Source organism: Diabrotica virgifera, chromosome 3 (assembly GCF_917563875.1).
Source record: "Diabrotica virgifera virgifera chromosome 3, PGI_DIABVI_V3a".
NCBI lineage: Eukaryota > Metazoa > Arthropoda > Insecta > Coleoptera > Chrysomelidae > Diabrotica > Diabrotica virgifera.
Genome location: NC_065445.1, coordinates 229,904,543 through 229,976,631, shown reverse-complemented (window position 1 = coordinate 229,976,631; position 72,089 = coordinate 229,904,543). Strand labels below are relative to the sequence as shown.

The 72,089-nt window shown below is 30.7% G+C and overlaps 1 protein-coding gene across 1 annotated transcript; it reads right to left on the bottom strand.

Annotated features, from left to right (window-relative positions):
* Nucleotides 1-33,384: 33,384 nt before the first annotated feature.
* Nucleotides 33,385-45,098, bottom strand: LOC114335912 (uncharacterized). Its single transcript, XM_028286197.2, has 6 exons — nt 44,994-45,098; nt 41,093-41,234; nt 40,770-40,976; nt 40,241-40,617; nt 34,341-34,464; nt 33,385-34,194 (listed from the first exon to the last, which is right to left on the bottom strand). Exons 1-6 carry the CDS (start codon nt 45,006-45,008, stop codon nt 34,019-34,021), a joined length of 1,041 nt encoding a protein of 346 aa, XP_028141998.1. The 5' UTR covers nt 45,009-45,098; the 3' UTR covers nt 33,385-34,018.
* Between the last annotated feature and the right edge of the window lie 26,991 nt (nt 45,099-72,089).

Genomic DNA, 72,089 nt, shown 5'->3' with positions numbered 1-72,089 from the left:
AATTTACAGTGTTGTTTTACTATATCATATAGTTTTTCTGGGTAAAATATGAAGGTCCTAAATGTAGCATAAATGGTTGAAAAACGTAAAATGCGAATACTTGTTTTTGTATGGTTTTTTTCGCAAGTATTGCTATTTTGCAACAATGGTGACTATTTTTTAAATTTTTAACCAATTCTATATTTTATAAATTTAATTACGCAACTTTTATGTCAGCACAACTTTTCTCATAAATGAACAGTTTTAATGTTATATTCAAAAAACGAAGAAAAAATCGAATTTTTCCTTCATATTTAGACATTTTGATTATTTAAACAATGTTCCGGACCATTTTGAAAGGGAGGGTAACTCATATATTATTATTTGAGTTATTTTTAAGCAATTTCTGCAAAAAAATTTGAGTCAGCTCTCAACGTCCATCTCAAAACAGATGAGCCCTGGACTAACACCATTACCTCAATCGATGTTGTAAACAAAGAAACAAACAAAAACACACACTGTACCAAGAACAGCAGCGTCCACACTGGAAAACGAATGCGACTCAAATCATTTGATTTCGCTCGAATACTGACAAACGATGGATCGTGTGCGTTGTGTGCGTCGAAAATTCTTGCGTTCGTTTTATGCGACGAACACGTCCACACTAGCACAATTTACTTCGAGCACGCAAATATTTGCGACGAACAGCTGGTACGCACGAAAAAACCAATGCAGACGCGCCATAAGAATTGCAGAAATTATTCATTTTTTGTTAAATTTTGTGTGTTTACTAAACTGTTTTGGACATCAACAGGCAGGATACAATTCCTAGAATATACAGAAGAGTAATTTCTTCAAAAATGCGGGTGGTTTTCTCTAGTAAAGAAGATAAAAGCAGAATCAAAGCGGTGATTAAATTGAAGTAAATTATAATTAAAAGACTAAGTTTTCAATCTAATAACACATAAAAAAATATTAAAAATTTAACTCTACATCCCACCAGATTGAAAACAATGGGAACCTTCTCTGGTTACACCTCCGAGGCTTCTAAAATTTGCAAGCCATAACGGATGCTGAGACTAAAGAAGATGAGGGAATTTTACAATTAATAATTCACGTCCCATCTGCTCAGCGCGGTAAAGTTCCAACGAGAGTGGTTTCCTTCGTACTCAAATCAGGGTAAACATGTAAATAAAAAATGAATAACCATTTTCAATTTTGTTGCAACACGAAACTACAGCCGAATTATATTCTAGTTCAATCAGAGAGTGCAGCAAGCACCCCTACCGGTTTCGAAACTTATTAGTCTGATGAGACTCCTGATGAGACTACGAATTTTCTTTTCTGTCCATTCCTGAGGCTCTATGAGATTTTTATATATTCTTTGGTGATGGCAGAAAATATTAAGATATCATGGTTATTTGTATAACAGTTTAATTTTATTTCAAAGTTAATTAAAAATAATTAGGCTACATCACACAACGTTTTCAGAATAAAAATTCCGTCATAAATGCTGCTTATACACAGGTATACAGGCTTGAGGCACCAAAATATTTGGACCCTTTAAATGTTATGAAGTAATTAGAAAGTTACAATTTTGTATAGAATAATCAGTGTTGCTTACTTTTTCTTGATTTTTTTGTTGCAATACAATGAGCAGAAAAAGATATTTTATTATAAAAAACACACCAAAAATACTATCATACTGGCTCCATCTGTTGTTATGTACATTTTACTCTTTTTTAAGAGATTTTTATAAGAAAATTTTAAGTAAGGGAAATTAAAGGTAACACTTTATAGACGTTTTTCTTTTTGTATGTAAATTGGATTTTGTGAATATTTCTATAATTTTCCATGATAGTTATCAACCAAAAAATTATAATATCCACTTTATACATAAAAAAAACATGTATAAAGTGTTGCCTTCTTCTTTTCATTGAAGATTTCTTATAAAAATCGCGAGTAAAAGATATTTAACAAAAGATGGCGCCAGTATGAATAATTGTTGTATATATATTTTTTGTAATTTTTAGTAGAACACCTATTTTTTACATTATTTTTAAACTGCCACAAAAAATCTGTAACAGAGATAACGTTATTTTAAACATTATCAAACTTATAATACCTACCCTTTTCAGGTCTAGGAAAGAAATGGATCATACGAAAAATTTTGTTTAACTACTGATACATAGATATTGAATTCAATATTCATTACATTTTTTTCTGATTTGATTATATAATTTTTTTATATAATTTTACAATACAATATTACAAGGGTTGTTTTAAAAACAAAGTACGAAGGAAGGACTTTAAATTAGAAATAAGTACCTAGGTAGGTATCTATCTATCAGCCTTGAGACATCCAATATTGGACATAGGCCTCCCCTTCGCTTTTCCTTTCTCTATCCTGAGCCATGTGCATCAATTTTGAACCGCTTGATGTTTTAGGTCATCCCTTCTTATCTGTGGTCTCCCTCTCTTTCGTTTGTATGTCCATTGTCTCCACTCTGTAATAATTTTATTCTATCTTTCGTCTTTTTGTCTAATAGTATGACCAGCGAATTTCCATTTTAGTTTAGCTGTTTGACGAGTAGCATCCCTTACTTTTGTGATATTTCTTACCCAGGAATTCCTTTTTCTATCTGACAGTCTTATGTTGATCATTTGTCTTTCCGACTGATATTTTTCACACTCTTCCATTTTAACCTTATAAATGTAATTTATGTGCTTTTATAAAGTTGTTTGTTTCTGTTTGTTGGTCGATAGGGCAACCAGAGCACTGATTTATGATATCTGAGCAGACAATGTTGTTTTCTTCCGATTCGAATGATAAATATTTTTACAAATCGATATTTTTTATTTAAGAATGTAGAATGTAAACGGTTGTACTTGGAGTGTCCACAACATACTATATTTTTTTACATCCTTTACTATACAGTGTGTCAATTTGAAAAGGTATCACCCTCTATAATTTGGTCCCTATCTATATATTAGCCTTGCGACATCCAATATTGGACATAGGCCTCTCCTTCGCTCCTCCATTTTTCTCTATCCTGAGCCATGTGCATCCATTTTGAGCCGGCTTGGTGTTTTAAGTCATCTACCCATCTCATCTGTGGTCTCCCTCTCTTTCGTTTATATATCCATGGTCTCCACTCTGTAATAATTTTATTCCATTTTTTGTCTTTTTGTCTAATCGTATGACCGGCGAATTTACATTTTAGTTTAGCTGTTTGTCGAGTAGCATCCTTAACTTTTGTGATATTTCTTACCCAAGAATTCCTTTTTCTATCTGACAGTCTTATGTTGATCATTTGTCTTTCCGTTGCTCTGTGTGTTTTCGCAATTATGTCCATATTCGCTTTTGTGAACGTCCATGTTTGATATCAATATGTAAGGACCGGAAGAATACATTGGTCGTAGAGTTTCGTTTTTAGATATTGAGGGTAATTTTTATTATTCAATATGAAGCTGAGCTTACCAAACGAGGCCCACGCTAACTTCGTTCGTCTCTTTATTTCTACTGTTTAGTTGTCTCTATTCAATTTTATTATTTGTACCAAGTATATTATGTATGTATTCATTTCTTTTATTTGGTTTTGTTTAACTGCGATTCTTAACTCGTCTTCTCGATTTGTTACCACTTTTGTTTTGCTGTAATTCATATTTAATCCAACTTTACTGGCTTCTTGCTCTAGCTGTTGTATCATTATTTGTAGTTGTTCCTTGTCTGTACACTGAGAGAACAATTTCTTTTCTCCTAATACACTGTGTTCTTTGAGCTATCTTTCTTAAAAGTTACCATATCATATTAACTTAAACATACCCCTTCACATATAAAGAAACTAGTTTTTTAAACACAACTCAATAATTTCTTACAGATAATTTATTCAATACTAAGAAATGCATTAATGGTTACATTTTAATTTTCTTATCCTAAAGTTTTTGATTCTTAAATTGAAAACTACACATATTTTGTAGTCTAAGAAATATATGTTAAGTTAATCCAAATTTATATTTGTGAACAAGAAATTTTCTTGCAATCAAATAAATACTTTAGTCCACAAGAAATAATTCTTCAGAAATATCCTCTGTGGTAACTGTGGTTATTAAATAAAAACTTTATCATTAATGCCGAAATGCTACATGCAAAGAGATTTTCCTCCACAATAGAATTGCGCAGTAACCATTATTCACTATATTTGTGATTTAGTCTCAGTGTTTGGCAAGATAAGATGCCGTGCATGGTATTAGTTCATTTCCATAGAATGGATTTTGGAATTGTTATTTATTAGTTTTCTTTAAAATCTAAGGGATAGTTTGAAGGTACGTACATAGGTATATAAAAGTAAATGGATTACCTAATTTAAGATGTAATAATACTATTGTTGCATATCCGAATATGTAGTTCTAAAAGAAACATACTAGTATTTTTATATGTATTTTAGATATCTATAATGATGGACAACTCTGAAAGAAAGGATCTTATTCTAACTGGGAAATAAGCCACAATCTTCCACCTCGGAGAGAATATAACCCGGTCTATATTGACATTTCAAATAACAAAAATTGCCGGAGAGCCAAACTATCCCTGGAATAGTATTGTTGCTAGAAGTTGTCATTGTATACTGGGTGTACTTACTATACTGTGTTTTTTTCTAAAAGTTCGGAACACCCTGTGGAATATTATAGCATTTATAAAATGTTGAAATTAAAACTCATTTGTAGCCTTAGGCTTTCTTAACTTTTTGTTTTTTTATTCATTCTTATATTGGAAAATAAAAACGTTAGTTACTTTAACAACTAGCCATGTTTTTCGTCGATAAGTCCTCATTTTCTGCTTAGTTTAATAATCAATCCTACAGTAGGCGATGAGACATTAACAATTTGATAAATTGTTAAAATTTGTCAAATTCTTAATAGTCAAAACGTTTTTGATATGTTGTGAAAGTTGGTAGATTTATTATTTGAAGTTTCAATTAAGTCCATAATTTTTTTTGTTGTTTGGTGGAAATGGAACGCGCTACAAGGAATTTGACCCGCGATAAGCGTGTTCAAGTACTGACCTTACATAGCGAAGGTCTTAGCTACCATGCTATTGGCTCATTATATTGGTAACATTTTTTTGCTAATGTACGATAATGCAAGAGCTCACGTTGCACGAACTGTAACCGAAAATTTACAACAGGTAAATACGGACTTTGGAATTGGCCACCGCAGAGTCCAGATCTTAACCCAATCGAACATTTGTGGGACATAATTGGCAGATGAATACGCCGGCGTTTGCCACCTCCTAGGTCCTAGAACTTTACAAGAGGTAGAAATAGTAGCTCTCGAGATTTGTAATGATATTGTCAAGACCAAATAATAGCAAACCTTATTCGTAATATGAAAGTACATCCCTCTTTTATTATCGAACATAAGCGAATGAATAAAAAATCAAAATGTTAAGGAAGCCTAAGGCTAGACTCAATTGAGTTTTAATTTCAACATTTTATAAATGCTAGAATATTCCACAGGGTGTTCCGAACTTTTACAAAAAACACAGTATGATTGGCACACCCGGTATACAATGACAACTTACTTGTCTAGCAACAATACTATTACAGGGATGTTCTTAAAGAATCAAGCTATAACATATTAAAAAAATCACTGAAATCAGACAAGAGGTTTAGGAAATTCGAGACATCAAAAATATCCCATTTAGAAAAATCTGGCAATATCGGATTAATTAAATTATTCGCCTAAATATTTGTCAATATAAAATGTACTTTTCAATTTTGTCAAATAAGGTCTTATTTGTTAGCAAAAATTTATTACAAAAAAGTGAAATTATTATTCCGCTGTAGGTATGTCTCTCTGTACCAATATGTCCTGTGGTTAAGCCACTTTCCCTGAACCCAAAATAAGATAAAAATGCATCGATAACGATATTCCGGGCTTACGTTTCATTAATGATGAACTGGTTTGTGAAACGACATACCTTAAGTCAATTTACTGAAGTTTTCATTGTATTAAAATACGCCCTTTCAAGGTTATTTTATTATTTTATAACAGTGAATAGCTGATCGTTGAGATGATAAATTGATTCGTTATGTGCAAAGATTTAATACTGGGTTGCTTAAATATCACTTTTTTAATGGTTAAAAGCTACAAAAAGTATATAGGGGAGTGCAATTAGAACGAAAAGATGCATTGTTTCGGAAAAATTCAAACAAGCTTATATTTTTCTAAAACATTTTTTGTTAGTTTATACATACATGTTACAGTAAAAAGTTCTACTTGCAGATTTGGCCGCTAATTGTTTATTAATTGTTTAAACAATAACAATTTTTTTGTATAAATAATTTTAAAAATATAGTTAAATTTATCATTTTACTTTGAAATATGTTTCTATTTTGTTTTTGATTATGCTGAATCCGAATATGGCATTGCAATTTGAAAATTCTTATAAAGAAGCTCTTATACAGTATGTCTGCGTAGCTAGGAACAACATGGAAAACTTTTTTATTATCAATTTTACGAAAAAAAGTTATTCCTTATAAAATGCTCTGGATAGTCAAAAATCTAAAACTCAATCATCAGATATCAAGTTTTATCAATTTTATATGAGTTATGTCAAAAATATGAATTTCGTTAAAGAGTAAAGTGGGTAGGTACCTTTATATTCCAGAATATCAAAAAATGCTATTATGAAAAGTTGTTTGAAATCAAAAACTATATTGAAATACACAATTACATCATTCTAATTAGTCCATTGAAATGTTACATTTTTTAGGCCATACCTTGCATTTCTTAGAGGGGTCAATTTTATTTTTTTAATGTGTAGGGGGGATCAGTAGAAGCTTAAGTTCAAGTTTTTGGGGTCGACACTTTTGTCCCCCGACCGCCATCTGGGAAGAGGGGGGCCAAGGGATTTCACGCTATATCTTGTAAACTACCGATCCTATGGAAAATCTAATAAAACATAAAATGTAGCCAATTTTTCGACAATTTTGTTTTGATTACTTTTTATCGTCAAGTGACCAACAAAAAAGATATAAACAAAAATAAGTAAAAAATTTTTAACTTTAAGTTTCATTTTGGAGGTTATAACTTTTTTTCAGTTCATTTTACAATAAAATAACATTATAGAAATTTTGTAGGGGGTTTTTAAGCGAACAATTTCCACTATAAAGATGTATAATTCAAACTTGACCAGATTCTCGAATGCTCGTAGGGATACAATAAAAACAAAACGTTAGGCTTACTTTCCTATCTTAATATTTTTTTATTCATACAATTTATTATGATTTTAACATTCCTATGCTATTATTAATATCTATTTTTGACCTTTCTCCTCACTATAAAACTTACAAAAAGCATATATAGAAAAGGCCCAAGAAGTTGTTTGAGGACAAATTGTTCCATGGCGTTTGTTTTTTGACAACGATGGGTTTTATTTTCATCGATATTGGTTCTAATTTCATTATCTTAATTTAATCGAACCATTTTCAACCCTATCTACAGTTGCATCATTATGCACCTGAAACAAGGTCTAACATGGTACGTATTTCAGTAACGACGCAACTACCCTATAGTGACTAAGCACATTTTTACAGTTCGGTCTTTTTGTATCATCTCTACATAGTATTTTAGAAGTTAATTGCGCAATAAACAAGAATTGACAAAATTTGCAGTTACGTCATTTTTCTTCCGTACCAGACTGAATATCTGCCTGCTATTACTTTTATTCTTATAGTGTATCCTAGGTGACACAGCAGTCGGCCCCCCTCTACTTCACTTATTCTTACACTTGTGCTACCTATTTGGACACGTGCAGTCGTATTAAAAATTGTGAAAAGTATTTAGAGATAGTAGTATTAAAATGTAAGATACAACCATCAGATATCAAACTTTTTTAATTTTATACGAGGTATGTAAAAAATATGAATTTTTCTTAAGAGTTAAGTGCCTTTATTATTCACAATATTTTAATTAGAAGGATGTAATTGAACACTAAAACAAATTTTTTAATTCCAAACAATTTTTCTTTATAACAATTTTTGATATTGTGAAATGTAACAGTACTTTACTCTTGAGTGAAATTCATATTTTTTGACATACCTCGTAAAAAATTAATTAAATTTTATATTTGATGATTGTATCTTAGATTATATACAATGCAGAGTATTTTATAAAGAATACATTTTTTTCGTAAAACTGATAATAAAAAAGTTATTAATAGGTTCCAAGTTACGCATACATACTGTATAGAGCTAAAAAAATTTTTTGCTAAACATTTATTATTGTTGAAGCTTATTATTTAATGTATTTTAGGCAAGTTTTACAAAAAAAGTTTTGATCACTTTGCATAAACATTTTTTAGCTGGTAATTTTCGGTTTTTGTATTACATTTTTGTTATCTCTCTTAATTTTCTCAAAAAGAAATAGTCTATTTCATTTGTAAAGTAAAATAATTTAGTGCATTTTAAAGATTACATCCTAATATTTAAAAAAGCACTTATAAAACTGTAATAGATCTGTTCAAACTTGAGTAAAACCGTCTTAAAGTGGTGGTATTTCTATATTTTCAGTTATATTTTCGGAGTTTAAAAAAAAAAACATCTAATTTCGTAGTTCATTTGTTTAATAAAAAATGAAGCACCCACTTCTCGAGTAGAACTTTTTGATATGTTGTTTATTAACCATTTCTTAATGAAATTACAGAAAGTTCTATTTTGTTTGATTTTTTCCGAAGTGAAAATCTATATGCTCTCCCCTATTATTGATTGATACCTACACCTACAACAATCAACTATTCTAAATAGGGCTTTTTATTTACAGTCCTTTGTTTCTAGCTTCAGTCATATTATGTCGTATAATCCATGTATATTAATATTATTCACAGATTATCCAACATATGACAGAAGCTCGAAACAAATTACAATCGATGAAAAGTAATATGGGAAGTAAACCACAATTTATCTAACAAAAATATTTTATTATGTAACGTTTCAATGTCCACATCGGATGTCGTTGTCAAAATATATTTTGACAACGACATCCGATGTGGGCGTCGAAACGTTAATAAAATCATTTTTTAGTTAAATTGTGGCTTATTTCCCATTTAGAATATTTGATTACAAAAATGCCACAAGGAAATAGCTTCAAAACAACCTAACAACAAATTATAAAATTGTATAATATTTCTACAAGTTGTTGAAATCACAACAACTGATACAAATAATTTATAAACGTGTACAAACATAAATCAAAACTACTTAATTAAATTACCAATAGTGAAACGCGACATCCAAGAGAATCAGTCTAGCTGTGAGTACAAGGTGCTAAAGTCATTATCAATTATACAAATGTATACCATTTTTATTCCATTATTTTGCCATTGCATTGCAACTGAATAAAAATGGTATACATTTTTATTTTTATATTAGTATTACCTACTCCTATAGAGTAACTAGTCTAACTAGGTCCATTTTCCGTTGGAACTTTACCAAGCTGCAGACGGGGGTTGTGAATTGCATATGTAGAATTCCTTCCCTTTTGTCTTCACTGCAGCATCCATTTGGCGTGCATATTGTAGAAGCCTTGGAGGTGTCACCAGGGAAATGGACCAATAAGTTTTCAATTTAAAAATCTTTTAGTAATATTTTTAATATTTTTCAATATTATTAATGTCGCTATTAGGATTGAAAACTTTACCTTTCATTATCAATTATTTTATTTACCTACTAATTTTATTAGAATAAAAAGAATCACTTACTATAATCTGAATAAATAGAGTATCTATTGAAGATAAGCAAAACAATTCATAGTTTTCACTGTAGAATCCGAAATTACTGCAACAGAATTTATTCATGCGCATGCAGCAAGATCGATGAAAACCCATTAATCTCCCGATCCACACAAAAATCTCAAGTAGCGGAGTCAATAGAGATTTTGACTTCGGAAAAATTAAAAAAAGTAGAACTTTTTGTAATTTGATTAAGAAATGTTTAATAAACAACATATCAAAGCAAATGAACTTCGAAATTAAATATTTTTTTTAAATAACTACCAAAATATTAATCTAAGAAAAAAAATGAGTTGACCATTGAAAAATTCAGAAAATTCTTCACAAAAAAACGTTATATAATAGGTATTTATGAAACAATTCGTGAAGTATGCTTTTTACGAACCCACGCGATATTTAGAGCACCAGCGACAACGGAGCGAGTGCTATACATCGCGTAAGTTCGCAAAAAGTACTTCACGCACAGTTTCATACAATAAATTTTATCTATGATGAACAAATAAAAAAACTGTAACTCTTCGTCACTGGAATTTATTTCTATTCTACAATTTTTAGAACTTTGACATTTAAAAATTCTAACTTCTTTCAAACCACAAAAACTGTCAAAACTTTTGTCGTAATTTATTGCTCATTATGTCGTGATAATGCGAAATTTAAGGATATTTGATTATATTAAAGTGTGTTAAAAACAGTGCGAAAAAGTAAGCCCCATTTAAAATACACTGTTACTTCACGCACATTTTAAACACTTCACGCACTGCTATCTATAATGACAGTTTTCACACACTAAAAACTTATACATAATAAGACATAGAGCAGATAAAGATTTTTCTAAAATTAAATCTATAGCTTCTATAATTTTTTATTTATAACGCTAAAGTCACCCTTCTCACAGGCATTGGCGCACTAGCGTTCGGCGAAGCGCACGTTTGGGTTATTTTAATATAATTCTTTAACTAATGGATTAAATGAAGTTTTACAAATTGGACATGACAGAAGAAAAATTAAGCTATCTTATAGTTATAATAAAAAAAAAATAAAATAAATGAGCATAAGTACGGTGTGGACGGAAAGTGAGATTTAGATGAATTTTGTTTAAAAATGATTTAAAAATGTGTAACTAATACAATTATTATTTTACTTATACAACTCTCAAATTTGCACAACTTACTTTTCAAACATATTGCTAAGTGATGTTTCATTAAAAAAATTCAAATGATACGACGTTTCAAAAAATGTAATTTTTGAAAACTTCGTAGTTTTACAGAATTACTACTACTTTAAGAGGATATTTCTCAAGTTTGAACAGATATATAACAATTTTATAGGGCTTTTTTAAAGCTTAAGAGGAAACAGTAGCGATCAACAGGTAGCGAAAACGCGTTCCAAGATTGCGGCTGTAATTTTGAATATTTTTTCGACATATTTGGCACACGTATCCGTAATATAATAAAGAATGGCGGTACAGAGCCCAATTTGAAAAATATATTAAAATATATTTTAAATATTTATATATTAAAAATATATTCTTTATTATATTACGAATACGTGTGCCACATATCTCGAAAAAATATTCCAAATTACAGCCGCAATCTTGGAACGCGTTTTGGCTACCTGTTGATCGCTACTGTATCACCTTAAGATGTAATCTTTGAAATGCACTACATTATTTTACTTTAGACATAAAATAAACAACTTCTTTTTGAGAAAATTGAGAAAGATAAAAAAATGTAATACAAAAACCAGAAAATATCAGTTAAAAAAATGTGTCTACAAAGTAATCAAAACTTTTTTCTGTACAACTCACCTAAAATACATTAATTGACAAGCTTACGAAATAATAAATGTTAAGAACATTTTTAAGCTCTTATACAGAATGCCTGCGTAACTTGGACGCTTTGACAACTTTTTTATTATCAGTTTTACGAAAAAAGTTATTCTTTATAAAATGCTTTTTATCGTATAGATTCTACGATGCAACCACAAGATATCAAATTTTATTAATTTTCAAATTTAAACGAGATATGTCAAGAAATATGAATTTCGCTCAAGAGTAAAGTACCTTTATATTTCACAATATCAAAAATTAGTATTAAAAAAGTTGTTTGGAATTAAAAACTAAGGTTCAATATTTAATTACATGCTTCTAATTAAAACATTGTGAACTATAAAGGTACTTAACTCTTAAGCGAAATTCATATTTTTTTACATACCTCGTATAAGATTGAAAAAGTTTGATATCTGCATCTTAGATTTTAGACAAGGTAGATTTTATGAAGAATAAATTTTTTGCGTAAAACTGATAATGAAATATTTACCTATATTGCAAAATTTGCATTTTTTTTTCAATTAGAAAGATGTAATTGCATATTTATTAAAACATCGTTTTTTATTCCAAACAACTTTTCATAATATGTAACAATTTTTCATATTCTGAAATATAAAGGTACTTTACTCTTGAACCAAAATCATATTTTTGACATACCTCGTATAAAATTGATAAAAATTGATATCTGATGGTTGAGTTTTAGATTTTAGACTATACAGAGCATTTTATGAAGAATAACTTGTTTTCGTAAAATTGATAATAAAAAAGTTTCCCATATGGTTCCTATTAGTTACGTAGACATACTGTGTAAGATATATTCTGTGATATACTTAAGCCATACGCTAAATAAAAATAAAAACTGTGTAAGAGCTAAAAAAAAAGTTTTTTTTAATTTTTCAAATTGTAATGTCAGGTTTGGATTCAGCACAATCAAAAACGAAATAAAAACATATTTTATCAAAATAAAATGATGAATTCAACTATATTTTTAAAATTATATAGAGGTACAAAACAATTGTTATTGTTTAAACAATGAATAAACAATTAGCGGCTAAATCTGTGAGTAGAACTTTTTACTGTAACATATTTATAAACTAACAAAAAAATTTGTAGAAACATATAGGTAAGCTTGTTTGAATTATTCCGAAGATGAGGAGATTATCCAGTAGATGGGAAAGTAGTTTATCCATACATCCATCCACCTTGTTGGTGGTCTCCTCGGTGGCTCTTCTTTTCTTCAGGTGTCCATTCCATGAGTCTTTGGGTTTGCCTATTACGGCTTGTGCAATCTTTTCTATGATACCTTTTAGTCCTCTCTCTTGTAGCCTTTTTGTATAATATATTTTCTTGTTTTCCTCTTCTTCTTCTTCATGTGCCGTGCTCGATTATCGAACGTTGGCTATCAAATTGGCTATAGTAATTTTGTTAACGGCAGCTCGGAAAAGGGATGCAGAGGATCTGTTATACCATTCTCTCAGGTTTTTAAGCCATGACGTTCTTCTTCGACCTGGCCCTCTTCTTCCGTCTACCTTGCCTTGTATTATTAAATGGAGTATATTATATCTCTCTGGGTGTCGCATAACATGGCCAAAATATTCAAGTTTTCGATTTTTAACTGTTCTGACGACTTCTGTGACTTTTCCCATCCGGTGCAAAACAACTTCGTTACGAACTCTATACACCCAACTTATTCGTAGGATTCTTCGGTATACCCAAATTTCAAAGGCTTCCAATTTCTTGAGAAGAGTATCTGTTAAAGTCCAACCTTCGACACCGTACAAAAGAGTAGAGAACACATAACATCTCACTAATCTAATTTTAAGATTCAAAGTAATGTTGTTTCCACATAAAAGTTTCTTTATCTTAAAGAATGCAGCTCTGGCCTTCTCTATACGTATTCTAATTTCTTTGCTCATGTCCCAGTTCTCATTTAGATTACAACCAAGGTAGGTGATACTGTTAGTTCTTTCTAATTGTTCACCATAAGCTGTTACTACTTCCGGTTGTATTGGCGTCTTACTGACAACCATCACCTTGGTCTTTGCGGTGTTTAGCTTGAGTCCATATTCATCACACGTTGTGGTAATCCTATTAATCAGATGTTGAAGTTCTTCATAATTGCTCGCAATTAACACCGTGTCATCCGCATATCTCAAATTATTAATATTGACGCCATTCATTTTGATACCACATTGAGCATTATCCACTGCTTTATTGAAAACAAACTCAGAATAAATGTTAAATATTAGTGGGGACAAAATGCAGCCCTGCCTTACTCCTCTTCGTATTTGAAGTTCTTCAGACGTGTCCCAGCCAATCCTGATGTTGTTTTCCTCAGCATTGCTTTTTCGATTTTTGAGTTACTCTTAATTTACCGGGAGATTTGTTTGTCAATCTTAATGTTTAGGAACCACATGTTATTACCAGCAGTATACATTGGATGTAATTTTTTTTAAAAGAAAATCGGTAGCGTTCCTTTTAGAATAAGTCAGATCATACCAAATGCTGCCAATCCCAAACCTATACGGTGCTGAATCTCACAGGTTTTACTGTTTTCTTTTATTCTAAGTTCATGTCATAAGTAAAAATAGCTATTGTTGTTTGTTTGGGTTTATATGACTGCGGACACTAAATCCATTCGCCAATTTTACTATTTTTTATTTTATTAGTCATTTTTTCGTATCTTATCCTAAAACTAATACTAATATAATAAACAATTCTACTAATAAATAATTATTTTTGTATTTTTTTTTTAATAATTTTTTATATATATATATTTTTATTAATTTTTTTCCAAATGATGTTCTCAGAGTTCCACAGCAAAAACTGCAACATTCTTCTTTAGCCCTCTACTTCATTCGAAAGCTATTTTACTATGGACTGTCCAAGTTCGTCATTCATTTTTATCTACATATTTTTTTTATATTTTTTTAATTATTATATTTTTTTTCTATTTTTTTTATATATCTTTTTTTATATTTTTTCTTTCTTTTTTTTTATTATTTTTTTATTTTTTTTTTTATTTTTATTTTATTATTTTTTTTATATTTCTTTTCTTTTTTTTTCTTTTCTTTTCTTTTCTTTTTCTTTTAACATATAACAATTTACAAGAAATACTTACTCTATATTTTACAATTACAATTTAAGCTTAATATCTAAAATATGTTTATACAATAGTCGGTATACCAACTCATTATTTTCTAATGTTAATAAATAATTTAAATTAATGGGATGGTGGACATCAGTCAATGAATACAGTGAATTTAAAAACATATTAACTTTATTAGAGATAAGAGAACAGGTCAAAATTTTGTGTTGTAGATTGCCCAACTGTCCACAAATACATTGTGGACTATCAGCTATATTAATTTTAAATAAATATGATGGAGTAAGACAGTGGTCAAATCTCATTCTGCATATGGTTCTTATCATATCTTTTGTCGACTCCATTTTAGAAAACCAAGGTTTATCCGTTATATAGTTTCTGATTGATCTGTAGTGGTTTCCTGTATTTACGTTTTCATCAATATACCTTTCTTTCCATTCTTTCTTAATCTCTTTGAATAAATTTGATTCAATATCTTTTGGCGTACAAAGATAATGGGTTAATACTCCTTGTGTCACCGCGTTTTTAGCCAATTCATCTACCATTTCATTTCCAGTTATTCCACAGTGGCTTTTAACCCATGCCAACTTAACAGACTTTCCTTGTTGCTGAAGTTCTTTAATTTTATTTATGATATATAATTCAATGTAGTTCACTTTTGATTTAGGATTTATAGCACTAATTTTACTAAGAGAACTTTTACTGTCACTAAAAATTATAAACTTTGAATGATTTATATTAGATAAATATTTTAGTGCTTCCATTATCGCTATTAATTCAGCTGTGTATATACTCATAATAGAATTTAGTTTAAACATTTTACTAATTTTATTACTGCTATCCCAATAGGCACATCCCACACCTTCAATATTTTTTGATGCATCTGTATATAGCATACAATAATCTTTGAACATTTGTGAACTGTCGGAGATAAACACTAATTTTCTTAAAGATATAGGCAACTTGCTATAGTCCCTTAAAAAGTATACCTGAACTTGTTCCATACTATTAAAGTCAATATTATAATTTGGGTTTATGTCATATTTATAAAGTTGTTTATCATATATTGTCATTTTTGAATATAAATCTACCATATTTAGAGTTTTCTTTTTTATCCAATATTTTTCTGTCAAGTCTGCTAAAAACAGTTGATGTATTTTGGAAATTAAACTTGCCTTTTTTTCATACAATCTAACTAAAAGGTTGATGCCAAGTTTTTTTCGTCTTATATCCATCGGCATTTCACAGCATTCAACTTGTAGATTATTTATCGGTGTACTTCTTAGGGCTCCTATACACAATCTAAGGGATTTATTAATGATTTTGTCTATTTTATTTAAATGACACTGTGATGCGTCACTGTATAATATTGATCCGTAGTCGAATATAGCTCTTATATTATTTTTAAATAACAACAAAGAAATATTTGGATCTGCTCCCCAACGTAAGTGTGATACGAATCGAAGAAGGTTTATTCCTTTTTCTGTTTTTTTAACTATATGGTCTATATGTTCTTTCCAGAGAAGCTGTCTATCCAGAGTAATACCCAAATATTTAACATAACTTTGTACAGGATAGGATATATTGTTTATTAAGATGTGATTGGGTATTTCTTTTCGTTTTCTTGTAAAAATACATAATTTGGTTTTGGAATCAGATATATTTAGTCCATGTAATTCACTCCATATTTTAATATGTTTGTCTCCTTCTTCAATGGATTTGACTGCATTTTCTATTTTAATGTTTTCTTGATAAATAACTATATCATCTGCAAATTGTAAAATTTTTGTTGAGTTTAAATTTTTTTCTATATCAGAAGTGTAAATTAAATATAACAAAGGGCTTAATATTCCTCCTTGAGGTAAACCACCCATCGCTAGTCTTGGACCAAATGTGTTATTATTTACCGATATATAAATTTTTCTACAGTCATACAATTTTATTATTTTTTGACAGAAGCATTCTGGCAGACCTATTTGTATCATTTTGTTATATAGTATATTTAAATTAACGTTGTCGTATGCTGCTTCAACATCTAATAAAAGAGCGATTACTGAAGAATTTTTCGTAAACGCTAAATTTATATCTGTTACCAAATGACTCACAGCTTCCACAGTAGAATGATTTTTTCGAAATCCAAATTGTGTTTGTGATAATTTATTGTTTTTTTCTAGCCAACTTTCGAGCCTAAGTTTTATCATTCTTTCCAGTGTTTTTGTTATGCAGGAGCTCAATGAAATACCTCTATAAGATTCTGCTGAATCAGGATTCCGATTTGTTTTGAGAATAGGAATCACCCGGTACTCTCTCCAGTTATCTGGAATATCTTCTGATAGCCATATTTGATTAAAAAAATTTAATAGTGTTTCTTTCCCTTTTTGATGTAAATTGGTCAACATAATATAATGTACATTATCTATACCTGGAGAAGTATTTTTCTTATTCTTAAGGCTTATTTCTAATTCACAGAAACTAAATGGAATTGAAAGTGGATGCATAGAGTTTTTTCTTTCCATTACATTAATTTTTGAAAATATATTATCTGGACATAATTTTCTTAAAAACTCCTCAACCCATTCTCCTTCAGTCACTGGATTTACTTGTGGTTTAAAAATGTTTTGTAATCGTTTGGCTTGATTCCACATATCTTTAATTGGTGTATTTTTGTTTAAAGTTTTACAAAAATTTCTCCATGCATTACGCTTACTCTCTAATACAACTTTTTTGGTTTTCGCTACACATTTATTATAATTTATATAATTTTGTATATTAGACTGTAGTTTAAACTTGCGTAAAGCTAGTTTTTGTTCTTCTATTACCTTTTTACAATTGTCATTCCACCAAGTTTTTCTAAATCGTGGATTAGTCCCTGTTCTCTTCTCCGGTATACATATCTTACAATATTCGTTTAATTTATTTAAAAATTGTTGGTAATTTAAATTATTATCTATTTCCATGAAATTATCAGTGATAGAAGAGAAAAGAGACCAATCCGCTTTATTTATGTTCCATTGGAATTTTGTATTTACACATTCCGCTTTATTAACATTAATATTTGACTTAATAATAATAGCAAAATGATTTGATCCTAATGTCTCGTCCACAACATCCCAATCGAAAAAATGACTAATATTTGCTGAGCATATTGTAAGATCTATTGCAGATTTATTATTGCTATTCGGTCTACGCATCAAAGTTTCTTTACCATTATTTAAAATTACAAGATTACAGTCCTCAATAGCTTCTAACAGATTTTTTCCTATAGTATCTACAGTACTACAACCCCAAACATAATTGTGGCTATTAAAATCACCACCGATTATAAAAGGCTTCTCTAGACTATTAAAAAACTTTTTCCATTCATTTAGAGTGATTTTAAGATTTGGTTTTACGTATATTGAATAAATGTTTAACTTTTTTCCGGATTGAATTTTAATTGATATGCTATTGCACATTATGTCATTAATTTGGTGAAAAGTAGGACTGTTGTAAAATTTTATTAATTTTTTCAAAAGGATGGCTACTCCACCATATCCATCATCTCTATCATTCCTAAAGACATTATAACCAGTAAAGTTAATAAAATTACTTTTTTTTAACCAAGTTTCTGATATTAATCCTATATCTATTTTATTGTCATACAAGAATTTTTCTAAATAACCCTTATTTGTTTTAATTGATCTCGCATTCCATTGAAGAAATGAAACGTTAGCCATCACGAGGTAATAATAATTGTGAAATATTGTTTTTTAATAATTCCAACGTTTTTTGATCTAAATTGTGATTAATTTGATTTAATGTTGCTGAAATAAAGTTTACTATTATTTCTCCTATATTATTTTGATTATCGTTTTGTGTTTGTGTTGTGTTAGAATAAATGGGATTATTAAAATTATAACAAGGCTGACTTTGTATTCTTGGTGTTTGCAAAATTTTTCTGCGTGCTTCCATTGTTTCTTTATCTACACTACTAGAATCAATACTACTTGATCTTTTTCGTTTAGATATTGTATATTTATTTGAAGTATTTTCTTGGTCTTTACTTACTGTTGAATAACATTTTTTATATTTATTATTAGCTTCATAATATGTTATATTTTCATTATTCATAACTTTTTTAATATATTCCTGTTTTTGTCTTTCTGTACAATCTGCTCCCTTGTCAGTAGCGCTGTGTTTTCCTTTGCACAATACACAAAGTAAATTATTCGGATTGGAACAATTAGATTTGTTGTGTTCTTCGCCACATCTTTCACACCTATCTTTTCCTCTACATTGGGCACTTATATGCCCAAATCTCAAACACTTTAAACATTGGATTATTCTGGGTGTATAATTTTCCACCTCGTATATCATTTTTTCTATTATTACATTTTTTGGTATAGACTGACCTTTAAAAGTGACAATTACGGTTCCTGTTTTTACATAATTAGTATTACCATTATCTTGAATCACTTTCCGCATAATTCTTTTTACATGTAATACTTCGAATTTAATTCCAAATCTAGGTTTAATTAATGATAATAAATCATTATCTTCTATCTCTTTATCTACCAATTTTATAACACCTTTCTTTTGAGTAAAAAACGTTGGAATATATGCCTCATACTCTTTGCTTTTAAGAATTTGAGAATCAATTAATTTATTAGCACTAGCAAAATTATTTAGTTCTACCTTGATTTTATTTCTACCAACTACTGTAATTTGTGTGATATTATTTTCAATTTCAGGTACTGCACTTAAAATCAAACGGGCCGTGCCGATCCTGTGTAATCGACCAATGTTACCGTTTTTATTTTCTATGTGTACTATATAAGGTGCATTATCTCCAAATTGATATCTATGTTTTAATCTTAAATTTATTACTTTATTTAAATTTTGCTTACCTGACTTATCTGTTTGATTTAAATTTGTCAAAGTTTCATCGTTATTACAACTAAATTTGTTACTTACCTCAATAGTACTACTTGTTTGGTTTTGTTTGTTTGTTACCTTATTATTTACTCTATTGTTATTTTTATTTAATTCCTCATATTCCATCATCCCATCTCCTTCCATTTCTACATAAAATTTACCTTTATCTGGAGGTTCGGGTGGTATACCTTCCATATTATTTGTTTTCTGAAATTTAACTTCTAGGCGCTAAATTTCACACTTTCTTACAGATCACTGGTTTAGTACTTCTTTATACTACTCGTAATACTCAAAAAGTTAAGAAAAAACCTTAAAAATTAATAATTTTTAGGAGAACTTCTAAATAAACTGCCTTTCAATTTGACGTTTATTTGACATTTAAAAAAATAGCTAAAAACATGATGTATTTTATTACCACCCATTCTCATAACATCACTAAATTGGTTTCTGTTTTTTGGAAGTTTATGTTCAGTTTCACCTACTTGTTCTATTGCCTGTTTTAGTTCTTCCATCAATTTGTATGCTTCATTAACCCTCGTAAGGCGGTGCGGGGTGCAGCGGCACCCCAGACCTCGTTTTCTCACCTATCTTTTATAATAAATTTTTTTGATTTTTGTCCATTTTTTTTATTCGCATTAAATTCAATTCTAAACACATTAAACCCATTGCAGCATCTAAAACGCTTTACGTTTAAGTGATTTTTTTGGAAAAATGACTGTATTGTGCAAATGATGAAAATTTCATATCCTGAATTGGACGTTTCTGGTGCCACTTAAAGCTAACAGAGCTACGGGACAAGGTCGGTGTTACTTATGTCAAAGAAAAAAGACCGAAAGTCCCGACATAACTGTATTATGTGTAAAACCTTTGTGTTGATCACTCTGTGAACAATTTCAGTGTTTTTCTTGCAACGATAATAATTTTTTTAAGAAGAAATTGGTAGGTACTTTGTTTGTAAAATTATGTTTTATACTATAATTAACAAGTCCTAATTATCTTTCAAATCAATTTACCTATAAAAAAATGGATATACAGATGGGGTGCAAATGCACCCCGCACCGTTCTTTACGTAAGAATATAAGCACCGCTTTACGAGGGTTAATATTTATTCCCTTTTTAGTACAACCTATTTTCTTAAACGCATATTCCAGAGCAGCTGTAAATAGGAGTTTCACAGATACTGTTACCGAACTAGACACTAGTGGTAGAAAAATGATCTTCCGTAATAAAATATTCTCAGAATTAAAAATATGGAGGAACGAGATATAAGAGTAGTAAATAGTAACAGTAGAAAGTAAAAATAAAGGAGAGGGGGAAATATCCGAAGAAATCGAAATTATGAGGGGATTCTTTGAGTTTTCCTTAGTTTACAGTAAGAACCTTAATCTTTATATTATTTGCATTTATAGATCACCTGACTCTTCCGTGGAACTATTTTTTCAGAACCTGCTTAATTTGTTAGATGACCTGCCCCATAAAAGCAGAAAAATTTTATGCGGGGACTTCAACATTAATTATGCTGCTGCTTGTGCTACACAAATATCCCTGGTCAACATATTTGAATCATATGGTCTATCAATGCACATTGATTCTCCTACAAGGATTACAAAAACTGCATCTACCATAATTGATTATATTGTCTCAGATTTCTCACCCCTTGATGTCTGCGCTACAACTGTTAATGCGGGACTATCTGATCATGAAGCGGTGTATACGAAGTTTAACATCTTTAGCAAGTCCTCCTCGAAAACTCGACGTTTAGGCAGGATTTTTTCCGGTCGGAACTTTCGTAAATTCCAAAATTTATGCTTAACCTCTGAGTGGCAATTTCCTTCCATGGACGTCGATTATAATTTCAGTGATTTGTTGAATAAGCTGGTATGTATCTTCAATAAAGCATTTCCTTTAATCACAATTAAGCAAAAACATCGCAAACCCTGGACTACCAAAGATGTCCGCATATCAGCCAAAAACATGCGTTCACTACTGTATATCAAGAAATTTACTACCAACGTCTCTGTTACTGAATATATCACCAAGTACAGGGCAATCTATTTAAAACTTATAAAATCGGCTAAAAAATTGTATTATCAAAATCGTCTCAGAAGCTCCAGAAGTGTTGCAAAAGAAACTTGGTCCATAATAAACGATCTTCGAAATAAAACTCACACAGCTCAAACATTTTCCCTTCCAGACCCAGAAAATCTAAATGAATATTTTGTTAATGTGAGTAAAAATATAACATCAACTATTGTGTCACAACAAGATCCCATTTCCTATCTCCCTAATTCAGGAAAGGTTTCGAATTCATTATTTATAAGACCGGTTGGTAAATCTGAACTGATCCAAACAATCAATAGTATCAAAAGCAAATCTTCCTGTAGTACCGATGGACTATCCATAAAAATTTTCTCAAATCTCCCAGACAATGTGTTGGGAGTCCTCATCTCTCTAATAAATGATTCTTTTGAGAAAGGTAAATTTCCAGAGTGCCTAAAGACGGCCATCATTATTCCTCTTCATAAGGGTGGTGAAAAATCTATTGCCTGCAATTATAGACCTATTGCATTACTACCGGTACTCTCCAAAATTATTGAAAGACTCCTAAAAGCCCGACTTATGTCCTTTCTCGTTGATAACAAGATTTTATCTCAAAATGAGTTTGGATTTTTAAATAATAAATGTACCACCGATGCCATGTTTTCTGTACTACATGAGGTTTATCAAGCATTAAACAATAATCTCCACACTGCCACTGTTTTTTGTGATTATGCCAAAGCTTTTGATTGTGTAAATCACGACATTTTGATAAAAAAACTAGATTTCTATGGAATTCGAGGTATTTCTTTGAATTGGTTTCAATCTTACTTGGAAAATAGGAAACAACTGGTTAGAGCAAATGTTACAGACTCTAGTCTCAGAAATGTTGTATGTGGGGTACCGCAGGGTTCAGTATTAGGTCCTCTACTTTTCCTTATCTTTATTAATGACATTACTAGTTTAAAAATCGATGGAAAAGTTTTTCTTTTTGCTGACGATACCAGTATCACTTGGAGCAACTCAAATATCGCAACTCTTCATGCTAATATAACTTCTGATCAACTCACAATAAAATCCTGGTCAGATTCTAATTTACTCTCTTTTAACGTAGATAAAACAGTAGCATTACCCTATAAAGGAACTCTTCAACCCTTACCTCTTCATAACAGCCAGATCAGTATCGTTGATTCTGTAAAGTTTCTTGGTATTTTTTTAGATAGCAATCTTAAATGGTCCCTTCATATCGATGTGTTAAGCAAGAAACTATCCTCAGCTTGCTTTTCAATAAGATCTGTCTCTAGGGAAATGGATTTAGCCTCTTCCAAAATAACATACTTTTCATTGTTCGAGTCCCATCTTCGATATGGTCTGCCTTTTTGGGGTTTTGGTACAGCTGCCCAATCCGATGTTATTTTTAAATTGCAAAAAAGAGCAATCAGATATCTGTTTGGCCTCAGAAGAACAACACATTGCAGAAGCTACTTCAAAGATCACAGAATTCTAACATTACCTTCTTTATATATTTTAGAAACTGTTTGCTTAATTCGTAAACATCTACATGTTTTTCCAGAAAGACCTAGACATGACTATTCCACCAGAAATTCTACTTTTGACATCTATTTACCGATCCCGTCCAATGAGTTAGTAAAGAAATCTATATTATATTCTGCAAAAAAACTATACAACCATCTCCCTCTACAACTTAAATCTGCAACATCTTTCCCAAGTTCCGTAAAATGACTAAAGCCTATTTATCTGAAAGGCCATATTATTCAATAGCAGAGTTTCTTAACCAATAACTAAGAAATTACAGTATTGTGATGTATAAGTAGAATCTTAATCTATATTTGAGTGTCATATGCAGCAGCATAACTTATTAAATTACTTATTAAATTTCTTAAGGTAGATTGCGCAATTTGCAATTTTTTTTAATTTTGCAATAGATTGTTACTGATTTTTATTTGACTTTATTATGTTTTATTTATATTGACGATTTGTATAATTTTAGTAAATTGTATTTGTTATTGTTTTTATTTATGATTCTTGTAAGCTTTGTCTATAAAATTGTTAAATTTTTCATGACAATAAAGCATATTTCTATTCTATTCTATTCCAACAAGGATGTAGAGTCTGACAAACTATCTAAGTCATTAATATTCAGCTGAATGGGGTTCTATTGTCCGAGTTGTGAAGTTCCATACACAAGGGATCTACTTGTTTTATAAAATGATCCTTTGCTTATAATTTCACAACTCGGAAAATAGCACCCGCTCAGCTGAATATTAATGACTCTCTTATATATGTTGTTAGACTCTACCTATATTATTTTTTAACACTTAAGTACTATGGTTAAGTTGTACGTTTAAGGTCTATATCGATAGGTATTTTAGATAGATAGTCCAGGGCGCATCTATTTTGAGATGGACGTTGAGAGGTGACTCATATTTTTTTGTAGAAATTGCTTGAAAATAACTCATATAATAATAATTGAGTTATCCTCCCACCCAAAAAGGTCCGGAACATTGTTTAAATAATCACAATGTCAAAAAATGAAGGAAAAATTCGATTTTTTCTTAATTTTTTGATTATCCACTTTTGATAACTTTAAAAGTATCCACTTCCCAAAAAAGTTGCACTGACATAAAAGTTGCGAAATTAAATTTTCTGTAATATAGGATTGGTTAAAAATTTTGAAAATTGTCACCCTTGTTGCAAAATAACAATACTTGCGAAAAAACCATAAAAAACAAGTATTTGCAATTTACGTTTTTCAACCATTTATACTATACTTAAAACGTTCATATTTTACCCAGGAAGACTCTATGATATAATAAAACAATACTGTAAATTTCATTAACATCAGTTTAATAGATTTTGCAAAATAAATTTTGATATGCAGCTTTCGCAAAAAAAATTCATTTTTTCAAAATGTTGCAGGATTGAACACAAAGCAGATAGTAAGTTGAAATTTTTTTTGCATATAGAAGAGTATCACGTGCAATTTGCAAAAATAAAATTGGTTAACTACCGCGGCGTCAGGAATTTTTTTAAATAAACATTAATTTTTGGTGCTACTCACAGGACAGCGGTGTTCGATTCACACAAGTTGATTTCCATCAAAACTTCTTTCAATGTTTATCTAATATATTATTTTCTTACTCTATATTTTGTTGTATTTTAATATTTTAATTCCACAAAAATCAAACTAATTTGATTATTGTTTGTGAAATATTGTCTAAACAATTGCATATGTTTAAAAATAATAAACTTTTATTCTATAAGTTAAAATATATGAACAAAGAAAGTTTTTGCTAAAAAATGTAATTTTAATAGACGAAGTATAGGTTTTTATTTTGCAATAAACAAATTTATTTATTTATATCAAAATGTACTAAAAATTAAAATTTATCAATCGCTATCAAAGGTCATTGGAATGCCCAATCAGAGCAAACGTATCCGCTGTCCTGCGCGTAGTACCAAAAATTAATGTTTATTTAAAAAAATTCCTGACGCCACGGTTCTTAACCGATTTTAATTTTGCAAATTGCAAACGAAAGGTACAGTAATCTTCTATAAGTAAAAACAAATTCAACTTGCTGTCTGCTTTATTTTTAGTCCTGCAACATTTTGAAAAAATGAATTTCTTTTGCGAAAGCTGGATTGCAAAATTTGTTTTGCAAAATCTATTAAACTGATCTTATAGAAATTTACAGTATTGTTTTACTATATGATAAAGTTTTTATGGGTAAAATATGAAGGACTGAAGTGTAGCATAAATGGCTGAAAAAAGTAAAATGCAAATACATGTTTTTTTATGTTTTTTTCGCAATTATTGCTCTTTTGCAAAAAGGGTAACATATTTAAAAATTTGTAACTAATCCTATATTGTAGAAAATTTAATTACGCAACTTTTATGTTACTGCAATTTTTCTCGGAAATGAATACTTTTAAAGTTATCATCAAAAAACGAAGAAAAAAATCGAATTTTTCCTTCATTATTTGACATTTTGATTATTTAAACAATGTTCTGGGCTTTTTTGAGTGGGAGGATAACTCAAATATTATGAGTTAGTTTCAAGCAATTTCTGCAAAAAAATATGAGTCACCTCTCAACATCCAAATGCACTAATATTTTTACAGATGCGCCCTGGTCTAAGATCGATTGTCGATAGATATTTAAAGCTACCGTTGTTACTCTCCCTATTATTAAGCACAAGACGGAAACTGGTGTTACGAGACGTTGGTTATATAAAGCGTATCCGATAGCGTCGCCTTGGGCGATCCACCGGAGATCACTCACTGACCCAGGAGGAGAATCTCGCATTCTTTGTCGTCCACCATGAGCAGCTGGTTCACTACTTTCGTGTTTTCCACTTCTGCATCTCCCCATCTCCGTAGTATATCTGTAGTTCTAGTTCTGTTCCACAGTGTCTTACCATCAATTTTTTATCCTCTGTGTCGCGATGGATGACGTGAAAAGACGTGAAAATTCTAATAGATGCATAAGTTATCTAGAAAAAAAAAAATGAATTTATTAGTAGATATGTCGAAATTGGAGAGAATAAGTTAAGATATAATTAAGATATTATGGCATGTTTACCATCTAATGTGATCTATTACTAAATGTTAAGTACAGTGGAACCCCGATAAGTCGGCCCCCGATAACCCGGAAGTCCGGCTAACCCGGACCGATTTTTATCAGATAAACATTTTGATTTTCAATATTTTGTATTTTTCAATTTAATTGTGGCTTATTTCCAATCAAAATAGTTAATTATCAGACAAACCTTTCAACAATAAAAATGTATGTAATATAATATTTGAGAGATAATGTGTACTTATGTGTGTAATTTGAACTATACGATATTAAAAATGACTCATAGCACACGCCGCAGAAACAACAGCCACCTGTCTGTAGTATCTATTCCTTTTTATTTCAAACTGTCAGCATTGTTTAGGAAAGACTATTTAAAAAATTCTTTTATAAACAATGGTCTTTATGTAGTATTGTGTGTCTTGTATTGTTCGCTTCCATTTGCTTACGTTTGGGTTTGGTGTTTTTTTAGTAATTTTAATGAGTAGGTAACTGTGCATATTTATAAATATATTTCATGTTATTTCAATTCTAACGGAGTTTATCTGTAAGTGTTTGGGAAAGTATGCAACGTATTTTAGTATTTTAGTTTATTAGTTTTTTATAGTTAAGCATATGACTACTTAATTGTGTAATAGCAAATACCCTCTTAGTTTTCTTATAATAAATATATACATAGTTTAACTCCATTTTATATAATAGATTTCATAGTTAAATCCTTCTTTGCTACACCACTGGTTGTTCATAAATATTTTCTTGTTGAAAGAGAAAACGCACTCACTTTGACAAAAGTTTGCTTGGCACATGTATCAGGCTAGAAAGTGTTTCAAGGAACCACATGTGTTTTCTTTGCCCCGAAAGGGCGGTACCTGAACCTTGCCAAGGAACAAGGAAGACAAAACTCAACTCAGTACGAAATTCTACGTCGAACGAGACACATTTGCCTAGTTCACCACTAATCACCACCCGGGTGACCGCCCGGGTCCCGTCATGGAGATGCTGCCCACTCCTAGAGATACCGGCCAATTACACCCATTTTAAAGGTATGTGCGATATTTTCTCTAACATTGATACAATTTATGAACATATAGCCAGGTCAACCTTTTCACATTTGCGTACAAACACACACATTTATTCATTTTTGCTATACTAAATGCACATATATATCTTATCTCTACAAATCTAAACAGTCCATTGTCTCTACTATCTAACTAATTAAACCCAGCGACCATTACTCATCAATCAGAAGACATTAGACGCTTCAGTAAGTATACCGTATTTTATTAATTTTTACCATATTCTCCGGCTATCTCGGATTTTCGATAACCCGGATCGGTCGCGGTCCCGATTAATCCGAGTTATCGAGGTTCCACTGTAATTAGAAGAGATATGAAGGTAAGACCAAAGAAGAAATTGTGGAATATGTATAGGCAAAATATGTTTCTAAAGAGGATTAATATCGGTATGATTCAAGATAGACATTTATGAAGAGATTTAATATTAGATAATCCATATTGGAATAGGCATTAAGACAGAGAGAATGATAATGAGTAGGAAGCGGATTTTATGCTAAATGCATACTGCATGCATATTTCGCATATTTGAGAACTTTACTAAATTTTGCATATTTTTAAACCAATATGCATATTTTGTGCCTATTTAAAAACATTTAAGTAAAAAAAAAATTAAATTTTTTAATTCGACACAAAATATTTCCCCGCACAGGCTGTTCTATTAATTAGAGAACTACCTGAAGAGAGACGGCTTATTCACTGCCTTTTCATTTTTTCTTAGAAAATAGCCGATCTTTACAAAAAGTACTTATAGTACTTATAGTACGCCGTTATAAAATGATTGTAGGATGTTAAAATGATGAAGGATGGTGTACCGGGAAATCCGAATTTTATTTACTTTTATTATATTTAGTACAATTTGTATCCCAATTTAGTAGGATACCTATAATTCTGGTGATTCTTTTAAATCCCCTATTGTTAAGAGAATTTACACCTTTAACCATAGTTTTACGATTTTCTAACGCAAATTGAAATATCCATGCTTTAGATCAGATCCCGTCTTTAAACGGCTTTAAAACTTTGAAGGACATATGCGAAATTTTTAATGGAAATTTTGAAATTGATTTTGGTGCAGAATTTTCGGCTTTAACAAGTTATTTTAAATACGCCCCAATTACTTCTGTTGATGTTGAAAGGAGTTTTTCAAGTTATAAATATATTTTATCTGATCAAAGAAAATGTTTCCTCGTAAAAAATTTGGAAAACACATTGTAGTGAATTATAATCATATTTTTATTTTATTTTAAATAGGTAACTATTGGGATAAGTTTTTGTAAAAAATGTGAATAAATTGCATATGTAAAAAATAATGATTTTATTTGAAAGATAATAAATAAGATTGCCGCCCCCCTATAAAAGAACCCCCTAGATTAGAATAGAACAGAAAATTTGTGGTTTCTCGAAATGCAAATTTTTTGAATTTTTGTGCATATTTTGCGCATATTTCGTAATTTTTTACTGCATATATATGCGCGTATTTCATCAAAATTGATCGCATTTAAATCCGCTCCCTAATAATGAGTTATTGCAAAAAATAGTATATTGTACAACAAGTGAGAAAAAAGACATATTTAGAGGGCCGCAAATCAAACGAGGGAGAAATAATGTCATTTTCTCATGTATTGTACACTGTATTTGTTCTATAGATGCGGTTTTTCAAGAGTTCAAACTACGAAAATAAATAACTTAGGTACTTTTAGGTATTATATGCATAAATTGAAATAAAATACATATACATGTAGGTATTTAATATTCTTAAAATTTATATACGCTATTTATTTGAAATTCTAATTAACAGTTATTTTTGAGCAGTTTTGAAAGGTAATTCCTTGCTTCAACACATTTTTTTTGACAACATTAATTTTTGTGTTTGTATTGTGCATGTTACCATGGAAACGGCTATCATATGTATGTGAACCGTAGGAGAACCCGTGAGAAAAAATATTTCTCACTGCAATGGCCGCCTTTTCTCACTGCGTGAGGAATTGTTCGTTTTGGATGTATGTAGGTAGTGAGAGAAGTTGCACATTTTATAGCATCCATAGAAAAACGTTTTTTTTTTATTATGACCAACAATAAAAATTGGAGTGAAACGAGCTAGTTTAAGCTGGAACAGTGCACATACTTCTCAAGTCATATTTTGAATGAACTATTTAATTAACGGAGCCACTTAGCTTAATTTTTGGGCCTAAGTTTATTTTCGCTGTAGGTAGTTATTAAAGGAAAGACAATATTATACTAAAAATACATTTATTTGTCACCGTATTCATAAACAAATATACAAAAATATATAAAATATATAACATACACTTATATTGCACGATATTTACAACATGGAACAGTTTTTGATAAAACTAGAAAATCCTCATTAATACGGCGAAAAATTTAGAGTCTTTACACAAGAATTTCGCAGCTCGACCAAAAACAGCACCATAAGATTCGATTTGACCAAGAGCCAAATCGATATTATAGCGCTACCGGATGGTACAAAACGGCAACTCGTCATACGAGTTTGGTTTTTGTATCAAACAGCAGACATACCAGCATTACCGTTCAGTTTTTGGAGGTAATAGCTACAGATTCTTCTTCTTTTACGGCACTACAGCCCAAATTGAGCCTTGGCCTTCTTTATTTTTTGCCTCCACCCTTGCTTGTCTCTTGTCTGTGGCTGCTGTTCTCCATACACGGACTCCTAAAAGGGCTTGCGCGTCGCTGTTTACTGTGTCTTCCCAGCGCTTTCTTGGCTTTCCAACCGGTCTCTTTCCCTGCATTCTAGCATTCAGTGCTCTTTTAGGTAGCCTATTCTCTCCCATTCTTATCACATGTCCGGCCCATTGCAATCTTTGTATTCTAATGAAGTCTGACAGGAGTGCTTCCTTATAAAGTTGATAAAGTTCGTCGTTGTATCGACTTCTGAAGATTCCGTTTTTCCTCACAGGTCCTAGTATTCTCCTCAGTACTTTCCTTTCGAATGTGCCGAGTTTGTTTTTGTATGTTTTTTTCAGGACCCAGGCCCCATACCCCTGCCATAGCATGTCATTGGTCGAATTAAAGTTTTATAGATTCTCATCTTTGTATTTCGGTGGACACTTTTAGACCGAAATATATGGGAGAGGGTAAAATAAGCTTTGTTTGCCTGCGTTATTCTACTCCCAGGTATGTAACCTTTCCAACCGTTTCAATGTCATCTTCATTTATAATGTTTTGTGTGACTATATTTCTTCTCGTCTGAGTCATTATTTTTGTTTTTTCTGTGTTAATTTACAGACCTAGCAATTTTGTTTGTGTTTTTAGCTCTGCATATGTTTCCTGTGCTCCTGTTGATGTTCTACTCATAACATTAATATCATCGGCATAAGCGGCCAGTTGAACCGTTCAGTTGGTCAGTAGGTTTCCTCGTCCAGTTTGCATTTGCCTAACCGCATTCTCCAGTGCCAGATTAAACAATGTTGGGGCCAGCCCATCTCCCTGCTTTAGTCCCTGCGAAATTTTGGAAAAGTCTGTCCGGTGGTTTTGTATTCGTACACATGCCTAAGTTTCATCCAATGTGGCTTTAATGAGTCTTATTAGCTTATGTGGTATTGCCAATTCAGCCAATATATAGTATAGTTTGTTCCTTTTGACTGAGCCGTATGCCCGTTTGAAGTCTACAAACACGTTGTGAACATCAATATCGTGTTCCCATGATTTGATTAAGATCTGTTTGACTCTAAATATTTGATCCAGTGTCAATCTTTCCCGTCGCAAGCCCGTCTGATACTCTCCAATAATATTTTCTGCTAGTGGTTGGAGCCGCTGGTTTATAATATACGTGAGGACTTTATATGCTGTACATAGTAGAGAGATTCCACGGTAGTTTTTGCACTAGAGTTTGTCTCCTTTTTTATAGATCGGGCATACTATACTTTTCTTCCAGTCGTTGGGTATTTTCTCTTCTTGCCATATGTCTTTGATGAGCGCATGGATGTGACTTGCTAGGTGGTCGCCACCTACCTTATACAGTTCTGCTGGTATTTCGTCAACTCCCGGAGCTTTATTGTTTTTCTGGGCCTTAATAGCTTCGAGAACTTCCTCTATAGTTGGAACTTCTACTCCATTATTTTCTTCATTCTCTTCTACGTAGTTCATACCCATTTCATCTTCCATGTCTACTTGTGTTCCAAGTAGGGTCTGAAAATAATGCTTCCAGGTTTCTGTGACTCTGTGACTACATAGACTTGTTTGAAGTTTATACCCACTTCTTGTATTCTTTAGGTATTCGTATGCCCCTCTAATTTCGTTGTTTTGAAATTTGCTTCCATTTTTTATATTTGTCTATTTTCATAGGCTTTTTTTTTCTTTCTACATATCTTGTCAGCTTTCCCTCTTGCGACTTCAAATAATATTCGTCTTTCTCGTGTTCTTCTTGTTATGTACATTTTGTGTGCTTCATTTCTTTCCTCTATTGCTTGTCTCCCCTCGTCATCAAACTATGCACCTCTTCTCTCCTTTTTCTTGTTTCCTAGGTGGACGCTGCTGCTGTCAGTACTGCTGTTTTGATATTACTCCATTTGCCCTCTATTGATTGCAGTTCTAGAGTCCTTAACTCATTTACGACTTCTTGTTCGATCTTCTCTTTACATTCCTGGATCTTCAGTTCTTCCAGGTCCAGTTTGTTTGTTCTTTGTTGTCTTTTGTTTCTTTCCCTGTTAACTCTGCATCTAAATTTGGTTTGTAGTAAAAGATGGTCTGATCCACATCATGCTCCTCGTCGTTTTCTCACATCGGAGATACTACTGGCTGCCCTTTTGTCTATCAGCACATGGTCAACTTGATTGGTTGTGATTCCATCTGGTGAAATCCATGTCATTTTATGTATGTCTTTATGTGGGAAACATGTGGAACTTATAACCATGTTTTTACTGGTGGCAAAATTTATCAAAACTCCCTATTCTCGCTTCTTTCATTGTGCTGTGAGTGTTTTCCTATTGTACCATAGAACTGCGGCTCCTTGCCTATTTTAGCATTCATATCTTATTGTGAAGATAAAATTTGAGAGCAGAAAATATATAAAATGATAGAAATTCCTAGATGCATCTAGCCAAAAAAAATGAGGAATGAATTTATTAGAAGTCCAAGTACCTATTGCATTAAATGATGTCGAAATTGGAGAGAATTAGTTAAGATAGAATTAAAATATGGCATGTTTACCATGAATGTTTTTTCATTGATGAATGCTGCATCAGCTAGTTTTCTAGTTTTTTCATTGATGAATGCTGCATCAATGAAAAAACTAGAATCATTCGAGCTGTGGGTGTACAGAAGAATTCTGAAAATATCGTGGACAGAACACGTCACAAAAAAAGAGGTTCTGAAAAAGATGAATAAAGAAATGGAAATCCTAAATACCATCAAAACAAGAAAATTGAAAAATCTCCATATTACACGACATATTACACGTGGAGATATACAGCTTGCTCCAATTGATTATGCAGGGAAAGATTCAAGGAAAGAGAAGCATAGGGAGACGCAGAATATCGTGGCTGCGCAACCTGAGAGAGTGGTCCGGATGTACATCAAATGAACTTTTTAGAGCAGCCGTCTCTAAAATACGACTAGCTATGATGATTGCCGACCTCCGCCGCGGAGATGTCACTTAAAGAAGAAGATGTATACCATCTAATGTAATCGATTACTGAATGTTAAGTAATTAGAAGAAATATGAGGGTAAGACCAAAGAAGAAATTGTGGAATATGTTTAGGCAAAATATGTTTCTGAAGAGGATTACTATCGGTATGATCCAAGATAGACATTTATGAAGAGATTTAATATTAGATAATCCATATTCGAATAGGCATTAAGACAGAGAGATTGATAATGAGTTATTGCAAAAAAAATGTTTTTTTATAATGATCAGCTATAAAAATTGGAGTGAAACGAGCTAGTTTATGCTGGAACAGTGCACATACTTCTCAAGTCATATTTTGAATGAACTATTTAATTAACGGAGCCACTTAGCTTAATTTTTGGGTCTAAGTTTATTTTTGTTGTAGGTAGTTATTAAAGGAAAGACAATATTATACTAAAAATACATTTATTTGTCACCGTATTCATAAAAAAATATACAAAAATATATAAAATATATAACATACACTTATATTGCACGATATTTACAACATGGAACCGTTTTTGATAAAACTAGAAAATCCTCATTAATACGGCGAACAATTTAGAGTCTTTACACAAGAATTTCGCAGCTCGACCAAAAACAGCACCATAAGATTCGATTTGACCAAAAGCCAAATCGATATTATAGCGCTACCGGATGGTACAAAAAGGCAACTCGTGATACGAGTTTGGTTTTTGTATCAAACAGCAGACATACCAGCATCACCATTCACTTTTTGGAGGTAATAGCTACAGATTGCTACAATACAAATTCTCCACTTGACTGTATTTCGTCTTTTTTCCAAACTTTGCGCGCCTTTAGGTGTCACCTCGTAACCAATTGCCATATTTTTTGGGGGGTGGATGGTCAGCTTTCGACAACGATTACCTCGGATCTTTCCAATGAACGCATCTCAGTTTAGGTCCTAAAATCTACAATACTATGTTGGGTAAAATACAAATAGCGGATGAAGTGGTTTGCAGCAAACTGTAGTGCAGCAGTTACTGGAAGGCAACCACTGCAGAGGTAACTTAGTAAGAAAATTAGTATGGACCGGATTTGCCAGGTGGGCCGTAGCTGGATGAAATACCACCGCCGGATCCACCGCCGATTCCACCTCCGATTCCACCTCCGATACCGCCTCCTCCGATGCCGCCTCCAATTCCGCCTCCGTGACCGCCTCCGATACCACCTCCGATGCCTCCTCCAATGCCATCACCTAGAAAGAAAAATCGATTGAGAAATGAATCAACAAAATATAATTATCGATTATGTAAAAATAAATACTTAATTGATTTAATATAGTATAGAGTGGATGTATGAATATTTCACGTTTTTATTTAAAGCTCCAAGTTAACAACTCACCTCCTCCGATTCCTCCGCCGATTCCTCCTCCAATACCACCTCCAATACCACCTCCAATACCGCCTCCAATGCCACCTCCAATACCGCTTCCACCTCCGAATCCAGTTCCACCTCCGGCGGTTTTCTGTAATGGAAAACAAATTTTAGAATATTTTTTCTCAAATGTTACATAATATTAATAAGATTTATTCAATTTTCTTTTAAATAGATTTTCTTTTTTTATATCTTAATCTGAAATAGGTCTTCCAATAAATACAAAAAAGACTAAAATCCTAGTCCAAAGCCGATCGGAGATAGCAACACGACCCTATCTGACAGTTGACAGCTTAGAAAAAGTAGATAGCTTTATCAATTTAGAAGTCAAATCAGGAAAGACAACATTGACGATGTCAATGTTGTTTTTCCAACATGTCAACGTTTCAACGATGTTACAGTGGTTAACAGAAGAATCATCCTAGCCAATACGGCATAAGGACTAAGGACTAAGATACGAATCTATCTGGCCGATAGTGAGCTAAGGATGTGAAATTTGAATATCAACTAAAAAATATATAAACCGCATGAGCACATTTGAAAGAAAGGTATAGCGTCTTCAATAGACAGACCATGTTCTGTGGATGGAGGAAACAGGCTTCCAAAACAACCGTTGAATGCAAGAATGCAGGGCAAGTGACCTATTGCAAGAGCAAAAAAGCGATGGGAGGATGACATATGGATGAGGATGCAAGAAATTTCCTTGGCAGTTGATCGTGGAGGAGTATGTCTATAAAACTTAACAAATGTAGAGGTTTATCGAGAGAGGCCAGGGCTCGAATTAGGCTTTAATGCTGTAAAGCCATAGAATGGATTAAATTCTGACTCTATAAAGCATGCACAAGGAGAGTGCTAATGAAAAACCAAAATCAGAGTTAAAACATCACACTAAAAGGTAGTAAAACTATAGAAATAGATGTATGAAGAGCTATTAGGGAATCTTGTTCTGAAGAATAATATAGAACATTAAAAGAAACAAGTAAAAAATAATGCAGAATGTAGAAAAAACTGTTGCAGAATGGACCGAAGTTACCACCCAACCAAGAGTTGGTTGAAAAGCTGGATATCAGCATAACAAAAGCTGAAGTGAAAGCAAAAGGGGAATCCTAGAAAGGAGGTGAATACAAAAAACCTACATCTGATGAGATATTAATATAATGAGCTTGTTTAGTAAAATCAAAAGGTTCTGAGTTCATGACGAAGAAGGACTTCATGGTTGATTAACTTGCGAGATTCGTATGGTATTCATACAAGCATGCTATTTGGGGTAGCAATGAATAAAGTTAAGATAGCTATAGTAATAACCAATGTTCTGAAAGGATATGGTACATGAAGAAGAATAGGTTCAGGTATAGTAATAGTACCTACTATTGTGTACTTTCTGTTTCCTCAAAAGGTGTATAAGATTATCCGCCTCTAATGCTTTAATTTATAAAGGTCTTATGTTGGAGATTATTATTAGCACTATCATGTACTGTTTCTATATCGGACAAACTGGATTCAGACAGAGAAATAAAACGAAAAATGTCAATGACTAAAACTACTTTTATGAATATGGAGACATTCGTTTGCAAAGATCATCTCAGTTTAGGACTAAGACAAAGAATAGTTAAGTGCTATGTTTGGTCTGTACTTTTGTATGGTGCAGAGGTGCGGACACTAAAAGTGTCGACCGTAAATAGAATTTGAAGCAGAACAGAAGCATTGAAAATGTTGATTTAAAGAGGGATTACTGAATATGCCTTGGATAGCAAGAAAAACTAATGAGGAAGTACTAAATGTGATCAGCAAAGATAGAGAACTGCTAAAGACTGTTAAATTCCGGAAAATGTCTTATATGGGACATATAGTCATGGAAATCGATAGAACTGATGCTTTAAGGCAAAATAGAGAGCCGTAGAATCGAGAAGCCTTCGCAATAGTGATTGCCAACGTCGGATGACACGTGAAGAAAAGGTATCATAAAAAAATCAAATATATTCGACAAATTTGACTATTTCTAAACCATTATATTAAGATTATATAAAATAGGAAATTTTCTTAAGAAATCCTAATATAATAACTATTTTTCACCATCAACAAACATGGACAAGAACGATTACCTTCTAATTAGGAATAAAAATGTGTAATTAATCACCAATCTGAGCATCAAAGCTACCGCTGTTACTCTCCCTATTATTAAGCTCAAGACGGAAACTGGTGTTACGAGACGTTGGTTACATAAAGCGTATCCGATGGCTTCGCCTTGGGCGATCCACCGGAGATCACTCACTGACCCATAAACGGTAGGAGAATCTCGCATTCTTTGCCGTAGTCCACCACGAGCAGCTGGTTCACTACTTTCATTTGTTTCTTGACCTCTGGCTTCCGCGTGAGGATCTGCCGAGTATTCTCTTAAAAAACAAACGATGCTAAACGGGTATTTCACGTAAGAAAGTCAATTATTGGTTACTTTCTCCGTGAATATATTAAACAGATGATGGGTATATTGGTTTTAAACGAGGGCCGATTTTTGAGAAAGTTCGAAAAATCGTGAAAATGTTTATTCGAAACTGATGAGGAAGTAAATATGCGAAACGAGTCATCGTAAAGAGATATTTATGGCAATAATTTGCGCAATTTGGAATAATTCGCGTAAGGAATGAAATATCTTTCGTATTTTGAAAGATTTGTGGGATATAATTACCCAAATTTGCCTGATGGCAATTTTACAAACAATAAGACCATCACAAGAAAGTGGCAGATTAGAAGCCTTTAAGTTATGGGCCTACAGAAGGATAATAAGAATAAGTTAGGTGAATAGAGTCACGAATGGTACATGAAAAATAAGAAGAAAAATGGTGCTGAAACCTTTAGAATATTTCTTCCCAAATGCAAAAGAACAAAGACAATCTAAATTAAGACTGACATGTCTACACAGTTGTTGCATATTGAAGTGAAATATGGACACACATATCAGTGAGAAATAAATAAGCTGATGTTATTTGAATGCAAGATTCTCAGAATGATATTTGGCCCTCGAAGAGATGAATTAACAGGAGAGTGGAGAAGGCGCTGCAATGCTGAATTGGTGACTGTATGGTATTGAAAACGTCGTCAGACATATGAAAGCTAACTGAATAAGATGGGCAGGTTATGTGGTAATATTAGACAAAGAGAGATTGTTAAAGACAGTGTTTTTTGAGATACCAGACGGTAGAAGATCACTAGACCGTCCCAGAAAAAGATGGAAGGATGATGTTCAGACGAAGAAAAATATTACAAGATACAGAAATGAGATACTTAAGAAAAGTAATGGGAGCAAGAAGATTAGACAAAACAAGAAACGGAGATATAAGACATGAACTACAGGTAAAATCGCTCAACGAAAAAGTTGAAGAAAAGAAGTTAAAATGGGCTGAACACATGATAAGAATGAGTTGTGACAGACAAGTGAAAATGGCATGGGAGGCCAAAGCAGTGGGTAAAAGCACGATGGGCGGACCAAGGAAAAGCTAAAACAATAGTGTAAACGAAATACTTAAGAACAGAGGAACATCCTGGCAAGAAGCAAAAGTTTTAGCAGCAGATAGGAAGAAGTGGCGTACATTTGCAGAGAGTATCATATAAAGGAAAAAAACCTCTACACCTATGGGTAAAAAAGGCAATCGATTATGTATGTATGTAGAACAGAAAACAAGTTTTTCATCTATTTTAATGTCCTAACTTTATCGATAGATTGAATTATTGAGGGGATTATCAGAAGGTAATGTACTTGACTATATACACATAAGCCTTCTTGTACATTAGCAGTTATTTTAATATCGAAAGGAATGATAGTGCGTAAAATGCACAGTTGACTGAGATGAATAAATAAAGAAGTTACTTTATCGTTTAAAATTGAATATATATCAGAGAAGAAATAAATGGCGCTAGGCCGGTCACACAGCCAGATATGATAATGGTAGACAGGGAGAATCCTGGAAAAACAGACTAAGGGGGACGATAAAAAACATGGGAAGACCTCAAAAGGTAGACGACATAGTAGCAGTGGCAGGCATTTAGTGGATTAAATTACCGCAAGATATAGAAAGAAGGAAGCAATTGGGAGAGAGCTACATTCAGGAATGGATGGAAAATGGTTGACAAAGAAGAAGAAAAAGATGTCTAACTGTAGGTCGGATGGTTGATCATATAATAAGGAAACATATAGTATATAGAGGACGAAAAGAGGATTATAAAAATAAACTTACAAAGAATAATGATATTAAACATCAATAGATTTGTCTTCTTTAATAACTAGATATTAAGGTGTCTTCTTCGCTTATTTAATGCAGTTAGTTTTGGTCTTAAACAATTCATTGCTTTCTAAAACGAGGTCAAACATTTTTTCTCTTGAAATCGCAATTTTATTTATTGCATAAACTGTATTGCAAATGACACTATTCACCTACTTATTCTTCAGAAATGCATTTTTAATGTCCAATGCCATTTTCTAATCAAAAACCCGACATCTGACTCACATCTTAGGTGAAAGCCATGAACTGTACACCCATATCCCCTTGACCTCTAGTTGCCATCCATTTGTTTATATAATTATAGAAAATCGGAACTCCTTGTTGTCGAAGAAAGTGTTTGTTGTGGGATGTTGTAAAAGAGGTTTTATTGCTATTGCGAATTATCGCAGCAGTAATTCTCGTCAGTCCATTAGCACCTTCTTCTAGGTCACAATTCACAATCATTTGAATATTTAGTGACTTTCTTGAGGAAGTACGACACTCCGTGAATCTTGTTTGTTTCATATATCTAAACTTTCTTTTTAGTCATCGGGTATTCCTCTACAAAGTTCGGAAATAAAAATAGTTATGTAATATATAAAGCAGGTCTTGTAAAAAATGTTGCTCTGATGGATTGGTTCCGGTTAAGATGATTGTATAATAGCTGTATGATTTGATCTAGACATGAATGGACAAAAAAATGGTAATTGGACATTTATGATTATAATACAACTTAAGGACATTAGCTCTTCAGACTCTAATAATATTTATTATATTGGTTTAAATTTTGCTCAAAAATACGAACAGATATATTATGTGTTCTCAAAGATTGGTTTTCATCCTTTGATAATTACAATTAGCTGTTGTGGTAAAAGATAACTCGAGTAACTCGAAGGAAAGATAGAGGGTAAGAGTGGCCTAGGGCGTAAAAAGATGCCATGGACAGGGATCGACAGTTATGAAATGCTTCGAAATGCTGCTAAAAACAAAATAATTTGATCCTCAATACCTAACATCTCACCTGAAAAGACAATGTACGGCGCCCACACAGAAATACACGGCACCTTAAGAAGAAGAAGATGATAAAAGATATTCTTTCATTCTTAATCAGACTGGTGAAAAACAAGATAAAATGCAAAGATGGACACATATCTACCACACGAAATGGAAATTTGACAAAGTGAAAGAAATATTTCAAGCAAATATCTTAAGCTTATCTATTTTTTTAAGAACAGACATAATTTACAATATATTACTGATTCTTTGGAAACTGAAGGGCTAGCTTATGGAACATATGTTTTTAAAGATACAGCATACATATAAAGCAGATCGCATAATGAAATATGTGACACATTTCGAATATGAAACGCTTTGATACTAATGACTGAACATAAGTTCTGTTCAAAATCTTTAAATATTTGGATCTATTTACAAGTATGAAAGTTTAAAAAACAACGTTTGTAGTAAACGTAACAAGAAATAAAGATGGAAAGTAAAATTTGATGAAATAGCCGAGTTTGATAATAGATGCAAAATACTGAAAGCAACATTGATGTGATTGAATAGTTTGTTAATTTCCAATTCTTTTTTCACCTAGGCCGTAAAACTTACCTGGGTCTTGTATCTGATGAAGTATACTTCTGGTTTGCTGGGTTGTGTTGGTGCAGCAGTAGGAATAGTGATTTCGGGGCCTTCTTCTGGTTTCTTGACCAAAACGTAGACCAAGGTCTTTTCTTCGTTTTGTGGTTGTAGTGGGATTACTGGAGCAGTTGGGGCGGGTGCGCTTGGGGCCTTAATGAAGATGATTTTGTAGTGTTTCTGGGCTTGTCCAACGGAGATTGGTCTTTGAGGTCTGAATTCTTCAGGTTCTGGTGGGGGTACGTGGACGTAGATGTGCTTCTGGATGGTAGTGGTGCCACCTCCGAAACCGCCTCCGAATCCACCTCCGAATCCACCGTCACCGCCGCCTCCAATTCCACCTCCAAAGCCTAAAACAATAATTATTGATGTCTTGATAATTTGATGTTTTTAATAAAAAGAAAATAATTTATATCAATATCGATAAGATCTAAATTATTTTTTACTCTTAAGTTTTTTAAGAATATGCTGTTTTAATTTATGAGATATAAGGTTAGCTCACCTCCTCCGGATCCACCTCCAAATCCACCTCCGGATCCACCTCCAAATCCACCTCCGGATCCACCGCCAAAGCCGCCTCCAATTCCGCTTCCGCCTCCAATTCCGCCTCCAATACCGCCTCCTCCGATACCGCCTCCTCCAATTCCACCGCCTCCGTGACCGCCGCCACCGAATCCACCACCGCCGAATCCGCTACCTCCGCCAATGCCTGTAACGAAACAACGTTTTATTCATGGTCCACCTAATAATACATTGGCTGTGTAAATTTTCTGCGTAGAATTCTGCTAAGTGTAGAATTTGATAGATTTTAAATGTAGAACTTACCACCGCCTCCGTGGCCACCCCCGATTCCGCCTCCAAAGCCTCCACCGCCACCGGATGGAGCTCCGTAGGAGCCGGAGGGTGGGCTGTAACTGTAACCTGCCTCAGGTCTGGCACTGGCAAGAGCCATCAAGGTGGATAATAACTGTAAAGAAATAATAGAGATTACAAAAATATTTCCATATTTACTTCCAAAAATAACATAAATAAGTTTCCTTAACTTCCTTCAAGAAGACCATAATCTTCCACGATTAAAGGACGTATAGAAATAGCAAGGGCAAAATTTGTGAAAATGAAACACCTATTATGTAATAAAGACCTAAGGATAGATCTAAGGATAAGGTTGTTGCGCTGCTACGTTTTTACAACTTTGCTCTACTCATCTGAGGCATGTACATTGAAGCAATTAGAGATTAAGAAATTGGAAGCTTTTGAGGGTTGGTGTTATCCAAGAATGCTACGAATATCATGGATAGACAAAATTAGCAATAATGAAGTCCTTGATAGGGTTAATAAGGTAGACCACGAGGAAATCCTAAAACCAGATGGGAGAAGCAGATAGTTAAGGACCTTAAGAATATTAGAGTTAGAGAATAGGTAACCATAAGCAAAACAGGAACGAATGGGAAAAAATGTAGAAGATGCCAAGTAAGACAACCAGTTGTAAAACCAAATGGTAATGCAGATTGATTCTCCGCAACAAATCAATCAGAAGAGCCCAAAGAGGGCGACAATCGATCTACTAGTGTAGATGCCATGATGATGGTGGTGTAAAAGTTTTATGCAAAAGTGGATAAAAGTTACCAAAGATGGAACGTTTAACACGAATAAAAAATGAAAATAAGATAATAGGCAATTTCATAGGCAAAAGTTGAAAAAGAGTCAAGTAATAATATTCATTTTTTGAGACAAAACTTTAGAAAACATAAGCCATATCAGGTAACAGAATAAAGCAAGTGAAATATTTAAAATACACGAGAATATAAATGTTGAAAAACAAACCACAAGGTAGAATTTAAAGACTTTTTATAAGAAATAGCAACCAAAATCACGATCTGGAAGTAACTAATCATAATAGTAACTATAGAGAAAATAACATAAAATATGTAGAAAAAGAAGTGTGTAAATCATGGAACCCAAAAAATATTTTAGCAAAAACAATTGATGATACATTTTTAAAATAAAGATTCATATCAATCATGTTTCCTATTAGTGTATGTGTTCTTTTCAATTGTTCTATTTTCCTCTAATTTTATTATACAAGAGTGTCATCCGAGATATATCTAGTTCTTCGACCGTGAGAAGCTTTGAGAAACTGTGGGAGAAAGAAGCAAATATTTCGCAATGATTTATGTTCATTCATAAGCAGTTCACCGCAGGAGCTCATTGTTATGTAAAACTGTGTTTCAGTTCAGAGAGAAATTTTTTACAGACGCCTTGACATAGAGAAATATCGAATGAAAGTATGAATGGTATCGAACGAGTAGAGATCATTGTCAAAAAGTGAGAACGAGAAAAGAATTGTGTATTAGGTGAATTGTTAATTGTATTGTTTTGATTTAATATATGGATTTGTGTGCAGAAACGATGAATCATTATTTTCTAAAATATGGAAATCGGAGTTTTATAGTTTTAGAAACTTTAATAATTTTTAGGAATAAAATCTCTGAAATAAGCAAACCTTATGAATATTACTGTTTAATTTAAATGTTATTATATATGTATTATTGCAATAATTTTGAGATATGACAATATTGGGGTAGAAAATTCAAATCTGACATTTTGAAGTTTAATTTTGTAATGGTAAGTATGCTCAAAATCCCATGCCATGATTTTCGCAGTATTTTAATTCATCATAGTATTCAGCATAGTTTATTATTCAGAAAAACCACATTATTTACAGATTGTACTGTTAAAATAATAAGGATTGAATGGTACACTAGCGTTTCTTTATTATCGGCCATTCGCCTTTCCCGATTTGTCAGCAAGTGACTTCGTTTTATTCTCTATCTTCATTTCTTGAGCCTTTGTTAGGGCATGGTGGTATTCTAAACATTGTTAGCTTGCTATATTTATTGACAGCGATCCTGCGCCAGATGGGTAGCTTCCTGCAGGGATTTTTCCTTCATGTGGTCTGTCCATGGGTTGTGACATGTGACAGGTTGGTTCTGAGTTCTGTACAGAACACGCATTTTACCCTAGTTCTTAACAAAAAAATCGTGGGATCAACATTTCTTGAAGTCTACAGATGCTTTATTAATAAAGGTTATAACAAATATTTTAGAAAGTCATTAACATTATAGAAAATGGTAAATTTCATAAATCAAATATTTTCCTATTCACCTTTTTTATTTCTTATTTAAAAAACATGTGATGGTTATTTATTGTATTAAATCTTCGAGCTTTAGATTAAAACCATTTAAAAACCTGGTCCTCTCGGGTTAAAGTTAAAAAAATAGAATTAAAAAATATACCTTTACAAAATGGTAAAAATATTGATTGATATTGATTAGTATCTATTGATGTATTGCAGGACCTAGGTATTTTTTTTTAAATGCATTGAAAATTATTAACTTAATGACGTAAATTATTTTATTAATTTTTTAATAAAAAAAATATCTATTAACTCGACTTTTAAAAACAGTTTTTATTCCTTTTAATTAAAACATAATTTGAATATAGACAAAGCACAATTTTTCTGATTAAAAAAATTGCAATAAAATAATATAGATTTCAAAATTCTATTTATCATAAATAAAATTTAAAAAAATTAAAAATAAATAAAATAAAATAAAAATATATAATAATTGTAAATGAATGTTGAATCAAGATTTGACAGAAAAATAAATCTAAAAAAATCAAATAAAATAATAAAATTCACTGTAAAAGAAAAATAGACAATCAACCTGATATAGACATATCAAAAGAAACTTTAAAATGCACTGGCTGAAACAACCTTTAATAAAACGCAAAGGGAAAGGCAGAACGATAAAAATGAAAAGAACAAGAGAAAAACTTAAAATTATCAGATAAAGTAAAATAATAAAATACATCAATACAGATGATTTAAAAGAAGAGAAAAATGCAGAATAAATTAACAAAAATTTTTAGAATAATTTTAGTCATAATTAGCCAAAATCATATTATATATTATGAAAAACGAAAAATAATTAAAATTTGACAAGAAAAAGAAATAAGTTAAATTCAAATAAAAAAATGTGTAAACATATTAATACAACCAAAAATTAATATTAGGAAAATGCTTTAGAAATGAAGAAGTACCATTTTTTAGTAATAAGAAATTGTTTTAAACAAAAGAAGAAAAATAAAAAATATATATCCAAGTTGAAAAGAAAAGACAAAAAAAATTATTAAATAAAATAATACAAATAAAAGTTGCGCGCTTTAAAATAAATAAAGAATATAAAAATAACACAAAACTTAAGAAAATAAAAAAAGAAAATAGAAAATAAATAGAAACAGTGGAAAAAATATTCTGTAAGAATATAATAATAATTTTGGATGCAAAATATATGGAAAGAACCAAAAATTGATCGACTATAAAAATCAGTGACCAGAGCCAAGATTTTTGCGATTTAAAATAAATAAAGAAGGCAAAAATTAAACAAAGATAAAGAAAAAGAAACAAAAGAATATAGAAAATAAATAGAAACAGTACTAAAAATATTCTGTAAGAATATAATAATAATTTTGAATGCAAAATATATGAAAAGAACCAAAAATCGATCGACTGTGAAGATCAGCGGGCAGAGTTCACTGTAACCGCGTACGATACTCTCTCGAACAAAGAGCAGTACGGTAGTACTTATTAACCGTAGTATCCAAAAGTATCACATCACTATCACTTTCAGCCTAACATAAAAATCAAAAAGTGCCTACGTACCACAAACGGTCTCATGATGTAAAACCACTAACTAAAAATGATCATATGATGCAGATTGTACATCTCATTTGATTTAAATACGTTTTTCTCCCACTAGCTGCAAGAAGATTCACACTGGCTTTTACCTTCACTTCACAATAAGAAAAATTACTTTTACTAATTTACAATAAGGACTAATTTGGTGCAAAACGCTCTTCGGTGATGAGGGGCTAAAGGAGGTAAGTGATTTTTACCCTTTTGATGATTTTTTTGGGACATTGTTAGTAAGTGTACATATTTTACGTAAGGTCGTGAGTTTACACTTCAGAGTAATCGTCCATTTATTTGATTATACAATTACTTTTGTCGTTAATGAGAAGATGTACTTAATAAAAAATATTTGGCGTTCTTTAGATCATCGATGAAGAACTTGTGCTCTCAGTGGATTTCAGTGCAGTTTTTTTTGTACGATAGTTGGAGTTTTTAAACACTGTTTTTTGGAACTTTCAGTTTTTTTGTCAATATTACAAATGTGTCGTTATAATAAATTAAATAAAATATTTTATTTGTCTTATTGTAAAAAATTGGGTTTTGTTTTATAAATATTTTCTAGTATCTTGAAGATTATATTTTAGCATAATTTTATTCATCTTTTTCTTTTTTTTAATGTTTTTGCAAATATATTTGTTGTCTAAGAAGAAGCACCAAATTTTATATTAATTACTTTATTATTTCATGCTTTGAGGTACTCTAGATCTTAAAAACGTTTTCAAAACAAAATTTGTGGATTGTAGGAACACAATAAGCTTACTCTGTCTTCAACGTAATATTAATTACAAGTAATGAACAATTTTTAATGGGAAATAAGCCACAATTTCACCAAAAAATGATTTTATTATATTTATTTTATTTTATTTTATTTTGTTTTATTTTATTTTATTTTATTTTATTTTATTTTATTTTATTTTATTTTATTTTATTTTATTTTATTTTATTTTATTTTATTTTATTTTATTTTATTTTATTTTATTTTATTTTATTTTATTTTATTTTATTTTATTTTATTTTATTTTATTTTATTTTATTTTATTTTATTTTATTTTATTTTATTTTATTTTATTTTATTTTATTTTATTTTATTTTATTTTATTTTATTTTATTTTATTTTATTTTATTTTATTTTATTTTATTTTATTTTATTTTATTTTATTTTATTTTATTTTATTTTATTTTATTTTATTTTATTTTATTTTATTTTATTTTATTTTATTTTATTTTATTTTATTTTATTTTATTTTATTTTATTTTATTTTATTTTATTTTATTTTATTTTATTTTATTTTATTTTATTTTATTTTATTTTATTTTATTTAATATGGAGTCTCTAGCTCGAGAATTTTACTGCCACCGTTGCATTTGGTTGTCTTTTTAAAGACAGATCACATACTATAATTTTTGTGGCGAATATTCTTGAGTTGGGTTGATTTCATGTAATCAAATGAACTATTTTTAGTAAAGTCGTTCCAGGAACGCAACTCATCAATATTGGCAATATCATTTTAAAGTTTTCTACATACTTTAAAATGTATAATACATGTCTGAAGTGCCGATATAAATGAGTCAGAATAAATAAATTATTAGAAGAATTTTTACTAAGCAACATTTTTGTATAATTTAGTATTATTTTGTATTTTGACAACGATCCCGACTTGGGCGTCGAAACGTTAATAAAATCATGTTTTTGGTAAAATTGTGGCTTACTTCTCATTGAGAATAGTTGATTATAAAAATGCCACAAGGAAATAGCTTCAGAACAATAATAATTATAAGGTAAATAGTTTAATTTATAAATTATTTTAAATCAGATTCTGATATTAAAATCGAAAAATCAAATAAAAACTTTGTTACAAATCCATTTAGTGAAAAAAACGGAGTTTTTTACTACCCGTAAAAAAATTTTCCTCTTTCTACAAACTTCTAGAGCCTTTCGAAGATATCCAAAATGCACAGTGATTCTTAGAATTATTTTCTATCTATCATTTTGAGTTCTTTTGGCCTTTTTACCATTTTATTATCCGTTGATACGTTTTCGTTTTTTTTTCTTCACATATCTTTAATATTATTATTATTTTCTTGTTACATCTAAATGCAATTTACTTCATTGGGAAGTTTTTTATAGTTTTACTTTAAAATTAATAAGTTTATTTTCAGGTTTCTATTTTCACTTATGAAATCTTTCTCAAAATACAAAACATTATTAAATTAAACAAATTTTGTTTTTTACTTGGTAAAAAAAAGTTCTAATAATTTAATTTTATCTGATTTATTCATACTGATAATTATTCAAACATGTATTATCCATTTTAAAGTATATACCTTTAAAACTATATTGTTAATGTTTTTGAGTTGCTTACATGGGACGACGCATTGGAGGATAGTTCATTAGATTACATGAACTTAACTTTAACTTAAGAATACTTGTAAATCATGAGGAAAAAACCAGGAATAAACCTTATGATACTATCCGGACATGGCAAGTATTTTTTCCACCTACCTCTACCGAAAGTATACTTTTCAGGACCTGATTGTAGGGAGCAAAGTTGTACTTTTCCTCCCTAGGGAGGAAAATATTTTTCCTCCCTAGGGAGGAAAAGTAAAAGTGGCGTCATTCATGAAATATAACTTATTGACGCCCTGTACAATATCTATTTTCTATTACGTAAGTATCTATACATTTTAACGTTTATTTTTAAAACACCCAGTATTTTGCAAAATGGTAAAAAACAGTAAATTGTTATTTTGATTTAACAATGTTTACATTAATAATTTGACTTATATTTGACAGCTGACAGGTATATTGTACCTACTTGTTAGTTTTAGTTTTAATAAATTTTGTTGGTTAGTTACATAAATAAATTAAGTAAAAATGAAAAATGACTAGTTATTAATTTGAGGAAGGTGGAAAAACCATATGTATAACATGGGAGTAAAGTGCCTTTTCCTCCCTTGAATGATTACTGCCCTCCGCTATGCGTCGGGCAGTAAACTTCATTCTCGGGAGGAAAAGTAGCACTTTCCTCCCTTGTTATACAAATAGCTATTTCTTACATTTAGTTTACGCTCAATATTATGTACACAAGGCGAAAACGGCGGGTTCTTTGGAGAAAATATTCCCATGAGATTTTTTTGCATAATCACATTCGTGAGACATTCCAGAATAAGATTCCGGAAGTCGCCCACGCGAAAAGTGGTCCAAATTTTCTTTAAAAATTTATTTTAATCAAATTGCAAAAATGAATATATTTGACCGGAAATTTTTTTTTAGGTTTTATGGACCATTCTGGATAAAAAAGGTCTCTTATAATTTTTCTCTAGAGTTATTCGGTTCTGAGGTAAAAGCATTTTAAAATAAAAAAAAAACGAAAAATGGCGATTTTCAAGGCTTAATAACTCGGTTAAAAGTTATTACTATGAAAGTCAGAAAGTAAGTAAATCAAAGTTTAGAGCCCCCCCTACAAGATCCTGAAGAAATTTTTTCATTATTTGATTACTAAGCTGTTATTTATAAGTAAAAATAATGAAGCCATACACGTATTAGGCGGCCGTCCATGATGAGTGCGAAAGAGATGCTATTCAGGCAGTCCAATGGCGCATCTCACTCGCACTCAAATTTACAGCCACGTCAATACGATCTTACCACTCATTATTCATATATAAAAATAACAGCTTAGTAATAAATTAATGGCACAAATTTCTTCAGGATCATGAAGGGAGGGCTTTAAATTTGATTTAGTCACTTTCTGACTTTCATAATAATCATTTTTAACCGAGTTATTAAGTCTTAATGGCCATTTTCACGTTTTACAAATTTTAAATTGCTTATAACTTGAACACGATCAACTTTAGAGAAAAATTATAAAACACCTTTTCTGTCCGGAATGGTCCGAGAAATCTAAAAAAAATTTCTCTGGGCCGAAAATATTAATTTTTGCAATTTGATAAAAAAAATTGTTAAAAAAATTGGACCACTTTTCGCGTGGGGGACTTCTTGAACCTTAATCTGGGGTATCTCACGAATGTGAATCTGCAAAAAATCTCATGGGAGTATTTTTTCCAACGAGCCCGCCGTTTTCGCCTTATCTAATCACCAAACTCTGATTTATATATCAATCACACCATTATGGCGAATACATTTGGTGTTGTTCTATAATTATTGTTGAATTATTCATATTCTTGAATTATCAATATGAATGAGTCAAATAAAATTAAATTATTAGGAGAAATTTTGTACCAAGTAACAAAACAAAATAAGTTTAAATAATGAATGGGTCTAGCCTTCTTAAAAAAAGGTTATTGACAGGAATTTTTCCTATTCTTAAAATCGAAAAGAAATAAGATGTAGTGTGCTCAGATGGCTTTCCTCATAAAACATTTCCAAACTCCTGTTTTGTCCATCTCCTTTGTGTTTGTTCTAGAATCTGTTATGTGTTATTTATCGACTTTAAAACAAAAATTGTTTTATCATTACAAAGAAACCATTTAATTCAACTTAACCAGATAATGTTTTCAAAAAAATTTTAAATTAATTTTAACCTACTCAACTATTTATTAAATTCAACAAATATTAACCTAAATGAAAGATTTTTTCATTTATTGTTTTTTCATATATTGCTTTTTCAACTTTTTAGTTATATTTCATAAAGTTTCATTGCTCTACAGACAATTATAACTTTATATTACAATACATTTAATATCACCTACTGCATTACCTATACACTTGAGTTTAATTCTGAATTAGTTATTAATGGTTTTATTGATTGACACTTTTAATATAAAAAATTTTTAGCAAATTACTATTGTTCAATTTTTCAATTTCAATTTTTCAAACAAATCAAACAAATTTTCACAATCAGATCACAACTATTGCATATCCGACTAATCTTGTCTAAAAATTGCACACCCAATTTTACATCTATAAGTTCTTGAACATCCTGAACAACATTTAATAATCCTATATAAATAAAATCTACAAAATTAAATAAAAATAACATTACTTTATATATAACTAACAATTTGTCGTTTCTCGGTTTAATGTCGTGTTTTCTTACTAATCCCCTCAAGATCCTGCCATTGTTTTGATAATATATTACATTCAAATCTATCCCTCTACCAACCATCCCTTTAGCAAAGTGCAGAGAAAAAGTATGATTTTGAATACTACTCTATTCTTCCCTTATACCGGAAACATTTAATTTTACTTTAACCGGGACCTGAAGATGCTGTGCAAAGTGTAGACAGCGGAACCGGTCGTCAGTTGTAAAATAAATTGTTTGTGAGAACGTCTCTCTTTTCTTTACTACAAAATTAGTTTATTTTTTAATGTTTTGTATTTTGAGAATGATTTCCTAAGTGGAAATTAAAACGTGAAACTAATCTTATGTTAAAGCGTCATCCAGCCCTAGTCGTCCACTGCTGAACATGGGCCTTCTCGAAAAACTTCTATTCAAATCTATTTTGAGCAAGATAGATCTGTTAAAGCATAATTGTGGTTTATTCGTATTGTGGCTTAGAAAATAATAAATACGTTTTTCTTTTACTAACTGCAAGAATATTCACACTGGCTTTTACCTTCACTTCACAATAAGAAAAATTACTTTTACTAATTTACAATAAGGACTAATTTAGTACAAAACGCTCTTCGGTGATGAGGGGCTAAAGGAGGTAATTGATTTTTACCCTTTTGATGATTTTTTGGGACATTGTTAGTAAGTGTACATATTTTACGTAAGGTCGTGAGTTTACACTTCAGAGTAATCGTCCATTTATTTGATTATACAATTACTTTTGTCGTTAATGAGAAAATGTACTTAATAAAAAATATTTGGCGTTCTTTAGATCATCGATGAAGAACTTGTGCTCTCAGTGGATTTCAGTGCTGTTTTTTCGTACGATAGTTGGAGTTTTTAAACAATTTTTTTTTTGGGACTTTTAGAGTTTTTTGTCAATTATTTACGAATGTGTCGTTATAATAAATTAAATAAAATAAAATAATGTTTTTTGTCTTATTGTAACAAATTGGGTTTTGTTTTATCAATATTTTCTAGTATCTTGAAGATTATAGTTTAGCATAATTTTATTCCATTTTTTCTTTTTTTAATGGTTTAGCAAATATATTTTTTGTCTAAGGAGAAGCAACAAATTTTTATATTTATTACTTTATTTCATATTTTGAGGTACTCTAGATCTTAAAAACGTTTTCAAACCACAATTTGTGGATTGTAGGAACACAATAAGCTTGCTCTGTCTTCAACGTAATAATAATTACAAGGTAAATAGTTTAATTTATAAATGATTTTAAATCAGTTTCTGATGTTAAAATCGAAAAATTAAATAAAAACTTATGTTACAAATCCATTTAGTGAAAAAAACGGAGTTTTTTACTCCCCGTGCAAAAAATTTTCCTCTTCCTACAAACCTCTAGAGCCTTTCGAAGATATCCAAAGTGCACAGTTATTCTTAGAATTATTTTCTATCTATCATTTTGAGTTCTTTTGGCCTTTTTGCCATTTTATTATCCGTGTTACATATAAATGCAATTTACTTCATTGGGAAGTCTTTTACAGTTTTACTTTAAAATTAATAAGTTTATTTTCAGGTTTCTATTTTCACTTATGAAATCGTTCTCAAAATACAAAACATTATTAAATTAAACAAATTTTGTTTTTTACTTGGTAAAAAAAGTTCTTCTAATAATTTAAGTTTATCTGATTTATTCATACTGACAATTATTCAAACATGTATTATCCATTTTAAAGTATATACCTTTAAAATTATATTGTTAATGTTTTTGAGTTGCTTACATGAGAGTTGGAGGATAGTTCATTCGATTTCATGAACTTAACTTTAACTCAAGACTACTTGTAAATCATGAGGAAAAAACCAGGAAAAAACCTTATGATACTATCCGGACATGGCAAGTATTTGGACTTATATTTAGTTTACGCTCAATATTATCTAGACAAGGCGAAAACGGCGGGTTCTTTGGAGAAAATATTCCCATGAGATTTTTTCGCATAATCACATTCGTGAGACATTCCAGAATAAGATTGCGGAAGTCGCCCACGCGAAAAGTGGTCCAAATTTTCTTTAACAATTTTTTTTAATCAAATTGCAAAAATCAATATATTTCGCCGGGAAATTTTTTTTAGGTTTTACGGACCGTTCTGGATAAAAAAGGTCTCTTATAATTTTTCTCTAAAGTTATTCGTTTTCGAGGTAAAAGCATTTTAATATTTAAAAAAACGAAAAATGGCGATTTTCAAGGCTTAATAACTCGGCTAAAAGTTGTTACTATGAAAGTCAGAAAGTAAGTAAATCAAAGTTCAAAGCTCCCCTTACAAGATCCCGAAGAAATTTTTGTCATTATTTGATTACTAAGCTGTTATTTTTAATTGCTGTTATTAATCCTTAAAAATGGCCATTTTCACGTTTTTCAAATTTTAAATTGCTTATAACTTGAACACGATCAACTTTAGAGAAAAATTATATGACACCTTTTCTGTCCGGAATGGTCCGAAAAATCTAAAAAAAAATTTCTCCGGGCCGAAAATATTAATTTTTGCAATTTGATAAAAAAAAATTAAAAAAAAAAAATTGGACCACTTTTTGCGTGAGCCACTTCTTGAACCTTAATCTGGGGTGTCTCACGAATGTGAATATGCAAAAAAAATCTCATGGGAGTATCTTTTCCAACGAATCCGCCGTTTTCGCCTTCTCTAATCACCAAACTCTGATTTATATATCAATCACAACATTATGACGAATACATTTGGTGTTGGTCTATAATTATTGTTGAATTATTCATATTTTTGAATTATCAATACAAATGAGTCAAATAAAATTAAATTAATAGAAGACATTTTGTACCAAATAACAAAACAAAATTAGTTTAATTTTTTAATGTTTTGAATTTTGAGAATGATTTCCAAAGTGGAAATAAAAACGTGAAACTAATCTTATGTTAAAGCATCATCATTAGCCCTAGTCGTCCACTGCTGAACATGGGTCTCCTTGAAAAACTTCCATTCAGATCTATCTTGCGCAATATAGATCTGTTAAAGCATAATTGTGGTTTATTCGTATTGTGGCTTATAAAATAATAAACAAGTTTTTGTTTTACTAACTGCAAGAATATTCACACTGGCTTTTACCTTCACTTCACAATAAGAAAAATTACTTTTACTAATTTACATTAAGGACTAATTTGGTGCAAAACGCCCTTCGGTGATGAGGGGCTAAAGGAGGTAAGTGATTTTTACCCTTTTGATGATTTTTTTGGGACATTGTTAGTAAGTGTACATATTTTACATAAGGTCGTGAGTTTACACTTCAGAGTAATCGTCCATTTATTTGATTATACAATTACCTTTGTCGTTAATGAGAAGATGTACGTAATAAAAATATTTGGCGATACTTGCGTTCTTTAGCTTTAGATTATCAATGAAGGACTTGTGCTCTCAGTGGATTTCAGTGTTGTTTTTCTGAACGATATTTGGACATTGTTGAGGAATTTTAGAGTTTTTTAAAGTAATTTATTTACACTTTTTTAATATAATAAAGCAATAATATTTTTTATTTGTCTTATTATAGAAATTTAGTTTTATTTTATCAATATCTTCGGGTATCTTGGAGATTATATTTTAGCACAATTTTATTACTTTTTTCCTTTCTTTCTAAATGTTTTAGCAAAATTTGTTGTTTGAGAACAAACGACAAATTTCATATCAAGCACTTTATAATTTCACATCTTGACATACCAATTTGAAAATATTTTCAAAATACAATTTTTTTTGAATTCAAACGCTCTAGAAACAAAATAGGCTTATTTTGTCTTAAACATGATAATACAGTGTGTCCACGAATGGGGTGCCCAAGAGACAATTTTTTTTTTATTTTCAATTTTAGCGATAAATCTAATTCTTGATAAAAAGTTTTGCTTGTTCTAAAACCCCATAAAACGAAATAAACTTCAAGTTTTTCAAAGCCTGCTTAATTTTGTAGCCAATTTTATGCAAATCCCCATAAATGTTTGCACCAAATTCGAAATCTTAACAATAATCTAGTGTTGATAAGCAACAATGTAGCTTAGTAACTGTCAACTCCGATAAATAATTTGCGAATTGTCATCTTTTTTTTTCGGCAATGTTAAACGTTCAACAAAGAATTTATCTTGTGAACTGTCATTCTTGATAATATTTTGCGTGTTCTAAAACCCCATAAAAAGAAAACAGTATATTTTAATATCAATAACAAAACAATATTAAAGAGTAATAGGAAACCTAACAGTAAATAGCAATACTAGATTATTGTAACGATTTCGAACTTAGTACAAAAATTTATAGGAATTTACATAAAATTGGACACAAAATTAAGCAGGCTTTGAAAAACTTATATTTTATTTTGTTTTATGGGGTTTTAGAACCAGCAAAACTTTTTATCAAAAATAAGATTTTTCGAAAAAATTGAAAATAAAAAAGTTTTCCCTCTTGGGAACCCCATCCGTGGACACACTCTATAACGTAACTGCAAAAGTATTTTAAAACAGTTTCTGATATAGAAGTAGAAAAATCAAATAAATAATTGGTATTGTCTGAAGCTATTTTCGTGGCATCTTAATGCAATTTATTATTTTTATTGGATAAGCAAAAATTTTACTTTTAATTATTTCTAATTAGTTAATTTTTAATTAGTTTGTAATTATTTTATGTATATATTTTTGTGGGATAAAAGAAAAATTCCCCTTTTCTATCTGATACAAGACAGTTATTTACTATAATTCTGTCTGTACATTCTGATTTAGGATATTTGCCAAATTTTTAATTTTTTAAATAATAGTTTATGTATGATATTAGCCGAATATTCAGTATATTTTTTCTCAGACATTTGAGAAAATTTTTATCGTTTGTGATAAAATGTTCATATCTATTTATAAGTATAAGTGAAGCACAAGTGAATTATTCGTATTTTACATTACATTATAAGTTTTAGAATAATAAATTTTTCAGATTTTTTTTGAAAATTTCTCCGAAATTCTGTGTTACGTTTTGATCTTAAGACATAAAAACTGAAACGGTTTTTTTTTTGTTACAGAAATTATGTTTTCGTTAATTTACGAAGCTTTAAACATGTATATTTTGGTTTATTTTTTTACGATTGGCCTACCAGCTTGTGCAAATTTTTTACGGTACGTAAAAAATTCTTCTTTTTCCCTCAAATTTCTTGACCCTTTCAAAGATATACAAGATGAAGATTTTTTTTTAAATTATTTTTTATACCACTAACAGTTATTTTGGTCTTTCAACAATTTTATTATCTGTTGATACGCTTCCGTTTTTTTCCTACTTATATCTTTAATATTATTCTGAAGTTATTTTCTTGTTGCATCTGAATGGCATTTAATATTTTTATTGGGAATAAGTTGTTCACAAAACACAAAACATTAATTACTCAAACAAATTTTGATATTTACTTGGTAAAAAATTCTTCTAATAATTTAATTTTATATGACTTATTCATATTAAAAATTCAGAAATATAAATATTATCCATTTTAAAGTAGATACCTTTAAAACGATATTGTCAATAATTTGCAATGAGTTGCTCATTGGGTTCATCCGATTACATGAACTCAACTTTAATTTATAAATGAAGCGCTCAGAGTAACAGTGGCCTAACCAGTGATGTGGGAGCCTCTCCCTCATCACTGGGCCTAACCCACAACCCACAATTTTATGAAAACGCTTACATTGCATTAAATTTATCCCTTATTTATGTATTTTCAGATGGAGAGGGGTTCAAACAATGATTGATTTAGCCACTCTGCTTCTGAAAATAATTAAATATGTGATGATTTTAATGTAATAAAAGCGTTTTGGTAAAATGGTGGGTTGTGGGTTAGGCCACTGTTGCTCTGAGCGCCTCCAATACCTGTCAGAAAAATTCTCCTAAAAAATTTGTTTCATTTATTATTGTTTTATATTTTGAGACAGATATCCGAAGTGGAGATTGAATAATTAAAATAAACTTATTTTAAATAAAATTGTGGTTTATTCTTATTGCAGCTTAAAATAATTATTAAATCCGTTTTTCTCGATTAACTGCAAGAATATTCACACTGACTTTTACCTTCACTTCACAATAAGAAAAATTAAATTTATTAATTTACAATAAGGACTAATTGGGTGCAAAAAGCTCGGAGGTGATAAGGGGCTAAAGGAGGTAAGTGATTTTTACCCTTTTGATGATTTTTTTGAGACATTGTTAGTAAGTGTACATATTTTACGTAAGCTACATATTTATTTGATTATACAATTACTTTTGTTGTTAAGGGGAACGGAGCAAAATGCAAAATTTTGACGCATGTCAAAATTTTCAATGTGTTTTAAATGTATCATTTTTTTCGAATCCTGAGAAAATTAATAAATATTTTTGAAAAATTTAAACGCAGAATGAAAGATTGTTCAATGGTCAGTTGCTGGCAGTCAACATCACAGCTACGAATACAAGCTCAAAATCGGTTAAGAACAGGCCAAGAGGCCTAATATAAGAAGAAGAAGAAGAAGAAGAAGAAGAAGAAGAAGAAGAAGAAGAAGAAGAAGAAGAAGAAGAAGAAGAAGAAGAAAAAGAAGAAGAAGAAGAAGAAGAAGAAGAGAATAAAAAATTACATCATTATCGAGGGAAGAAAATCCCTGAAAAGTTCTATAATGTTTTTTTAATAAGTCACAGGGGTGAAAATCAAAGTGGGCGATCGACGTGCGAGCCATAATACCGTGGTTTTACTCGCGGCTCGTTGGTGCTGATCGACTAGCGAGCAAAACAGTCATGTCAACCGTCCACAGCCAACATGTCGTAACTTTGTTACTGTAGAAAGCTCGCAATGATTGAATTTTTTTCTTCACATCGGGCTCTAGTTGAGTTGGGTTCATGTTTTTTACGATATTTAAGAGTTTAACATATGCAGTAAGTCGAATTGCTTTGTTTTTGTACTCTGACGATGTACATTTCCATTTTCCATAAGCAAGAACAGTCTGGTAAGCAATATATAAATTCTAATAAAAAGTCGTGGCGGAGAGTTCGCATATCCATGATTAAAAACTGGTCTTTTCACTTCAACTTTAACGGTCGCCGAAAACTGCCGGCTTGGCTCGCCAGCCGTGATACACGCGCAGTTTTGAACGACGAGCCAAGTAAAAAATAAAACAAACTGACGAGCCGCGAGCCAGGCTTGTCGGTAAATAAAACCGCCCCCGCCGTATTGCGCGATGCACTCGCGAGCTTTACCGAAGAGCCACAAAACCGCGGTTTTACTCGCCTGTCGATCAGGGCCTAAAGAGAAAATTTAGTGTTATTTTTAATTTCAAATATTTCATTCAAAAGAAACTTTTTATTTATTCTAAGGGGCTTTCAGCTCCCGGTAATAAAGTAGTATTTCATTCTGCGTTTAAATTTTTCAAAATACTTATTAGTTTTCTCAGGATTCGAAAAAAAATGAATAAATTTAAAACACTTTGAAAATTTTGACATGCGTTAAAATTTTACATTTTGCTACGTTCCCCTAACCTAAGGGGATAGGTACGTAGTTTCTGCTCCAATGCTATTCAAAATTTGATCCATTTTTTCGAATTTCGAGAAAACTAATAAGTATTTTTGAAAAATTTAAACGCAGAATGAAAGATTACATTATTAGCGAGGGCCGAAAGTATATGAGAACTTCTATAATGTTTATTTTAATAAGTTACAGGGGTGAAAACTAAGAGAAAATTTAGTGTGATTTTTAATTTCAAATATCTCATTTAAAATAAACCTCTTATTTATTCTAAGGGACTTTCGGCCCTCGGTAATAATTTAGTCTTTCATTCTGCGTTTAAATTTTTCAGAAATATTTATTGGCTTTTTCAGGATTCGAAAAAAATTAACACAATGTCGGTGGTAATATTTTCTAAATCTATCTTTGTCATACAACGCACTCAGTCGAATAGAATATTGTCAGCATATTGTCAGTCAGACAGTGACAATTTTAAATATTTGAGATGGCATTGGGAATATTTTGAGGTGTTGATTAAATAATATTGATAGTGTATTTGATAAATAATTGATTTTAAACGTGAACTTAATAAAAAGTTATTTATTGTTTATTATTTATGGAAGATTCAAGCAGAGAATACACCACGATATATTCAGTGATCGAAGTATTTTTTTGTTAAATATGTTCAAAATTGTAAGCGTTTCATAGTAAAAATATATTATTAAAAAATCACTTTTCCCCTTTTCTCGATTGATTATTAGTTTTTGTTGTACAGTAGATAAATTATCACAATCACTGAATACATAGTGAAAAAAATATCATATTAATTAACTGAATTAAGGCAATTAATTATACAAGTAACAGTTATCCAAGAACATTCAAAAGACATCTTTAAAGTCCATGATGACATTGTCAAGTAAAGTTTACATATCCATACCAGTGAGAATTTTACTACACGTAATTTGCCGTATAAAGACAGAAAAAGTAGGGATATCCGTAAAATATTTGCGAATTATGTACGGATGGGCTTAATGACAAGATGTACTTAATAAATATTTGGCGATACGTTATTTAGATTATCGATAAAGAACTTGTGCTCTCAGTCTCAGTGGTTTTAAGTGTTGTTTTTTTTTGTACAAGTGTTGGATATTTTTGAGGACTTTAAGAGATTTTTGAAGTAATTTATTTACAAATGTTTCGTGATAATAAAAATAGCATTTTTTTATTTGTCTTGTTACAGAAATTTTATTTTATTTTATCAATAGTTTCTGGTATCTTGAAGATTACATTTTAGCACAATTTTATTCGATTTTCCCTTTTTTACTTAATGTTTTAATAAATTTATTTGTTGTTTGGGAGCAAACGACAAGTTTTATATTAAGTACTTTATTATTTCACATTTTGATGTACTTTGGATTTTGAAAATATTTCCAAAATACATGTGTGGCATCTTAATTTTTATTTGAAATAAGCCAAAACTTTACTTTAAAATAAAGTTTATTTGACGTTTCGATGTCCACTTCGGAAATCGTTCTCAAAATCTTCTTTCTTCCTCGTTCTCAGTGGATTTCAGTGTTGTTTTGAGGACTTTAAAGTTTTTTTTCCGAACCCCAAAAACTTATTTTTAAATAAAATTGTATCTTATTCTTAATAAAAATACTAAATTGTATAAAATATAATATATTTTACAAATTGTCATTTAATAGAAAAATGAAATTATTGACTTTCGACAATGTTTTTCAGTTGTTTTGAGTTTTTTAATTAATTTATGTAAATATTCGTAGGGCAATAAAGCACAAAAGTACATTAATGTTTTTATTTGATTAATTCCAATGAATTGATGTAATTCTATCAGTGCATTTAAGTTTTTGAAGTTATACTTCTTTACGCGCGATATGAGGTTGAATTTTTATGTTAAAACGTACGATCCGGACGCATGCGCATTATAACTTTGTTCTGATTGGATGTTCAAATGACATGTCAAAAATTATCCAATATGGCAGCTGTAGCACAGCTGTGGTGTGGACGGTTGACGGTTTGGTTATGTATGATTGTTGCGTTTTAAAATTTGTGGGAAGAGAAACAACAAAAAAGGTTAGTTAATAGTTATACTGCCTTTTTGAAGTTATACTTCTTTAGGCGCGATTTCATTGAGGGTGAAATTTTAGTAATCTGCGCACACAGGCAGTGTGGAGTTCGTTACTAAATGTTTTAATTTATGTATTTATCAGTCCAGAAAAGGTGTTGAAAGGATACATTAGTGTTTTTAAATATATTTTTCTACAAACGTGTTAAAAATGCAATGTATAGCACTCCATAGGAGCGTTAAAAATGCTAGTTTAAAGCACCGGTGCTTTAAAAATTTTAAGGCACTGCAGTTAAAAGTGAATTGTCAAATTGTGAAACATCAAAATATTTATATTTCATTTAGTAACATTAATAGATATTAATAATACCTATTTACGAATGTTTCTTCTAAAATTTAGGAATATATTAATTTTATAATACATTTAAGTATGTAGTAATTTTGTTTACAATTTTTACTTACCAATTTGTTTTGTTTATACCTAATATCGCCGTTGTCTAGCAAGTGTCTGCGTAGATTAGCGGTATGTGTATTTAGCTACGGACCTGTTAGTACTTGGTTCGATTCCCACATAAGGAAATTTTTTTTGTTTATTATTAATGGTTATTGACATCTTAGACTATTATTATATAGACTTATAAATGATTAAAAATAATAAAAAATAATTAAAATAATTAATCGGGATGTTGCCCAACTATTTACCGGGTTGCAAATTTATAATAATTGCCTATTTCAAAATGCACTTTTGAAATGAATTTTTCTTATGCACAAATGCAATTTCAGATTTCTTATTCATTACAATAGTTCACAAAATTTCCTGACATTCTCACGAATCCAACGCACCAAACTGCATTAAAATCCGTCTTACTGCGCCAAAAATCGAGAGTAAGGCCTTTTTTGGGCTTCAATGCCTCGACTAATTCGGCCAGAGATCGAGAGGTCGTGAGTTCGAATCCAGTGCAATCCTATACTTTCTTTTATTTTTTTGAAAGCGGTAAGCACAAAATTAGTTTGGTGTGTAAAAAAAATAAAAGAAACTGTTTAAAGTATATTTATTTTTAAGAAATCATATAATAGAAGTTTAACTTCTTACGTGCGTACAAAGTACACACACATTCTTTTTTTACTAATATGTTAAAACACTTGCCGTTCATTCAGTAATTTTTTTCTTAGACATTTTAGAAAAGTTTTATCGTCAGTATAAAACGTTGTAGTCCAGGGCGGATCTGTTTTGAGATGGACGTTGAGAGGTGACTCAAATTTTTTTGCAGAAATTGCTTGAAAATAAATCAAATAATAATATTTGAGTTATCCTCCCTCTCAAAAAGGTCCGGAACATTGTTTAAATAATCAAAATGTCAAAAATTGAAGGAAAAATTCGATTTTTTTCTTCGTTTTTTGATTATAACTTTAAAAGTATTCATTTATGAGAAAAGTTGTACTGACATAAAAGTTGCGTATTTAAATTTCCTACAATATAAAATTAGTTAAAAATTTCAAAAATAGTCACCCTAGTTGCAAAATAGCAATAATTGCGAAAAAACCATACAAAAGTATTCGCATTTTACGTTTTTCAACCATTTATACTAGATTTAGGACCTTCATATTTCACCCAGAAAAACTTTATGATACAGTAAAACAATACTGTAAATTTCTTTAAGATCGGTTTAATAGATTTTGCAAAATAAATTTTGCAATGCAGCTTTCGCAAAAAAAATTAATTTTTTCAAAATGTTACAGGACTGAAAATAAAGCAGAGAGCAAGTTAATTTTTTTTTGCTTATAGAAGTGTACTGTACCTTTTATATGCAATTTTCAAAATTAAAATCGATTAATTACCACGGCGTCAGAAAATTTTTGAAATAAACAAAAATTTTTAGACATGTTAATTTTTAGACATTTTGTAGTCAGATTTCGTTAGTTTCATCTTTACTTAAAAAAGTTAAGTGACAAACTTTTTAGTTTATAACTTCAACCAACACAGCAATAAAATATACACAGTTCATGAAGAAGTTTTCTGAAAAATTTTAAGTCAAAATATGTAATAACAAAAAAGTTATGTGACTTTATAGACGAGTAGCACTTTCCACAAAAACGATTATTTCTCGAGATAATGACCATGTTGTGGAAAATGGCTAATTTTGATCTTACTTTATATTTTGATATTATTTATATGATGCCAAAAACGAAAATAAGGTTTATTTTGAATTGTAGATGGAGGAACATTGTCAAAATCGCAATTTTACCCTAAAAATAAAATGAAAACACCTTTTTCTTAAAATTAAAAGTTGCATTATTTTTTTTATATAAAACATTTTATTCTTTGTACTCTATGTTTTAACATAAACTTGATTAAAAGGCTAAATTTCAAAATTTGTCACTGAACATTTGCGATTAAACTTTGAAATTCAGGAATCTGCACCTTTCACTTTAAACTATTGATAACTTTTATTAAAATAAGACAGAAAGATTTAAACAAGTACCATTGTCTTCAGAACGGTAAGAAATACCTATATAACATAAAAAATTTCAGAAAAAAATATTAAAATGAAACAGAGTTATTAAACGCAAAATATGTGATTTCATTTTCTTTTATTTTTAGGGTAAAATTGCGATTGTGCTAATGTTATCCCACGTAAAATTCAAAATAAACCTAATTTTCGTTTTCAGAACCATCAAAAACATAAAGTAGGACCAAAATTAGCCATTCACCACGCCGTGGTCATCACACCACACATTATCTCGAGAAATAAGCGTGATAAGCTTTTTTGTGGTGTGCCGCTCGTATATAGATTCACATAAGTTTTTTCCTGTTACGTATACTCCATCTAATTTACCTACCGTTGCACGTCATCCGCTTCATAGTCCGAGACGTCACATGATACCAACACGAAATATTTAGGCGGTAGTTGTGTTCTTTTTTAGAATCACTTTGCCGAGTACACTAGCGTTACAGCCACTAGGCATATTTTATTATATACGCCTAGAAATAATATTTAAAGATTTCTATTAATGTTAACTCAAAGAAATACACAATAACATGTTGCATTTAATTTGTATAAATGGATTATAAAGCGTTTTTATGAATCACATTTGTTCGGTATACACTGTAATTATAATCGAACGAAGGTGATATTTTGGCATAAATTGGTAACATTTATTTGACAGTTGCGGTGATGACACTTCATATTTGTTTATATTCTTTACTATAAGTATTTGTTTCATTATTTACTGTTTTTATTATGTAATTTAACGTAAGATTATAACTTAATTCTTGTTTTCTATTTCTAAAGTTTTTATTTATTTACATTGAATATTAATTTGTTTTGCTGTATAATCAACTTCCGCAAAAATTGTGTGATGTATTTGATTTAAAATGAATTCAAGAATTTTTTGTAATTGGGCAACAATGTCAACTTAGATCTCTAACGTAAATAATGACGTGCAACGGTAAGTAAATTAGACGGACTGTATTTTGACTTAAAATTTTCCAGAAAACTTTTTTGTGAATTATTATGTTCTATTGTTGTGTTGGATAAAATTATAAGCTAAAAAGTTTCTCACTTAACTTTTTTAAGTAAACATGAAACTAACAAAATCTGACGACAACATGTTTAAAAATTAACAACTCCTCTTTTTATTTGTATAAACATTTTGTATAAAGCTCGTTGTTATCTTAATACTTCAAAGATGACACTGTAAAATTTTCAAGAGGAAATATTTACAGCGACCAAAGATACAGCGGGGTAAATTTAGAACATCATCAAAATTTATTTTTCGCATTTTTGCGAAAAAGTTCACATAAGCAAGCATGTAGTACAAAAAATACTTTTATCTACTCTATCTCATATTATGTATAAGATTTTAGTTTGTGAAGACTGTCATTATAGATAGCAGTGCGTGAAGGATTTAAAGTGTGCGTGAAGTAACAATGTATTTTAAATGGGATTTACTTTTTCGCACTGTTTTTTGACACACTTTCATATTATTCAAATATCCTTAACTTTCGCGTTTTCATGGTGATGACATTGTGAGCAATAAATTACAACGAAAGTTTTGATAATATAATATGTAATATAATATTTGAGAGATAATGTGTATTTGTGTAATTTGAACTATACGATAGTGAAAATGACTCATGGCACACGGCCGCAGAGCGACGTTCATTGATTCGGATTATCGGAAACAACAGGCACCTGTAGTATTCCTTTATTTATTTCAAACTATCTTAGCATTGTTTAAAAAAGACTAAAGGACTATTTAAAAAAAATTAAACAATGGTTTTAGTCTCCACTGTTCTTAAATATCATAACATCGTTCTGATTGTGATTGTATTGTGTGTAATAGTACAGTCTTGTATTGTTCTCTTCCGTTCTGTAATCGTGCTTCATATAGTGTTTGCGTGTTTTTTGTCTACGTAATGCTAACGTGTGCATATAAGTATATTTTTTGGTATTTCAATTATAACGGAGTTTATCTGTAAATATACCGTATTTTATTAATTTTTACCATACTCTCCGGCTAACTCGGATTTTCGATAACACGGATCGGCCGCGGTCGCGATTGATCCGAGTTATCTAGGTTTCACTGTAATTATTCGTAACTAAAATATTTTTTTTAGTTTTATTTCCAGCCATTTTAAAATCCTATTGGTCTAATAAAATAAACACATCGATTAAACTAGAATAATAATATAAAAAAGAATTGTGTAAATATTTTGTTTTGTTTATTCCAATACGAATTCTTATAAATTTTTAATGAGAAAATACCGGCTCCGTCATTGCCACTTTCTTTATTCATTTATATTTGAAGACACAGATTTCGACACAACTTGATAATAGGAATGTGCAATATATAATTACAGGTGTTTTAAATTCTTTAATATTTTTTGCTTTTATTGGATTTTAATTGTTAACACAAAATCCTTATTTCTGATGGATTATGCTTGCGAAGAGTGAAAGGTAAAGGCCAGCCTGGCTAATGAGCTATCCATTTTTGTTGGTATCTATTAATAAAAAACAATTTACACCAGGGAAATAAGGCAAAAATATACTATGTTCGGGACACTTGAGCAGGCAGGTTGCAAATGGGTTTTTTGGATAGTATATACCTAATACATTATAAATACAAAAATGCCCGTCACAGTTTGGACGAGAAATTTAGTTATTAACAAATAAGGGTCAAAAATGGCAGTTTTCTCGTTTAAATCGCTACAGGTAAAAATAGGGTAATTAAATATCTTACTTATAATATTTTTCTTCTAGTAGATGTGCCAAGGTTCAAAATAGCGCTTTTTGAATTTTGGTACGATCATTTGTTGCTTCGGATATTGCAAAACAAAACTAAAATTTCAAAAATAAAAAATTTTCTATACCTTTTGCGAAAATGAATTTAAGACTTTTATATTGCATAAAAAGTTGAGTCAAATAGTCCACACAATGCAAAAAAAATTAAGACGATTCGTCAATTAGTTTAAATTTTATTTAATTTGTTTATCGCAAAGAGCTTTTTGTTCGCAATGTTATTGTTCAGAAAATAATAATGACGTATCAATTCGGTGAAAACAGCATGAAAGAAGAATAGTCATGTTTCCAACGCATTTAAAAAAATCGTTAAAAACTCATTTTTATCACAAAAATATTTTACTAAAATAGAGTCATTTTTGACTTTGAATAACTTTTTTAATATTGCCTGTAGGCTAAAACTACAATGGGATTTGAAAAACTGGTATTTTTATACGAATTTTCAAAGAAAAACTTTTCGCCTAGGTTAATTACGGTCAAAGTTAGCTACTTTTTTATTTAATTGACGGCTACTTTGTTTATAACAATTAAGTAACCTAACTTGAGCTATTTTGAAGTTGAAGATATATAGTTTATGTGTAAAAGTTTGAGTAAACTTTGAACCTCAACAGAGTGGTTAATAAAGTTTCAAAAATGGCGTCCGAACGGAATTAAGGTGATACAGTAGCGATCAACAGGTAGCAAAAACGCATTCCAAGATTGCGGATGTAATTTTGAATATTTTTTCGAGATATTTGGCACACGTTTTCGTAATATAATAAAGAATGGCGGTACAGAGCCCAATTTGAAAATATATTAATATGTGGAAATTACTCTGTAATTAAACACAATATTAAAAAAACGAGCCGGTACCGCCATTAAGAAGAACAAAAAAATACACTTTCTTCAAATAAACTTTTTTATCCGATGCCTAGATTTTGTGTCATTTTGGAACTACTAAAATTTTTTATTTCATTAGTAGTTCCAAAATGACACAAAATCTAGGCATCGGATAAAAAATTTTATTTGAAGAAAGTGTATTTTTTTGTTCTTCTTAATGGCGGTACAGGCTTTTTTTAATATTGCATTTAATTACAGAGTAATTTCCACATATTAATGTATTTTTCAAATTGGGCTCTGTACCGCCATTCTTTATTATATTACGAATACGTGTGCCAAATATCTCGAAAAATATTCAAAATTACAGCTGCAATCTTTGAACGCATTTTCGCTACCTGTTGATCGCTACTGTATCACCTTAATTCGTGGTCGGTGAAGGAGAATGAATAAAATCCGTGCACTCAAAAAATAAAACTGATTTTGTAAACATATGCTGCGATTAATATCGCCGGAGCTTGTTGATAGATTTTGATCATATTTTTTAAAATTTGTATGTACTAGTAGTCTTATAGAGTACATTATGTACACACATTCCCACCTAACATTACAAAATATTAGGGGGAACCCCCCTTATATCTCAGGGATATGAAAAATAGATAACGACCGATTCTAAGACCTACCTAATATACATATATAATTTCATAAAATTCGGTCAAGCGGTTTCGGAGAAGTATGGAAACTAACACTGTGACAGGAGAATTTTATAGATGTAAATATATAGATGGCTATTAACAAATAGGGGTTGGTGATAAATAAGTGAAAATTAAGGGTTGTATGTAATTTTTAATTCTACATCATATAAAATTAAAGTAGATAATTTTGTCCAAAAAAATAAAAAAAATGTCAGGGGGGCAGCCCCCCTTATAACTGATGGGTATAAAAAAGAGATTAAAACCTCTTCTCCGTCCTGTAGGATAAACGTGTAAAATTTCATAAAAATCAGCCTAGCCGTTTCGGAGTAGTCTGGTAACTAACACTGTTACAGGAGAAATTTATTTATATAGAAGTAACTGCGAATTAAATAATAAAAGTGGCTAACTTTGAGCCTAATTAACATAAGCAAAAAGTTTTTTTCTGAAAATTCGTGTAAAAATACTAGCTTTTGAAATCCTAAAGTAGATTTACTCTATAGTCCATATTAACAAAACTATTCAAATTGTTTATAAGTCAAAAATGACTCTATTTTACTAAATTTTTTTCGGAGTGACAAAAACGACTTTTTAATGATTTTTTTCAATACTTTAAAAATATTACTATTCTTCTTGCATGTGGTTTCCACATAATTGCTGTCATTATAATATTCTGAACAATAACATTGCGAAAAAAGCTCTTTGCGATAAACAAATTGAATAAAGTTTAAACTAATTGACGAATCGTCTTAAAATTTTTTGTGCATTATATGGAATGTTTTATTCAATTTTTCATGCGATTTGAAAGTCTTAAGGCCATTTTCGCAAGAGTTATAGCACATTTTTTATTTTTGAAATTTTAGTCTTATATTGCAATTTCCGAAGCAAAAAATGGTCATACCAAAATTCAAAAAGTGCCATTTTAAACCTTGGCTGATATACTAAAATACGAATACTCTAAATAATATATATATAATTACCCTATTTTTACCTGTAGCGATTTAAACGAAAAACTGCCATTTGTGACCCTTATTTGTTAATAACTAAGTTTCTCGTCCGAACTGTGACAGGCATTTTTGTATTTATAATGTGTTAGGTATATAGTACCCAAAAAATCCATTTGCAACCTGGCTGCTCAAGTGTCCCGACAAAAACCTTATTTCTCTGGACTAATTATTTAGTTTAATAATGTCCACATATTTACAAAATATGCCATATTTTAAGAAATATAATCAATCCTACAGAAATCAAAGTTGGTGAAAGTCTATAATAAATTAATTGTACAAAAATAAAAACGGAAAAGTTTGAAAGTAGTTACACATTAACTGAAGATGATTCATGTACCTTATCAACTGTTTTACATAATGACGACAAATGTAAAGTTCTTATTATTGATATAATAATAGGAACTATCCAAAATTGGATACTGTGAGACTGTGTGAGACGGTGTGGTTGCTGATGCAATTAAGATTTGTGGTAACCATTTACTTAAGAAAATAAGCGATCTGTCTGTCTATCTTTTTAACAGCACTATACCTACCAAACAAATGATATAACACCTTAGTGATACTACGAGGGTTGAGAACAATAGGGTCCCAAGCGACATTTTGTACAAAATCGGTTTTTGTAAAGAATTTTATTTAATAAAGAATTCTGCATCAAATGATAGTTGAAAAATGTTGAGTTTTTTCTAGATCGCGGTGCAGTGTAATCAATGATGAAATAAGGTTTCAAGTACGTGAAATACTTTCAGGTTCGGGCAATAAGGTTCCAAGCGACAAGTACTTTATAAAAATTAAGAGTGTGTACTTTGTACCACGTAAGAAGTTATACTTCTATTATATGATTTCAACGAAACAAATATATTTTCAGTGGCGTACCCAGGGGGTTTGTCCCCCACCTCAGCGCTTATAAAAAATATTTAAAGAGTAGTAAGAAAATGTAACTTGTCTTTCACAAACAATACAAAAAAATTTCGGTGCCCAAGCCAACCCCCCCTAAATATCAAACTAATTTTAATAGTTACTATTTTCCAAAAAATTTTATTAAAACAAAAATTAAAAAAAAAGAATGTGTCTGTATTTTGTACGCACATAAGGAGTTATACTTCTATTATATGATTTTAACGAAATAAATATACTTTTAACAGTTTATTTGAATTTTATTTAAATATTGAAAACCATTCTCGGTTATTTATACAAATGAAACAGGATTATTTTAAAAATTTCAAGAAAACGGCAACAAATTACAAATTTGATCAAATAGCATACACAAAAGTGTGTCAGCTGTGCATTGTACAAGGGGGGCAGTTTATTGTGCAATACAAAGAAAATGATCACAATAGTTCATTTGTTTCTATTAATATTAACATTAAAGCAGCTAAACGCAGCAAAATATTACTAGTTCAAAGTAATTTGGGTAAACTTATCATAGCTTCCAACCGACAAAATACATAAAAAATAAAACAATTACTGAAAAAAAAATTCAACAAATTGAATTTGCCTATAAGTGGATTCCAAACCAGGATCAGAAATATAAATATGAGGGCATTAATTTCTGAATACAAAAAAGATCAATTTAGTTAGGTTGTTCCATAATGTACAAGTATTTTTTTATTTACATTTTAAGTTCTGCTGTTTAAGCTAAATTTAGGAAAAATATGTTTTGTGTTATGATTTTCTATTTAAAATAAATAATAGGTTTGTTCTAGCACACAGTCAAACTAGTCAGAAACCGTCAGCAAACAGTTGTTCAGTGAGAAAACATAATACAGTCACAGAATAACTAACCATGGTTAGTTATTCTATGATACAGTACCAGTGCTATCCCCTCTACTCGCGCTGGTCCACTATTCGCTGATGGTTTCAAACCGATTGAAGCTGATGCTAGAACAAACCTATTATTCATTTTATTTTTAAATTTATCCCTTAATTTCACCAATTGCGCTAACAATTTTTGGAAATTTAAAAATTTTTGTGAAATGTTTATCTTATAATTCCATAAGGTTCCAAGTACAAGACTTATAGTGCAATAAGGTTCCAAGTACACTGCAGACGTCAGTAAATATGTTACAAAATTGCACATTAGAATCTTACATTATCTAACGTGAGGCGTTATCACAATTGACCAGATTGTAGTTTAAAATAATTTTAAGATTTACAGTCATTCAAATAACGAAGTTATGATAGTTTAAAATTAGAAATTTGTGTCCTGAAAAATTTATGAAATGGAGCTTGGAACCTTATTGTTCTCAGCCCTCGACTAATCCACAAAAAAGGGAATACAGCTGATTTGGAAAACTACCGACCAATTAGTTTACTGAGCCATCTCTATAAAGTTTTCACAAGAATAATCATCACTAGACTGGAAATCAAATTGGACTTTTACCAACCAATAAAAAAGCGCGGTTTTCGTAGTGGATTCGGAACAAATGACCATCTTCAAAGTGTTAAGATGGTAATTGAAAAATTGATTGAGTACAATAGGCCACTTTTCGTTGCCTTTATGGACTTCTATAAGGCCTTTGGCGTTGAGCTGGACGCAGTCTTGAGTGCTTTACATGTATGCCGTAACGATTATCGATATATGTACTAAGCTAATATACAATAACTATAAGAACGCCACAATTGTGGTGAAGTTGCACGAGAATACCAACCCCGTACGAATTGGCAGAGTAGTACGGCAGGGCGATACTATGTCACCTAAGCTGTTTATCGCCGTTCTAGAATACGCCTTTAAAATGCTTGATTGGAGGCAGAAAGGCCTAAATCTATAATCTAAAGTCTAACAAACTTGCGTTTCGCAGACGATGTAGTTCTACTGGCAGACAATTTAAAGGATATTAGAACAATGTTTGGAAGATCTTCAAGAAGTCAACTATTTTCAATGGGAAATAAGCCGCAATTTTACCAAAAAAATGATTTTATTAACGTTTCGACCCCCAAGTCGGGTGTCGTTATCAAAATACGAAATAATACTAAATTAAACAAAAATGTTGTTGCTTAGTAAAAAATTCTTCTAATAATTTTTTTAATCTGACTCATTTATATCGACAATTCAGACATGTATTATACATTTTAAAGTAGAAGACTTTAAAATGACATTGCCAATATTGATGAGTTGCGTTCCTGTAATGTGCAAAATCTTCACTTCTACCCCCTCCCCCTGAAAATTTTTATATGGGCACCCATGGATCTATCACCATATTTTATAGCTTTATTCTTTTTCTGATCGTCTGTAACTATAGCTTTATTTTCTTGTGATTAGGTTTGCAATTGACTTGCAAGTGAAAAATTCGCCATTTAGAAGAAATTTGTTACGCTGGGGCCACAATAACGTCTAATTCCGTTAATTATCACTTTATTTTGTAGCCACGGCTTAGCGAGCTAATTTGTTATTGCCATTATTAATCACGTTAACCGTTAGGCGATAGCGCGAGTGACGGTTTCTTTCGACACATCAAAGGAGTTACTCCGTCACTTATCACGTTGTTTTGGCTACACTAGCGCTGTTTTAGTTATACGCAACAAGTCCTAGCTTGCAGTACAGCAGCGTAATTTGTTTTGTGAAATACATACTATTTACGAAAATAGAGTGGTGAAATAAAAAAAATAATCTAATTTTATTTGCTTGTTCCATTCATAAAATAATAAACTCATTCCATCAATTCCATCATTTTTGGAGTATAAATTAATACGATAATGAACGTTAAACGTTAACGTTAGTGTGGCCCCAGCATTATATGAATACCTACATGCATTTTGACCTTTCTCTTTTGCTTCTTTTTGATATTTGCAAAGTTCATTCCTTTAAACTAATTTGTATGTGTTTTGGATAGTCTTCGTTTATAAAAATGTCTGTACATTTTAATTTCTTTGTTTCTTTGAGTTCTTGAGAATTGCTCGTTCTTTTTACTCCAATTTTTGAATTCTATGAGGATCGGTCTTTTTTTTATTAATATTTTTGATACCAAGTCTTCATATCTCTCTAATCTCCTGCTCTGTATTTAGTTCTACTTGCAATTTTCTGGATATTTCTGAAATCTTAAGCTTGTCACCTTATTTTCAATGTCACAAATATTATTTATAAACATTCTTAGTAGGTAGTTTTCAGAAATATATTATGACCGGAGCAAGTATACGTAGTACTTAGTATTTTTGCTACAAACTAGCTGATTAAGAATTAGTCCATTGTTTTAATTCCTTACATAACCATATTTGAGTTAAAAATTACCCGAAGTACACAATAATGCTCATATCTTAACAAGAATCTACAGTATTTGAGCAAGAACCGAATTCCCTACAATTACAAAAGCTTATTTTGTTCGCGCATCTGAAAACAATATGAAAAAAAGTAACAAAAACGAATGTCTTCCGTTTTGGATGAGTTGGCATCATCGTCTGTGACCATCAGACTATGCAATACCGCAACTCTGAATCGCATTAGTTTAAGCTTAACATCCCGGAAAAATCAGGTCTTGTCTTTATGGAATCGTTAAAGAGATTATTATTAAAATTTTAGGTAATTTTACGGATACTGTTATAGCTGCATATGTCAGTTCAGTAAAAAATGGCAGTATAGCATGAAAGTAAGACAAGTAGTTTCTTTATAATATGTATAATGTATATTATACGAGAAA

What these genes read in the sequence shown, in the direction of transcription:
- LOC114335912 (XM_028286197.2), bottom strand. An exon ending in GGGTGGCCACGGAGGCGGTG is followed by an intron (nt 40,977 to 41,092) that starts GTAAGTTCTACA and finishes GTTTCGTTACAG; the next exon opens with GCATTGGCGGAGGTAGCGGA. An exon ending in TCATCAGATACAAGACCCAG is followed by an intron (nt 34,465 to 40,240) that starts GTAAGTTTTACG and finishes TTTCCATTACAG; the next exon opens with AAAACCGCCGGAGGTGGAAC.